The 60,948-nt window shown below is 43.8% G+C and overlaps 1 protein-coding gene across 1 annotated transcript; it reads left to right on the forward strand.

Moving 5' to 3' along the window:
• Positions 1–14,784: 14,784 nt before the first annotated feature.
• LOC144104998 (gastric triacylglycerol lipase-like) lies at positions 14,785–60,510 on the forward strand. The gene is made up of 9 exons (XM_077638221.1): positions 14,785–15,147; positions 31,108–31,309; positions 32,749–32,863; positions 33,713–33,863; positions 51,203–51,298; positions 53,109–53,261; positions 55,500–55,571; positions 56,318–56,386; positions 56,991–60,510. Exons 1-9 carry the CDS (start codon positions 15,013–15,015, stop codon positions 57,240–57,242), a joined length of 1,245 nt encoding a protein of 414 aa, XP_077494347.1. The 5' UTR covers positions 14,785–15,012; the 3' UTR covers positions 57,243–60,510.
• Positions 60,511–60,948: the final 438 nt, after the last annotated feature.

Genomic DNA, 60,948 nt, shown 5'->3' on the forward strand with positions numbered 1-60,948 from the left:
AAGTGAGACAAGACTTTGTATTCAAGCACACATGCTATACTAATCTCCCCCTTGTTCAGGACAGTCAAATTAAAAAAAAGATATTTATGCGCCAAACAACGAATCAAGAGTGTGGTCGGCTGTCACAAATTATCTTAGGGAGTGAAAATTTTTAGGTATTTTAGTAGCGACCTTTTCCTCCTGTTGATGAGCGTGTGTGCTAACGTTACAGACATCATAATTTTTCCTTAGGTATCCAAGAATGAACTTGGGAGTCAACACTTTCAAACAGTTGTTGTCCTGACGAAGGTGGTTCAGTAAAAAAAAATGTCCGTTAGAATATTATGCGTCCCAAACAGGTGGAAAACGGCATAGTCACTTCGATGGGAAACTGTCGCTGTTCATATTGTCTTGCACGCCACTTATTAGTTTCCGTCGATTTTGTTAAATGTAGCAGTAACAGTTCTATAGATGCAAAGGATGAACTCACCTCTCATTGCTACCTTTTCGTTCCAAGAATAGTGAATACATTCAGTGCCACGACGCGCTCCACGTTTGGCGGTGTGCAGGTGGGAAAAAGCCCCTCTCATGGACCACACTGGCAGACTTCAGTGCAGTGCATTGATAAAACCGGCGGTGTCCTTGCATCACAAAGTTCAAGTGCAGCCAATAGTTAACGTGGAGCTTGCAATGGTTTGGAAGCAGTACTTGTTCCAAATATCCAAAAATTTCTGAACTTCGTGTTTTTGCACAATATATGTACTGGGGAAGTCTCACTGACACGTGCTCCTTCTAGCTTTGTAAAAATTACCGAAGCCAAAAATAGCCCAATATAAACATTGTCTTCCAAGCCTTCATGTGCTATTTTTCTAGATCAAAATACCAAGACTTCCAGGTTATACTTCTGTGCAATACAACTCTGTTCCGCAGAACCGCAAGATATTTTAATCGTTTGAGCCTGCTTCAGGTAATTTTCCGTGCGTAGCTTCATGTGCACTGCGCAGTACTAGCGAAGCGGTGCGACGCGATGAAATGGGGGACCGATTGACCTATGCCTAACACTAAATAACATCTGCTGTCGTGACACGTCGGCGAAGACCTCGCCCTTGGCAAATATTTTCCGTCTGCATTTATGCCTGGCACGTAGACCGGAATAAAGTCAGGCTTTGAGGCCTGCAGAAAACGTAGTGATGTCGGGTATACAAAATTTTAAATGTCACTACCAGCACTTGATTTACTCATTTTCTGTTTATGTAAACAAGACGTAAATATCCTCGTGACCGTGAAATAGACCATCTTTTGCAGCCATTTCGCTTCATTCAGATCTTCAGACACGCCCCACAGAAATACGTGTTTGGTTGTCTGGTTTGGTTTTATGAGTTTTAAGGCGCCAGACCGACTCTGACTATGACAGACGCCATAGTGGAAAGCTCCAGATAAATTCGAGCACCTGTGGTTCTTTAACTTTCGCTGACATCGCTAAGTGCATGGTCTTCCACCAGTTCGCCTCCATCGGAATGCGGCCGCCGTGGCCGGGGTTGAACCCGCGTCTTTCGGGTCAGCAGCCGAGCACCATAACCACTGAGGTACTGCGACATCCAGCAATACATGAATCAAAGCGCATAATGACAGCAGCGCTGCTTCAACAATACTAACTGCGAGATACTCGCTGAAGTAATTCACTCCCTCGACTGTGAAATGGAAAGGGGTGGCATACTGTAACCGGTGTTGAGATGAAATGTGCGACTATGACTACTGGTTAGTGAAGTAAATTAATGTACGGACTATTTCTGCGGCTTCTCTTCCTACCGCAAGCATCGCTTCTTCTACGGCAAGCTCAATCTTCGCTGCGCAGGAGAACAAAGCTCTTCAAGGTTGCCTGAAAAAAAAATGGACGCCAAGTGTCTGAAAGAGCGCTTCTACCTATATGGGAATGACAGGAAGTATGAATTCACATATGAATTGGCTAGTGCTTGTCTGAAAACTCGCATTCAGCAGCGGAATAATACATCCACAGCGTAATTCCGATTTATACATGTCTTAAACATGTACGAAAGGAAAGCCCAATGTCTACCAAGATCGTGATATTACCGTATCCAGATTACGAGTGTGCTGCACACGGGCGCCTTAGCGTTTCGCCTCCATCTAAACGCAGCCGCCGCTGTCGAACTCCACCACGGCGGGAGTCGCTGAAGAGGATACTTCCTCCATAGAGCGCATTCTGCCAGGCTTGAAAATAACCTATATTATCCTTACCGTCAATAACCTTTCATATCGGAAATGAACGTTTCATTTTTCAGTAAATTACATTCAGTAAATTAAAGAAGAATGCCCCGCCGCGGTGGCTCAGTGGTTAGGGCGCTCGACTACTGATCCGGAGTACCCGGGTTCGAACTCGACCGCGGCGGCTGCGTTTTTATGGAGGAAAAACGCCAAGGCGCCCGTGTGCTGTGCGATGTCAGTGCACGTTAAAGATCCCCAGGTGGTCGAAATTATTCCGGAGCCCTCCACTACGGCACCTCTTCCTTTCTTCTTTCACTCCCTCCTTTACCCTTCCCTTACGGCGCGGTTCAGGTGTCCAACGATATATGAGACAGATACTGCGTCATTTCCTTTCCCCTAAAACCAATTATTATTATTATTAAATTAAAGAAAAACCGGTCATGGTTTGGAGGGTGAGTGAGGAGCAGCGTTCGGAAGTAGCGTTTTGTTAACACGCCCAGGCGGCTCAATTTAGGACGGCGTTTCAGAAGGCCAGACACGGTGTTTGTGAGGCCAAGTTGGTGAGATGCTTCGCAAGCAACTATCAAAGTGTTAACTGCTCTGTTGGAATCCAATTGCAACGGTAGATAGTTGCATTCAGTTTTGAATACCGTCATAACTGGGTAGACATCTTCTTAAGACACACATTACGTACTGCTACGAAGGGAGCGGAAAATTTTTGTGTGCACATTTAGAACCACGAATTTCTCAAAAAACCACCATAAATGGTTCAAACATACTTTAAGAATTGGCGCACGCCGCACACTTAACGCTCGCGCAATTGCGGCCATATTCTAAAAAGAAAAGGGGGTTTATTACAAATATAATGGTTCCTATTTAAAATGCTGATTCAAGGGGTAAAGATCATTTACAGTGTTCTTTAGTAAAATGTTCCACAGCTTGAGAGAAGAAACCACAGCCCGAGAAAGCATTTCCTGGGGGCACAGCAGAACTTCCCGACGCCCTTCTTTATTTGTTGGTTTTGAAAATTCCTTTAGTACGTAGGACACTACGCTATCATACCCTCAAAACGTAGCGGTAAACAAACGAGGACACAGATGAATGGTAGAGACACGACACCAGCGCTCTTGTCGTGTCTCTGCCATTCATCTGTGTCTTCGTTCTTTCGGCCTAGGTTTCGAAAAATGCATTTCCAATGTAGCCGGCACCGCTGAATTCGCTAAAACAGCTCTAGGCACTTCCAAATAACTTTTTGAAAGTAGCGTCTACTATTGGGGGGAGGGGGGAGGCCGCCTTCGAGAAATAAACATACACTCACCAAAATTTCTGAAAAAAAAAGAAACACGACGTTTCGGGGCCCGCACGAGTCCCTTGTTCACAAAGAACGCCGCTGTGAAGGACGGCGGCTTAAGTACAGCTAAAATTGCGTAGTGTCTGATTCCAGAGCTCTGGAAGAATTCTACGTCTCCTTTTAAAAGGATGCTTCGTGTTATGTACATGAAAAGATTCTAAAAGAAGGCGCAATGATAAGCTTTTCTCTGTGGCAATGACTGACGCTTCGTCCTAATCGAGGTGTGCCCCGTTGATACGCTGTGTTCCGCCAAAACATTAGAAATGGAGCGGCTGTTCGTGACGCCCTTCGTTCTGAGCATCGTTCTGATGCTCTTTGAGCATGCTTCTGAAGTTTCCGGCTGCGCCTATGTAAACAGCGTGACAGCCGTGACACGGTAAGTTTTCACCACGCCCGGATACCTCTAAAGGTCTAGGCGGTCTTTTACGCGGAACAGCTCTGTCCAGAATTGTCCGAAACGTTGTTTCCTTTTTTTTCTGAAATTTTGACGAGTGTATGTTTATTTCAGCTAAGTTCGCTCCTAACCAGACGGAATTCTGTGAAACTCTGCACTAAATTGTGGACGCCCTGTCGCAAAGCTCTCTTACACCATCCGTAGGAAAGGTATCAGATGTGACTTTCAGATAATCGCTTGATTGTTTGTATTAAATAGCCTGTTACAGTAAGAACGGTTTTGATTTCACAGTACCACCAGTAGGAAGTAATGATCTCGCTTTGTTTTCACTCTACTGCGTGAAATAATGAGCTGGAATAATTTGCGTTTATCGTGAATCAACGCCATGCTAAACGAGCACTTGACAGCCCTGTGTGTCGGAATTATAGGTATTTGTCTTGACCGAATAAGAATTTGATGAGTTGAAGTGAACATAGACTTTTTGTCATCGAAATGTTGTGGAACGCCTTGGAGCAATCTATAGCGCTACATCTCTCAAAGGCGAAGTTAACGCTGCCTTGGCAGTTTATGCTAGTGACATGTGGTGGTGGTGGTGGTAGTGGTTTTTTATTAAAATAATAGTGAAAAGGAACGAAAAGATTTTGCTAGCCCCGACATCTGCCATCGATACTGAAGCACCTGAGCTGGGGCAGCAGAAATAAAGTATAGCAGGCAGAATGGAGAAATGAAATGAAAGAGGTGAGGGGACAGGAAGAGAGGATATGGGGAGAGGTATCATGCAGAAACTATTTACACAATAAGAAATGTGTCCAGGTTGTGCGCATGATTAGTTCATTTTAGAGGAATTAAATCACACACGCGCACAGCACTGTGTTGGCTACAACTGGAGTGGGGCGTCCAGTTGTTAATCGTTCAAGGTAGAACTCGCGGAGCGTTCGGTCACTGCGCGTAACTACCTGACGGAGAACAGATGGGACGTTAAGCCCATTTTCTACCTTTGCTGAGTGGGCCCCGGTTGCAGACGGGCGATCGCAGGTGTGTCCGGATTGATGCCCGTGATTAGGATTACAGTTTTCTGCCCGAACTTTGCAGTTGTTCACGAGGAATAAAATACTGACAGATGCACTCAGTTACACCCTTGGCTTAACTTTTTGCGCGACCGAATTAGATTGCGACGACACGTTCCTGCTTTGAGCGTTCTGATGTCTTTTGCTAGCATTTACTCAGTGATGCGTTGGGGTTTGTTCAGGTTCTGTGTCTTAAGAAATGCTTTTTTTTATTCTTACGGCTGTACAGAACGGTTTCCTTTATTCTACGTGCAGCGTGCAATATACAGATGGACAAATGTTGTGAGTGTTTCGCGAAATTCCTTTCAAGGAAACGCCGTGGCGTGCACTGCAGCAGACCTTCCAGTGAAAACCAGCTAGCCAGAAATCAAGGCAGGCAGACATGGAGACAAGGGCAGACTACATGACAGAGAGGACGTCCTCAAGTAGGCCGAAAAAGTGGTGGATGCCTCGACAGATGGCGCCGCCGCGAAGGGCTACGAGCTGTCGCCGATATTTGGGAGCGTGACGTCATACTTGCACCTTCGTCCCGACCGGTCCCGACCGGGCAGAGAAGTGGGCTGAAGAGCGCGCCCTTAAACGCCGCATCCGAGCAGTAACCGTGCGCACACTATCCGAATCCACTAGCTCACAGAGCTCTGCTCCAATGTCGACATGAAGGCGTTATTCTGCCTCTGCTTTTCATCGCTCTGTTTCTATCGACTAACATCAACTTCCCGCGGACGAAGCTCATTTTGTCTTTGTCATTAGCTTCGCACTCACCGTTTCCTTCTCTGTCGGCAATGTCCTTCACTTCGAATCTCTATGCAGGCGACGCCGCACGCCGGACAGGTGTCTTCTAGGCCCCGTCTGCTGAGAAGAAACTGTGATTTAAAAAGTTTTTGCGCTCAGTGACGTTTGTAGGCAGTTTGTGGTCGTGAGACTTCCCTTTTATGCTGCCATTTTGTCGTATACCAACGAAGCCAGTGTTATATGCGGTGTGTCAGGGTGTGTTCTTTTCAAAATTCTTATGCCCGGATGCGACTGCTTCGTGCAATAAGCCCGAACTAGTATTTAATTAGGCCAGACGTTACGTGAAACGCTTCCTGGATAATCTCTTGGGTGCCAGTGCTTGTTTGAACGGTCCCTGGCACTACACTCTCAGTATTATTTTCCCCTTTCTGTATCTTCTCTCGCTTCCTAATTGTGTGGGCATTTGTGTGTGTGTTTTATTTGGTCTGCGGAACTTTTGGTAGTACTATTGAAAATGTATGCACTCCATGCGTTCTAAAGACAAGATTAATGCCACTAAGAAGGTGCAGCAATATTTTTCATTTGCCCACAGCTGGCAACTAGCTTATCACACTGTTCATACGTATAATTCAGAACGTGTATTGTGGGATAGTTGAGCAGCCTGTTGTTGCGTGACTACGCTGAGTGCGTGTTGTTTATGGATCTTTTCGAATAAAAATAACGACTTTTATTAAAACGTTGCCGTATAGCGTCTCATAATGTCTAAAAAATACTATAAACACGATGCTGTCACAGTACATCGATCTGGGATTCTCGAAAACGGGTCCCAAATACAGTCATCCTTGGCATTAAGAGAAATATCTGTGCCTGGTTAAAGCCATCACTTTGAAATTCAGCTCGACACATAATGCGGGTTGGCAGGAAAAAGACAGAACTAGTGCTGGCCCTAAAGCAATCTCATTGGTGGTCAGCATACGTTTTTTTTATTTCTTCGTATTTCTCTTGTGTGTCTCTCTGAACGTCGAGATGCTCGACAACTTTGTTTCCCCAGCCAGACGAGATGCATACTGTGTCGTCACTTTTTCATTTCTTTAATTATAATGCAATTTTTAGTTGCCCATTTACTTCGAAAAAAGCTCTTACTCTACATGACAGGCTGTCATGTTTCAAACGTATGGGGATAGTACCCACGCTTCCACACTACATATATCTTTATTACTTAGCGTTTCTGTATTTTTCCCTGTCGCTCTATATTTCCAACTTATTACCGCCCCACTCATTATTTTCCGCGCAGTCGCTGTCATCGTTGGTCAGCACACGGGAAATATCCTACGTTTGAACCCTCTTGGCTGCGAATATTGCTATACTCGTTGAGTGGCTTGCTATAGCGGGGTTATGCACTTGAAGTTACGGGCGTGAATTTTGCGTACAAAGCGCAGCTGCAGAGGGCGAGGCCATAGGAGGTGGTGATAACCCGAATAGACTTTCGCGTAGTCTTTCGCTGTGCTCCACCAACGCCCAAATGTTTGCCACTTTGGGTGAAGTGCATACCCGTCATAAAAATTTGAAACTAAAAAAAGCATTAATTATATGAAATAATTCTACACCTTTTTCGTAACGATCGCACGACAGCCGTAAGTCAGCTCAGGGTCGTACGAGGAAACAGTTGTAAACGTTAGGATTTTTTGTGTCTTGGCTGAATCCCAGCTGAACTAAGTGATGTTCAAGCTTAAATAGAATGCAACCTAGGTCAATGTGCAATGTTCCCACAAGGTCCGCAAGAATATATTTCTCTTTATAGGCGCTTCTGCTGACGATAAATTTAACGCTTATTGATTTTTAGTACACTCTAATTTATTTTATATTAAAAAGGTGCAGTTTTTGTGTATCTTTGGGACCGCTATATTGTACAAATAACATGAATGGCTCCAAAACTTTAGTAATTGATGCACGCCGCAGACTTGGACGTTCACGCTACTTCAGCCATATTCGTAAAAAAAAAATTCAGTTTTATGTCTACATAAGTATTTATTAATCGTCCAAAGCTGTTTCAGTAACCAAACCTCAGCTACTCTTCAGGATAGGCCACGGGCCGGCACCCAAAGACTGAACTCTTGTCCGGTTAGAAGGGGGCATTAATGAGCGCACCCTAAACAAAGATGGAGTCCAGCACGTCCCGGCATCTTGTAGTTGGCGTCCTCAGGAAGATAATAGCGCATACCCAATGCGGTGAATTGGCCAAGAAACAGGCCGCGACTGACAAGTGCTTAAAACGTTAAAAGATTAAACATTATAAAATAGCATTTAAAAAAGAACGTAGACTTGTTGACTGAAATTCTTAAAAAAAAAATACTGCGATATTCAAGACTGAAAAAGAGAACGGGGCTAACCATGCCGTCTGTCCCCCGGCGCACACTCTCAGCATTCTTCCTCTTCCTCGCTGGCTGTGCAGCGGAGACGACAAAAAAGATTCAACAGGTACACAGTCCTTTACTAAAGCAATTCATCGTAAAATGCCATTCTGTGAGGGGAACAACAACAATTCATCGTAAAATTTTGCTATAGCCATTGTAACATGATTTTTTTTTTTTACATCGATCTTTTTTTTTTTTCAAGGCACGAAATGGCACTACCGTAACATCAAGCATGTATTTAGATTATATACGTCGTCACTGTCTTCGCGAAAACTCCTGTAGACGGTTCAGAAAATGTTGCAAAGTCACGTGCAGAATCGTAAACGGCGTGCCGCAAAGGCTGTTCAGTATGAAAAGAGCAGCGTATTTTAAAGGTTGATCGTGACCTGACTACCGGCTTTTCTGTAGCTGGGTTACAGAAAGAAGAGTAGGATCTGTAGTTGAATGAATCCAACGCCTAGCCGACATGTGCACGACGTTCCTTTGTCACGCACCCATTTGCCGGCAAACATGAGCCACCATAAGAGATACGTAACAAATTGGACAAAAATAAAGGCAATGGCGAAAGCGGCAACCGACCTCGGCCTCATGGCGAGGGAAACACGTTGGCTGCACGCGCGCGTGTGTCCGACTCCGCGCGGTGGCCAAGGTCGCTTCGCGGCACTTAAGCAAACGCAAGAAGGAAACCGGGTCGACGGCGGTACTTGCTTTTTCATTAAATTTAAGCGGCGGCAAGCCAACCGGAACGTAATACAAACGATGCCCGTACAAGCAAAGCAAGAAAAAAGAAAAAGACAAATATTGAAGTGTCGCTTATTGTAGCGGAAGAAATCTGCATTTCATGGAACTGACTTAAAGTAGTATAGACACTTAACCCTTGGGTGCTGGTTTTCTTTGTAATGATGCGTAACGCATTATTATACATGGATTACCGACTGGTATTCTTCTATGACCGCTAAATAACTTATAATCAAGTTTCTTTCTCATGCTGTTTCGGTTCCGGTTTCAGCAGCCGAACAATGGCTGTGACGTCCAAGGGTGTTTTTGTATCACGTGAGGTATGGAAATACTGCGATATAATCGCTGCTTCATGGCTTTAGTTCACTACAGTGCTGAAGCGAGCCTTCCTCAAAAGCCGGAATGTAAACTAATGTTGAAGAAGCGATCATATTGCAGTTTCATCAGGCCTCACGTGACCTATAACCGCTCTTCGACCTCACAGTTATCAGTCTGTTGAAACCGACACCCAAATTGCACGGCAGAAAAATTCGATTAGTAATTATTCAGTTGCCGTAGGCGAATACCAGATAGTGCCTCATGCATAGTAGTGTCTCCCGCATCACTGTAGATAAGAAAACATGCCACCAAAATTAGGGTGTATGTACCACTCTGTGTCCATGCGCGGCCTGTCACGCAAATATTGGACAGTTCTAGTTCCTGAAGGATATAATAAATTGAATTGAAGAATTGAAATTCTCATTCATCTCTATATACTAGCACAAGTGTACAACACAAGGCTAGCAGAAGGCTCAGTTTTAAGAAAAGTTGCGTACAGTAGACGGCAGATAATCAACTGAGCGAACGAGAGAAAGTAAAAATAAAACGTACAGAAGCTGCAAGCTTGTCTTATACAGCTGCCAGTTCGTATCTACAAATAATCTGGAAAAACAACATATTGTCCGTTAGCGAAATGGTTAGTTGAAATAAATATTAAGTTTTAGGCATTAATCAAAAGGGCATGCCGTACATGCGCTAGCGCTAACAAAGATAACAATCAACTATCCCACGCATGGTGAACTGTCCAGTAAGGTTGCCAGAGCTGCAAAGGACTTGACCTAGCGCGCTGGTGGTTATGCGTGTCCTGTTAACAAAAGCCCTGTTACATGCCCATATTCTTCCCCGGCAGTTTTTAAACAGCTTAGACTCATTTCGTTGCCTTTTATAACAAAAGTGAATAAGGTCTTTCTTGGGTTCTTACCGGAACTGTGTACACCGTAGAGGTGATTGTGGTGGTAGTGGTTTTTATGAAAATAATAGTAAAAAGGAAGGAAAAGATTATTGCTAGCCCCGACATCTCCCATCGATACTGAAGCACCTGAGCTGGGGCTGCGGAAATAAAGGAAAGCAGGCAGAGTGAAAAAATTAAAGAGGAAGAAATGATAGGGGGAGAAGTAATGTATGCAAACTATTTACACAATATGAAATGTGTCCAGGTTGTGCGCGTGATTAGTTCATTTTAGAGGAATTAAAACACACGCGCACAGCACTCTGTTGGCTACAACTGGAGTGGGGCATCCAGTTATTAATCGTTCAAGGTAGAACTCGCGGAGCGTTCGGTCACTGCGTGTAGCTACCTGACGAAAAACAGAGTACGTCAAGCCCGTGTGTTCGAGGAATGTACAGAGGCTCACCAAAGTTCGCTCACGAGTGCGCGCACTGCCCTGCGGCCACAATAGCGTCTTGATGGAGTCTGGTAGTATGCCTTGCGCCCTATAGGCCGCAAGCATATTGCGACGAGCATCGGCGAACGCGGCACAGTCAAGGAGCAAGTGTTCTAGCGTTTCCACTGCACCGCATCCGTCACACACATCACTCCAGTAAAACTTCTATTTGGGCTAGTTGGTGCATTTTTTTAACCAAGGAATTCTAGGCAAGAGTGCCGACAAGACTGCGCGTGTTAGCCTGGAAGTTTAATATATCAAGAAATATGCAGATGCTTGCAACAGCACTCCCTCGTTATCGCTTTTTGTAGCTGAAATAGACTTTTTGGAAGCAGCTAACGTTTGAGTGCTTGCTGATATCCTTATTGATTGTCCGCTCTCCTCCTTTTTCACCTCTGTTGCTCGCCTTATTTGAGGCATGCCTCCGCTCAATAAAATTCAGTTGTCAGTCAGCGCTCGTATCGTGTCTTGTCCTTCTTGTGTGATTGCTTGTTTTTGCGCTGCTCCGTTCCCTTGGTTAAAAAACACATCACTCGTCGCGATTCCGTGACGCTCCCATCGTTCCCCGGGCCACACGCAGCCAATGCGCGAGCGGAGGATCATTACACGTTGTGACCGTGTAAGTGCGCGACAGCTGGTGATACTCTCGATGCGCTCACCTGTGTAGGCTCGGCATGCTTTTTGCACCATTTAGGCTCCGTACGTCAACTGAATGCACCGTCTCGCCTCTACCGCAGCGATGCAAGCTGCTGTTTCGCCTCTGGATGGGAGTGGCGTTTACAAATGCCTATTCCTATCCCATCTCAATGGAAAACTCCAGCATATGAGAAATGAAGGTGCGAGGAGGAGCTCCTGTTTTGTGACTGCCCTCGCTTTGAAATTGAGTGTGCCCTTCCGACTACAATGCTTTGCTGCATGAATGCTCAGAGAGGCCAAAATTATGGTGCCTTGAACTAAACCTTTCCCTAGAGGATAATTGTGAAGGCAATATTGAAATTATAGATGGATTCTAGGTTGAGTTCAAGCCTGTAAACTTTCAGTACGTGCGCTGTATATTCTCATAGTAATGCCCTACAGACACGTGGAAAACTGATTTTTCATTCTTCTCCTGCCTTTCTTCATCTGCCATTGTTCACCTTCCTGCATGTACGTTAGCACACTGAAAGTTGCCTAGCTAACCGCCCTACGTTTCCGTTCTTCAGTTTTTTTTTCTTCTCTTTTAAGCCGCGTCGACTTGTGGGAGACGTTTCGCATCGCACACAAAAAGTGCTACCAACAGCCTTGAAAATTTTTAGTGCCGAGTGACATGGTGAATTGTGGACGATGCCAAGGCTACACAACTTGCTTCTCAGCTGCCGGCGTTTCTTAAGTGACGAGTTAGATCCTTGCTGCATTTTTTTTACTGTTTAAATCTGATCCCCCAATGGTTGAGCAGCCTACATGGCGAGAAAACTGCGGCGTGAGGTTCCATTTTGCACAGGCAGCATCTTGTCTGTTCGGATGTTGAGCCGAAGATTTCCCTTGAACTAATTTTTCTTGTTGGTCGGGAAGCTTTCAAGAGTTAGGACAATAAACGGTGAGTGGCAAGTAATATAAGACAAAAACAACTGTACGTTAACATTTTTTTTAATTAGGGCTGATCCGGTGCCTGTATCTAGAAAGGCTTGCCTTAGCTCTTTGCGTAAGTCGTGCATATGGTGGGAACCACGTACTTTTTTTACTATTGTGCAACACAACAGAATTTGAGCAGCAGCATAAGAATAATGGTACGCCTCTGCGTAACCGTCCAAAGATAGCGTAATGTAGTGTAGTAGCCTTCAGGACAAAGACTTGATCCTACTGAGATGGTGGGTTCTCCGCAAGTCCTATAACCTGCCTACAAGGTGAAGTAAATTTCATTGAAGTGCACAGTGGAACGGCTAGGAACTACTTCCTCTGACATGACGAAATGGAACAATGTGTATACAGGACAAAACAGAAGGCACACGTAATGCGCTCATCATTTCAGCCAATTTTAAAAAATTTTTGTCCTGTAGGAGGTCTTACGTAAGTGTTATGAAGTTGAGCATGTGAGTAGGTATACACATACAGCACTAAAGATGTAATAAAACTGAGCAAAAAACGATGAAGAGGCAGGAACGATTGAAGCGAACCGCAGCTGAGAAAACAGACGCCTTTCTCGGAGCCCTGCGTGAGTTAAAACAACAGAATCAATGTAGCAGAAGCCATGGAAAGAAATCTCAGATGGAAATATTCTGTTTCTTCCGCTGTTCTTTTTGTCACGTGTTAAAAGCCCCGTATTGATAACCCCGACCCCTTCTCCTCGCATTATCCGGCTGCGAGAGCTCTTCTTTGTGAAGCTGCACTCAGAGAAATGATGCAAGAATGCGGGCAAGAGCGAGAGAGCTGCGGAGAGGAAAAAGGGTCGAACGGTGGAAGTCGGTCTCCTGTTTGTCGAAAGGCACGTGCGAAGCCAGCCATTTGTTCTGTACACCTGGTTCTGCTTGCTCGGCTCAGCTGTGTTGATACTCTTGGTGGCTGTCGTCGTTGTTTTCGTGACCGCCATCGACGCCGTGGTCTCCTGAACCGCCGCCTCGACGTCGCCGGGACTTCGTGCTTGATAGAGAGAACTTGCTTACATGTGCGCTTGTCCATGCCATGGGCCGCGGGGTGTTTCGCCAGACCTGTCGACGCTGGCGGTAAAGATGCAACACTGGATTTTCAAGCTTCAAGATTTGTGGACCTTGATGAGATGGCATCAGAAGCGTGTTCGGAGCATGTAAAGCGACGAGGATTCAAGGCTTCACCTGCATGTTCTGTGGATTGAAGTTTCAGGCGAGTAGATGTCCGTCAAACTGCCGAATGCTTATGACCAGCCCGGGAGTGTAGTCGACGGCTAAGACCGCATGTTACGGAGGACACAAGTGTGTCGTCACGTAGGGCTCTTCAATACCATGAATTCGCGAGAAGCACTTCTAGTTACCTTCGCTGCCACTAAGCGGCTCATGGCTTTTAGTATTCAAAAATAGTGCACTGACAACATCCGTCATGTAAGAAAGAAAGATAACGACTGAGTGGCTGAACAACAGGACGTGAGAGGCTGCTAGGTTTAGCAGCACTTGCTTGGAAATATCACGAATTCCCGGTAATGGAAAAGCTAATATATTTCTTTGGTTTTCTTGCGAGCAAAGTGAGATTGATTGAAAAAAAGAAACCAGCCTCATATAATGTAACTTTTGTCCTGCTCTGAACTTTTCACGTGCATTGCAAAAGAAATCGGTACCAATATTATCCGTAGTTAGCAGAGAATTAGTTCTTCAATGTTTGTCACGAGGGTGCGCCAGAGAGAACGATTAGAAAGATTAACAGAGGTTACTTGGACAGAGATGACGCGTTACATGTTCGTGTTGACAAAGAAAGATATCAGATAGTTTCAGGGTACTGTGAGCTGTTTAGCCAGGTATGATAATTAGAACCGCTATTGAAAATATTAAGGGAGGAAAGTGATCACCAAAATTTATGTATTGACGCTGTATCGAATTCATATTCCATATACTCCTTTACACAGCGAACAACGCAAAAATGCAGCCTCGAACATTTCCGTACGCAAGGTAGTGTTAACGCAATTTCAAAACTTGGAGGGGAGCGTTTTTCGTGTTTTTAAACTAAATTGCTTGTGTTGTGTGCAGCACCCACGCTTTCCTGCTAAATCAACCGTACGTTCGCAGGTTTCTGTGAAAATTACATCTGAAAACTAGTTGTAAGTATCGTCAGAACAGCATCTTCAGAGGAGATCAGCCTCACCACACCCACTGCAGGGCAAAGGCCTCTCCCATGTCTCTCCAATTGGCCGTAACCTAACCTTCTGCCGCCCCCTGCTCCGGTTGCCTTCTCTTGGAATGCACACTGTTACGCTTAAGAACCAGCGGTAACCTAGCCTTCGCATTACAAGCCCTGCCCAAGTCCATTATTATTATGCCGCAGTTATTGCGTCTCGAATACGTCTCCATGTATTGCACGCCTTGGTGAATCTTAAACAGCACGTCACGGCTCAGCGCCCTTCTCCCTTTCGTGGCTAACGCAGCCTTCTCTCTTGAAGTCTAATTGACCTTCACTTTTTTCTGTTCTTCGCTCTATCGAAGCCACTTTCCCGGTGACTCGCGTCACGGAGAGGCGATTTTACACTCACCCGTGGCATCACGAGGTATAGCGTGCCAATGAGGAAGCAGTGGCGTATTTTTTTTCTCTCTTTTGCATTCTTCGCACCGCCTCGGATGGAATACACTTCCCCTTTCAGTCTTAGAGAGGGGACGCTCTGAGAAGTCAACAATCAGATCGAGTGGCAGTCATCTGTGTTACTTCAGAAGGAATTTATTATTTTGTTATTTTGTGACGCCGTCTTCGCGTAGACATGGTGTCGCCGTCTGAAGCCATATCTCGGCTTATCCCCAGCCTCCTGCTGGGATCTGTGAGAACGGCGTTGGACTTGCCATCCGAGTTCTCCAATTTTTATACGGGAGGCGATCCAGACCGATGCACAGGAATCGTGAGTGATTTGCTTTGCTTTCATTTGAGAGCCGCATCTGTTATGGTTCATGAGAGGTCAGTTGGAACGACTTCGAGCGAAACTGCTGCATCTTGTTCGAGCAAGTGCCGCAGCTTGGTGCCTTGTCCCTATTGGTGCAGAGGTGTAACGTCACAGTAGAGAGCAACATATTCTTTGATTTCAAGGACACTACCAATCTACGGGAGATCGAGAGGCCGTGACTAAGGCTTGCGCTCCTCACGCCTCCACGCTCGCCTGCTTGCCGGAGTCGGTTGGTGCATGCGTGCGGCACGAGACGCGACGAGGCGCAAGCGCAGCGCTCAGATCATTACATTCGAGAAATCTGCGATCGCACTGCATTCCTGAGCAGGCACATCAACGGCACACTGCACTAAAACAGGCGGAGGACCGGTCTGTTTCTGTGTGTGCCCGGATGAGTCTGAGCTGATTGTTTCTTTGCGACTTGAAATTTTATTGTTAGGATACAACTGAAAAAAACCACAACAGAAGTTGGCAACGATGAGCTGAAATAAAGACTGATAGTTTTCTAATAATTCGTTTGAAAATTTTATTCGACATCAAGTGAGAGCAAAATATTCTCTTTTTATTCGCATGTCATGCATATTCTTTCTTTTTGAGTAGCGTGATTAAACAGATTATACCCAACTGTTAAAGAGCTGTAAGTAATATCAATGATCTGGTTCAGCATATCTGAGCGCACCATCCTTAGGACGTCAGAAAAATAAACAAAATTTTAGAAAAACTAACAAATGATTGAGGAAAAGACGCACAATCTGTGTAGCTAGCATCAGTCCTTATCACTGCATAGGTTCCGACATGAAGCCATCATCGTCATCAGCCTGACTACGCACAGCGGAGCCCAAAAGCCTCGTGATCCGGAGGAGCTGTCACTATACCTGCCCTAAGTAGATGTATTTCTTTACCAGGTCCAGCAGTTCGCTGCTTACTGTGAATTCCTGTTTCCTAGATAGAGTGTTAAACATTACTTTGGGTTTGTCCATGTAAATTTTTAGACCCACCGTTCTGCTCTGCCTGTCAAACTTATCGATCATGATTTGCGATTAATCTCTAGAGCGACTCAGAAAGGCAATGTCATCAGCGAATCGCGGATTACATAGGTATTCTCTATTAACGGTTGTCTCGAACTGTTTCCAAGTCAGGCCTCGGAATATATCTTGTAAACGGGCATGAAATGAGTATCAGCAATAACTGCCTATTTCTGGCGGCACAGCTGTTGGAAAGTTTTATTGGCTGCGAGTGTGCAAAGCTTGTTGTAATTCCTTCCGTGGTTGCGGCACAATAGTTGTATTTTTATGCATTCTGGCTACCATTTACTAACTTCCTGTCTCCTTTCCCCGTACCCACAATTTATTATGGAACGAGGTACCAAGCATCACACTGCCAGGTTCAAAACTGCATTTCTGCTCATGAAAACGACCGTCTGGTGCTTCACTGAGTGAATGTAATGAAGTAGTTGAAAGGTCTTATGACGTTCAGCCCTAATCGAACGCGCCGAAAAACCTATGAGAACGGGAGCTTTTATATGCGCTCTTATCCGTTCACACCAAATTTCTGTGATTTCCCGCCAAGTGCTGCTGCTTAATCGGAAGCTGCTGAATTGCACTGTTAAGAAAACGCAAGTATACACCTCCTTAACATTACAAAAACTGCGATTCAGGTTAAAACCGTCATGTTTTATTGTGGTTCACACGAGAGTAGCAACCTTGGCTGTGCAGTGGTAGATGCTGAACACTCAGTCAACAAACCTGTGGATTCTATATCAGCGTCATATCCACAGAATCCACACACTGATATGCAGCTTCCTGTAATATATAATTCCATACTTGTCTTTTGCAAGCTTTGAAAACAGAGAAATCTTCTATCTTAAAGGGAGTTCCTTGTTCAGTTCCCACAGAAAATTGAAATTCTGGTGTTGAGGTGAGGTGGTTTCTGTTTTCGAACATACGTAGGACGTATTATGCTCCTTTGTGCATGTCGCAGGGGTTTTAAGGAATCTTGCCTTTAGCTTTGCTTTTTTCTTTTCAGCGCATACCTGAAATAGATTATCCGGAATGGTATTCCTTCGAACGTTTTCACTTGGTGTTTTCGCCAAAAAATCCTGCCATGATATCTTAAAATACTCTGGATTGAATTGTTTGCTCATTCCAAACAAGGTTGCTGTCTGGTGCTCGGCTTATTTAGGGTGAAATGCTTGGGAAATGGGTCTTTGACCCCACCTTGAGAAAAAGAAAAATACCCTGTGACATGGCGCTCTTTGGCCATAGCTGCCCTTGCGCCATAAAAAACCATAATTATCATCATCATCATCATCAAACAAGGTTGCTGGGAACTGTACAAAGGTTGCCGACTTCGCGTCATTTTCAGTTTACAAAGGCGTGGACTCATCCAAATGAAAAAAAAAAAATAACGCACTGTGGGACCTATAAAAGATTACATTGTGGAGGTGAAAAGTAGAGTTGTCTACAAGCTTGCATTAGGTAATGCAGTCTCCACGTTCAGTTGCTAAGCACACAATTGCAAAGTTGCAAAACACAGAACAAAGTGATTAAGTAATTTTTTTTTCATATCTGCTCTTTCGTCCGGCAGGAGAACATCTGAAAAAATGCGGGCAAAGCATGCGCCTTTATCGCAAGCGAAGAAAAATTCGTTTTTCAATTACTGTGACAAGAAACTATAAGGCTAGATATATAGCGCCGTAACTTGTTTGGCGGCAAAGTCGCATCAAAGCCCCTTCAAAATCGAACCGCGTAGCATCCGTGTAGCATTTGAACTGTTAAGAAACCGCATCGATGCTAAGCACGTTCTTCCGTAATTGCTTGACCTCGTAGCCCTCCCGCATGTGGCGCAAGTCTGCCGATAATACAAACAAGACAAACCTGTTTTCAATGCGTTGTAGGCAATCGCTAACGGCAATTGTCGGTTAGCAGCGTGTATATCTGCAAGGTGTTGGCTTCCTAAGAATCCGCAGCTCCGGGAGACGCGACGATGGCTTTCCCGAAATATTCTGTGGTCCTTTTCAGTGAATGAATTACTACGATAGGTAACGCAAGCCTTTAACGACAACACATTTCAGATTACTTGAACCGAATGCGAGGAACTTGCGCAAGAGAGGAGTGCCAGCATATTAATACATGCGCTCATTCTTGCTGATAGAGCCCACTTATACCAGCTCGACACATTTGTCTCTCGCTATCATCGGCAACGCCATCAGCATGAATAAATTCATCATCTTCAACTGAATGCAGCGCACTGAGAAAGAAAGGTCTCCTCTAAATCAACAAGTAATCTACTGAGTAATATACCGGCACACCTCCTCCACATCATGTAACCACAATGGCAACAGTTAAGTTGAGGCCTGTCAATATAGTTTCTTTATTCTGCCACGAAAAATACAGGGAATTGAACTGAGGTTAGCACAGCTCTCTACGAAAAAAAATAAGATAGCTGTAAACCTTGAGACAGGAAAAAAGCGGAACGTGTGAGGAAACAAGCCCGAGCTAATGACAATGTGGTATAAATTAAGAAGGCCATTTAGACATAGGCAAGGCGTGTAATGCAAAGGGAAGACAACAGATGGTGCTTCAGGTTAACGCCGTAGATTTCAAGATAACCCATACGCACCAGGAGGCGATAGAAAGTTAGGCGGGCGGATATTATTAGGAAGTTTCCGGAAATAACGTGCCGGCAGCTGGCACAGGACAGTGTTAATTGGACAGCGATGGGAGAAGCCTTTGTCATTCAGTTGTTTTGGTTTAGCTGGAAAATCTAAGGATGATGCTGATGACTCTGGGGTCGAAGCACAGGGCCTACTAACAAAATACAGGGCTTACCACTAGTTCAGATAAGTGATTCTATACTGGTACCAACATGGCAGTTACACACAGCATTTATGCATCGTTTTTATTATCGGTGACTTCAAAAATAAAAAAATTGTTCTTCCAAACATTTTTCAGCTTTTGCTTTTTTAGTGAGCCGATAAGCTCATCTTTTCAAGTGAAATCATTCTTGTCAGCGGCAGGGATTAAAGCAATCGCTTCTGCACGCTTTACAGTCATGTTTCCATTAAACCCTGTTAACATCCGCTTTGTGTCTGCCGCCGCCAAATTATTCTAGATTTACCGACGTCCTCACTCCACCTGAGTCTTTGTTACCTGGAATCTTTTTCCTTTTTTCCCTGAAAGTGTAGTATGTCAGGCGTTTTTTGCTTTGCGCACGACATGTCATTATACTTAGTGCTGTATCTGGCAGATGCAGCTAAAGTTTTTTTTTTGAAAGCCGAATAAGTGTAATTAACTCAGAGGAACACTTTTCTTGCAACAATGATTATCTTCACTGCTAATCAAGCTCTAAATAGAAATATAGCCGTCACAAGGTGGCCAGATTTGTGAGGTGGGATGACTGCGACACCGCCTATGAGTGAGATTGCCAGTCGCTTGTTGAGGGAGCCTTGCAACTGCCTTCTTCTTTACCATGGCCATGTTATGAGAAGGGCTAAGCAATTGAGCTTAATGTTTCAAGTTGCTGACAGTAAGCGAACCTTAAAGTTTCAGACCTATGAAAGTGCCCGGTTTTGATGCTTGGGTACCGTGGGAACATGTACAACTGGTATGTTGAAAAAGCTACCATCTACTTATTTTTGTGGATGATCATGAATACGGCAGTTTTGGTGCCAAAAGCGACGGTTTTATTCGGGCATCTTCTTTTGCAGACGTCGCCTCCGTATATTGATTTTTCTGGATTTCACTGACTGATAATGTCCTAAAGGTATCGAATACGGGTTAAAATCAACATGTCTCGCATCGGGAACCGAAGCCCGAGTATGGTCCTTGGCCTAGCCAAAGTGTCAGTTAACCCAAACCTAAATTTGCGAAGCTTGAGGTGCTACTTCGGTCCAATAGTCGAAGTTTCGATAAAAGGGCTTGTCTTCTTCAGAGCTTCATATGTACTGCGGGCAAGTGGGAGCTCAATTTCATCGTAAGAAAAAAAGAAAAGGCAATCACCAGTTTTCACCCTCTTCTATCCCTCTAATGGGGAAGGTTGCGATGTGCTTAACTTTTTTGTACACAGGCGTATAATATGCGTCTAGTTAGAATAATAAAGCACAATTCCACCCCTGCCTCCCTTCCCTCTCTTTATAGTCGTATCTTACATGTAGATGCTGGATGGTGGAAAAAAAAAGACATTTACTTTGACCGATGCTGTGGCCTCTGTCTAGAAGTAGTATGCATCATTCTATGATAAGCAAGTGTCTATATTAAAAATCTACGAGAATAATACGTGCTTAACCTGTATTCCCGAAAGAAATTGTAGTAAGCAATTCTTATATGCACTAATGACAGAAGCAGATCCATTTTTGTGGGGTATTGTTTAGCGCATCTAAATACATTGGCAATCCTCTGGTAAAAAAGAATGTATTTCAATCATTCAATCGATTAATAAAACCATGTTATCCACGTAATCACCGAACTTCACGGGCGAGATGGTCTTCTTGAGACCCCCGCGAATAATAGAATGGACATCGGCCGGTTTAACTAAGTTCGTCGCTGGGACATATTCGCAGTTGCAGCTTTGCGCTGAATAGGCGTAGATGCAGTCAAGGACGCGGAAGCACTGAGCAAAAATATAGGTCGGGAACCGACAACCGAAGAACTTCGCGGGAGCCAGTCGCCACCAAAATATGCCACTGAATTCGAACGTATATCCGGCCAGGAATAAACCTCTAGACTGGTGCTGGTAGAAGCAGTAACTGTCTTTAGCGGTTGAATAATATTGTTGCTAAGGCAACGAAGCTAGCAGAGGCGTGGTACGGAGCGCTCGCGATAGGCGAGCGGCCATTAAATCACATCTCTGCCATCGTTCATCACGCCTCATTCTTCGGATGGCCGCCACATAATATTTCTTGCGAGGTGCGGGGTATCATCCATACCCTGGTCTTGGCGATTCCGCGCATGCGTCAGCCGTGGTCGTCTGCCGTGAGTTCTTGGGCCTGTGTCACCCTGCCGTGCCCCAGCCTTTCAGACCTGAACTAAACTCGCCACTCCCTCCGCCCCATTTCTGCCCTGACCACCTGACATTAAGAACTTAGCGGACGCAATGACCACGACCTTTCGACCCCACAGACCCTAGACGCCGCCCACCTGAGAGGACACAGCCCCCCTGCCCATGCCGTTCGGCGCGTCCGAGGACTTCGGCTCCTGAGTTAGCAAGGCAATGCCGTCAGCAATTGTGAGAACATATAAGACACATAAGTATTGTTCATTAGCCTTTATCCCCTATTCTTCCCAGTTCAGTTCTCTCAGTACTTGAAAACAATGTGTAATAGAATTTATGAGATCGTTTGTAACTCCCCGGCACCCTTGCTCACTGAAACCAAGCGACAGTCAGAGAAAGGAGCTACGTATTATCGCTTTAATATGCACACGACAGGATGCATTGAGGATTTCAGATGATTTTCTTTCTTTGCCTAATTAGTTCTCGAGATCTTGATCAGGAGGGGGATTATATGGAACTGTGTATGAGGCTTTCGTGAAATAAAAAGGGCCGTTACCTTCTATTGAATGCCTTCATAAGTTACTTTTTGGTAACCGCTGTTTGTTATTGCTTCGATTTCAAGTTTGCCTTTTTTACTAGATACAAGGATGAACCCCGTTATAACAATACTGCCATTAAGGCGACAGCGTTAAGCTCCCCATTAAGGAGAGAAACCCCCGTTATCGCTGCGTCGAGAAAAGGGGGATTAGTCAACAGTATCTTGACGCGAGAACCACATTACTTTGTGCGGATAATTCAAACACCCTACTATGATGGCACAACACAGCTAGCGATAATGACGCCACTTCACAATTCATGATTGGTCTGCAGGGCCCTATAAAATTCCACCTCCATTGCCTATTACGCAGGGCCTGTGAAGAGGAAAAAGCAAAGCGCTGAAAAGAAACAGGGCGGAGCTTGGACTCCAATTGCTGGCCCTTAGGGCGTGAGCCGGGCGTGCTAACCCTCGACCACTGGCGAAAGTATGTTTATCATGGTTAAATACAGGCACCGTCTTTCGTGCGGTAAATAACATACTAAAGCAGTGCCCGTGCCTGAGAAATTATATGCACAGAGTATCCCACGCTGCTGGAGGAGCCTTTTAAAGCATCGTATCATACTCTTAAGGCGGGGCTTAATTCCCCCGAATATTCCTGTTTATTTGGGTACAAAGTCTGGAGCTGCCCAACACCTTTCTGCCTGAAGTAATTAAGATCACGGAAAACTCGCAAAACTAAAGCCTATCTGAAAGATTGTCACTGGAGGACTCAGTATAGGTCGATACTCTTACACCAAGTCAGTCTTCTGCAGCCTTTATAACACTGCGATCTAAAAAAAGAGAAATGAAAAGCTCTGCACTACTTCTACCTCGGCCGTGCCCTAAGAAATCGAATTATTTTGTGCACGCACTAATCAGTGCACTGACGGGATGTCAGTGACTTGCATGTGGGATTATTGCTATGTTCTCTTTTATTTCCTTAGTCATTGCCACGGTGACTGGGCGTTGAGCTTGTTTTTTTTTGTAGTGATTGTCAGCATCGCTCATTCCTGTCCCACTTCCTCCTCCCGTAAAGAGCTGAGCGTTTGCCTGAAAATGTGCTCAAAATACTTCTCGCAATTTGTCATGACAGCCATGTAATGTTTAAAATAAATCTACTTAATATCGGTAGAATGGTAATGTGAGCACCTGAAAGATAGACATCGGCGTGCTTTTCACAGAAACTGAGGAGCGTATCAGGTCCCGAAAAAGTCACGAGGGGCACTTCACTTTCCTGTGAGAGGCAACAAAGGTTCTCATGAAAACGTTGATATTTTTCTTTTGCTTCAAAAACAAAAGAAATATCAGGCAAGTGAGTCACCAGGTGGTCTACACTTTCATATAAAGAACTTCTTCCTGGTGCGTGAGGCGGTAATTGCTGTGCCCTTTCGAGGAAGAAATCTTGCCACACGTATATTGACGTACACGCTTCTCTAGATGAAATCTGCTTGTGCCCGTAAAAGAGGACGGAAAAGGGAGAGCTCTTACGAGGAAACTGCGGCGTTTCTTTTTCCTAAGTGGGCAAGGGTAAACGTTTCGCTTTGATTATGCTTCACCGAAGCGGATCGCAAAGCAGGAAATAGGGGCCGTCACGGGAAACCTTTAAACTTGGCTGTTGTACAGGCTTTTGTAGGACGCGTCATATGGATGCAATTTAGTTTCGAACAATGAGAGGGATTGTTAAGACACGACGAAAGAACGAGTTTTTATGCAATTCGACGCGCCGAAATGAAGCTGCGTGAAGAGCAAGAACTTTTATGCTGTGGCGCACTCCGTCGTGATATTTAGTTACCATGTTATCAAAGAGGAAGGTTTTTACCAAGTAGATGACTTAATTGGTGAATGTTAATATGACACTAATCGCTTTATTGTTTTCATGTTTTGTCCTTGGAAAAGCTTAAGCAGGTTTAATTCATTACGTGCTCCGAGCACATCAACTTTAGTATGTGGTCTATGGTGCATAAAACCTGCATATCGAACTCTCAATAGCACCCGTATATTATACGAGAACAGTGTCCGAAATTCGGAGTTGCGTTATTATGATGATGATGGCATAAGCAGACCAGCGTTCCCGCTTGCAAATATACCAACTTGTAATTTTCTACGCCGCCTCTAAAATAACATACATAAATTCAGGGGGGGCACTTTTTGACCTAAAGTGCGGTGAGGCGAAAGCCTTTAGCGCGGTGTTGCTGCTTGTGTCACTTATGTGTGGTGAAGATGTTAATGAAGTACACAATTGTTTGTGAATCTTAAATGCTGGAGACACTGGAAGCCGTTTCAGATGCATCCGTCTGATCCGACGCTTTTCTGCAAATACCCTCCAGCGTTCCAGACAAGGAGAACTACATGTGCGTTGGCAGAAAGTAGCGCTTTCGTTAGCACGCTAGGCTGCGGAAATGAAAGGATGGTGGTTTGAATCTGATCGTGCAAAAATATTTCTTTTCTTCTCGAGTTGAAGAACGTAACGGACAGACAGACGCGCGCATGAAACATTAAAGGCATTCACCTGAATATTTTGGCAGCTGCGCTCGTCGATTAGTCACTCCAGGTGCTGGATCTAGCGCCGGACGGACGGACGGGAGTATGAGCCATTAAAGGCTTTCGCCTTAAAATATCAGTACGTAGTTGCGCCAGGTCCAGTTCTTGTCTCGCTTTGGGCTTGTCCCACTCAGCGCATTGAACTAACGTAGCAATGCAATACCAACTAGCCTCTTTTTTGAGTTGCGTATAAAAAAGCCTGCCGTTCCAGGCATGAAAAAGGAAAAGCCGGTAAACAGCGCGCTTGGGGGCTGCTGCGCATTTGGCACGCATTGAAAAACTGAGAATTGCTGCAAGCGGTGGAAGAAAATGCAAATTTGATTGAGAATCTGTCGCGTAGCGAAAAAATTCCAGCTGAAAAATGATCTGCACCCGCCGCGTGCGCAGAAGCAGCGGCATTTTGTGGGGTAGCGAGAGGTGTAAATATTGAATCCCTGCCCGTAGAGCGGCTAGTATTCGGCCGGTGACAATTCAGACAAATTGTATCCTACTAAAGAGCGCTGAACTGCAGAATCAGGAAGATAGCCAAATTTTCAGCACAGAGGAATGATTCACAAGTTGCGGTTCTTGTTAGTGACGATTTAATAATAAATTAACAATGACAGGGAAAGATGTTGCTAGCCGCGGAATCTGCCATCGAAACCTGAAGCACCTGAGCTGCGGCTAGCGGGAGTAAAAAGACAGGGAGAGGGAAAGGAAGTGGTTTTGATAGTAAGAAAGGATAATATAGCGGGTAATACAGAATATCTACCAATACAGAATAAGAAATAAGTGTGGGGCGCTGCGCCGCACATGATAGGAGCATTCAGAAGACCGCTTATATTAAACTGTTCGATATAAAATAGAAATACTTACATTAAACAGGAGATTCTGCGTCGTACTAGACCATAGGCTGTCCTCGTGTTGATTTCTATATATCAACGACCCCGAAACGATATTACGCCATTTGACTCGCAACCCAATTTTTCGAAATCGTAGAATTCGCAGCGGCTCACCGAATGTAATCATTGCTAGCTACCTTCAGTTAAGCCTTTATTCTTTTCGTTCACGCTACGCTAACGCTGCAGTAGTACTGAAACTTTCACTAGAGGCATTGTCTATTGTTATTTCGACCTTTCAAACGCCTTTCAAAGTTTGAGCGCCGTCTTTTAAAACGAGAGAACAGATCTCTTGACGTTGCCCTGTGTTTTCGGCTAAATATATCACCGGTACAGAAACCAGGGGTCCCCCAACTTACGTCCAGCCTCGATGAACTGAGTTCTTGACCTCATAAAAATCGTGGGACATCCTTTTAGTGACATATCTTTTGCTTCTAGCCAGAGCAGGCTCCATGCTATTTATTTGGCACATAAAAAGAAATACTGCCGGCGATACAACATTTAGCAAGAGTTGAATGATCGTCTACTGGCCTGAACCAATATTCTGGTTGCTAATAGACCTCGTTATCTTCTTTTAATATTTACAGGCTTTTATTTTAAAACCTTTGCGACACACGTCCGTGCAATCTGTGCAGAAGGGTGGTACAGCAAGGCGGGCAATATTTACATAACAAAGCACATTATTAAGGCGAATGAAGGACTGAAACTACGTTATCAACTATTTATTTTTATTTTATTGTGGGAAGATTCTGTTGCGAAATCGAAGAGTGGAAACATCGAAAGTTAGTTCAGTTGAAAAATTTTCGTAATCGACAATGCGGTTAGACATAATCAAATTTTAAATAACGCCCCTCATTGCTCTTTAGTTAGGTTTGCCGCATCGCACTGTTATAAAATATTGTCGCTGCGCGTAGTATTGTCGCTGAAATCACGTTTACTTATTTTACGTCCAGAAAGACACATATTGAGCGTCGCGATTTAGTTGATGTGAAACGCGAGAAAGCCAACTAAACAAACTTCGAAATGTTTGTTTTTGACTTTCGATATTTCGAACAACGTTCACGTTAAAGATCATAACCTTGGCATAAACATGAAATTTTTTTGAAAAATTGAAGAATTATTTTAGTTCTCTAACCATCCAATCGTTGATCTATGCCAAGTATGTTATATGTGCGTTACTGTGGAATCCTCGTATCTCATTGTTTTTAATATAAGGACCTTTAAACGTTAAAAAATCTGCAATAATAAGGCAGCGATAATCGCAGCAATCAAAGTTCACAAGTGAAACTGATACAGTCTCAGCAATGAGGATCCGAATTAACCTTAACCGCGTGACTAAAAAGACAAGAAAATAGAACGATAAAAAAGGACCTATCAGGAAAGAGCGGAGAGACTCGTGCAGTGAGAAGTGCCAGTTGCTCGGGGCAGCCAAGGCCGCCAGCTTGTAAACATGGAGGACTATATTTCCCAGGCCCTCGTGTCGACAGCGAAAGGAACGCGAGGGAGAAAATAATAAAAAAAGAAGCTCGGCTTGCGGCTCATTCGATCTTGCGTGTTGAGCAGGAAATAGATATAAAAATCAACAAAAATGCGTCAGCCTAACTCTAAACTCATGCGGAGGCAAAGACAAAAAATACGCGTAAGGGCTACAAGACAGCTCGAGCGCTCTCGCATCATTGCGCGCATGCAGCGACAGGACGGCAAAGTATGGGCCAACATATTTCTCACGCCATAAAGCGCTGGCTCTATTCCTCCCAAAAAAGAAACACAATCGTCACACACCAATGCGTGGCTGCTGCACCCAAAGCAAAAGTAGCATTTCCAGGAGGAAATAGTGGTTCTGGTATACGTCTGCCCCATAGAATTATCACGGTTCTAGTAGCCATTTAAAAATTTCGTTCTTAACCATATTTATCACCGCGTACCAGTCACGGTGGCTCAGTGCTTTATCAATATGACCTGAGGAACCTCGCTCATGAATATAAAACTAGCTTTTCAGCTTCCGATTTCAAAAGATTGCGAGATTTCAAGCTCTGAGATACAGACATGGGCGTGGTAAAAACGTTTTCCACACCCTGTTTATTTTGTGAAATTTCAGGGTGACGTTATGAGGAGAAGGTTGGCGGCCGTTTTCTCTCCTGCCACCTACTGTATGGTAGAGGAAAGTTTGCCATGTGGACCAACGCGGCATTTTACTACATAGCGCCCCTAACTAATAAATTAGTCATGATATTTCCTTATAATTTATGCACTATGGTCCATCATATGTCTACTGCAAATGAGCTCAAGGTTGACCACATTTGTACCTTCAAAGTGCAGAAACAAATCTCGAAGTGAGCTTTAAAACAAGAAAGCGGTCAAAAAGGTGCAAACTTCTGTATGCCGGATCTTTCGAAACTGTGGAGCAAACCCAACCTGGTGTGTAGCGTTACTACAAGTATTTAGTTACTGAATTTTGTACCCGTAAATCCTAACGAAAGATTTAAGAACTTTGCTGCTTTGGCTATAATTAAGATAGAACTAATTTAGACGCAGGGCACATGAGAGGGAAACGCGACGTTGTGACTTTCTGGTGGGTGTAATTTAAGTTGCAGATTGTATTGCACGCTCTAGTCTACTCGTATTTTGCCGTGCTCTCTAGGGGAATCTGTGCATAAAAATTTAAAACAACCTATGCGGACTACTAGCACTCAGCAAACATTAAGAAATTTCTAGAGAGACTTTAGCAGCGCCAACGCTATCAAACATTTTTGTGTTCCTAAAAGCACCCACCCCGAAACAGAGAAAAAAATTAGAAAATAAGAAAAACAGAACTGTATAAAAAATCTCTCGAACTTCGGCGCCACACTTGGTCCAGAGGGAATGAACAGCTATTTGTGCAACACATTCTTAAAATGGAGCTCACTTTTGTGTAGTCTACGATCGCAATAACAACCTATTGTTCAAGTTCTAGAATTCGAGCCAAATTCCACGTCCATTCAACAAGGCTGAGCGCAAGAGCAGCAACTGTGACTCTGCAACAGAAAAAGTGGCGCTGAGGGTAGGAAATTTCATAACATCACGTAGCAACGCTACACAAAGAGTCAGGTGTGAGAACTCATTATACTCTAGTGGGCTGTGGAACAACAAAACAGAGCCGGTGTCAGTCTTAGTAGCGTGCTTGTTATTTTAATAGGCTCTCAAAGATTGTTTAGAAGACCGTGAAGCCAACGGCGTGTGCATTCATTGCAATGATGGATAATATGGTGATTCAGCAAAGACGTCTTTTTTCCCACCCTATATATCTGATTCGTCTCCACGCTGTGGGGCAAAATGCGACATTGTGAGGTTTTTAATTTTATTACGTTTTACTGTGTCCTAGTTGTGCTGACTTTATATGTTTACTGAGCTTGATGCGGGCGTGCTTGTAAATGATTTGGGAGCGTTAGTTTTTCATATCATTAAATAAGTTACCATACCGACGATTTGCACAACTATCAAATAAATTTCAAATCAAGTTTATTTCTGCATTCAAAAGGTACTGACAGCAGAGGCGCAGAAAAAGCTGTAAGATACAACTTGACAAAGCCGCAGCCCCCTTTCGCTTGGCATGCGACTTGACAGCAAGGCTTATACAACAAAGGCAATTGGTCAACGTATTAACAGCTATACAATAATGAAACTACAAAATAAAGTGAAACAGCATTATACACTATTGAATCGACATTCACCCTGGATAAACACAGACCGATAAAGAATAAACATATTCTTCATGTCAACGCACATAGCACGCAAAGATTTTTTTGACGAAATAAAGATGTCGAAAATATTATATGCGTATGTATTTACCAGGAAAGGAAGAGTGAATTGCAGGCGTTCTATACCTGAATTTATTCGAGTTTTCGGCACTACTCAAGTCTCCGCAAACCTTGTCGTGTAGCTGGCTTCTCGGGCATGTAATTCAGCAAGGTTACGTGTGTAGTTTGCATTCCTACGTGCCTCAAGTTTAAACCGGATGCTAAGACCATATTTATATAAGTTATGAATTTTAGTACACCACTCTGTAGAAAGAGATCTGTGCTTGGCGAGTCCCAGGGGACAGTGTAAATAAGACGAAGGAACTTTTTCTGTAGAATATAGATATGCTGAAGACAGCTGCTATCCGTGGCTGTACACCACACAAAGTGGCAGTACTTTAAATAGTAGAAGAAAAAGGGATTAGAGAGGAGTAGCTTTATTTGTCTTGGAATAACATATCTCAGCCGACTTATGACTGTTTGTGTCGCCTTTTTCCTCATTATCCTATATTTATCGGTGTATATTACTAATTTCCAACAGGAATAGTTCGCAAAATTTCGGCCTCTAAATATTCACAAAAACCATGATACTCAACATGTTATCAAATTGCAGAATGGAGGCGCGTATTTTAGTATAAACTTCGATGGGTACGGTTCTGGACATGCTATTTACACGTGTGCACGTGCTCGTTAACGTCTGCTTTTTGAGATGTGTTAGAGTGGAAGGCTAACATAAAAATCAGACGCACAGGGATGGTTAGGTGCACTAACATAGCCCAGAATTTACATAGACCATATGACTTACGAGCACCCGCAGTTTGCAATTTTCGGTGCAAAGTGTGTAAAAACTCACTAAGGCGGCATTAATACGTTTACATCCAGCACCGTGTGACGTTTCCGCTCCTTATTTCGGTGCCTGCTCTATTTTTAATCCTACCTTGCATGCCAGCTTGAAAGCGAATGGAAAACATGGATGACCGTGTAGAGTAGCGAGAAATGGGTCGCAGATATCGTGCATTCATGTTGCATGGGAAATATGAGGAATAGCGTGGTTTTATAGTCTAGTTACTCGACGCCAAGGGGCAGATTTCTTTTTAATGTTAAGCCACTGATACTATTTTTATTGTCACTAAGACTGCTAGAGGGTTTTTGACTTTATTATTAACTACGTTTTATGCGAAACGTCCCTCGCGGCAGGAAAATTCTAGGGAGTGAACTATTGCTTTCTTTACTGAACTCGCTGTACCTGAACCTAGAGCTGCTGAGAATGCCAGCTATTCCCTCTGCGCGTTGCTGCTATATATTCGGTCGACACGTCCAGTCGTTGCCTTCTTGCTGCTTTCCCAACGATACAAAATTCACTTCACTTCGTGGTGCCTTGATAATAAACTGGGAGGTTAGGGAGGTAGGGCCATCTCGAGAGCTACGCACAGAAGCGTCGCTTTGCGTACTGGAAAATAGGCAGGCCAATTCTTAATGCTCGTAGGCTTCTGTAGAAGCACTGCCGGCCTCCAGTGATACTGCGCTTCACTCCATGATTCATAGCCAATTCACAGAAGGAAGTTGAATATCCTGACAACTTAATATATTGCAAAACGTACGCCACGTTTTATTCGAACAAGTAAATTCACAAAATTTCGTCCAGTCTTTCATCATCTCCTATGTGGCACTGTTTTAGTCGACAATTCCTTCCATTTTATATCAGGCTCATATGTACCTCATTTTTTTATATATCATCCAAGTCTGGCGCATAAGCTCGCACGTGATTTCCTATTTAATCCAACAAAGGAATCCCGAGTACACTGCACCTACTCTTGGCGCTCGTTTGTATTATGCTGTGAGCAAAAATTACAAGTGTAAATATAGGCTGATTCTATTTCCTATTCCTTCGACACGCTTAGCTACCACGGCCATGATGCATTCAAAGCTCACCTCTCTCATGCAGAAATAGTATTTATAACCTCGTGTAAAGGTTCGTGTGCGGCAGGCTTAATGATGCGCATATCACTACAGTTTGGTGTCTTTGAGGTCATCCTTGTATTTCAAACGAAACTAAAGTGCTTTGCGACATGTGTACAAACAAGTATTTAGAGAAAGAAGAAATTGCCAGCACCATGAATCACGTTACCAAGTCACTTTTTTATCTTCCATGCAGGAGGAGCTGATTCGAAGCAAAGGGTACCCGTTCGAGAGACACAGTGTAATGACGAGCGATGGGTACTTCATCGAGATGCACAGGATACCGCATGGGAGAGAGAAGTGCAAAGGCCCGTGCCATAAGCAGCCCATTCTGCTAATGAGCGGACTTTTGGGTGACTCCTCAAACTACGTGCTGGACTTTCCCAAACAGTCGCTCGGTGAGTTGCCGACTTTTTAGCCACTAGATTTATTACGTTCTGTTCGCCCTCCTTCTGGTAAATAAAAGAATACGAAGTGAGTTGGCGACACTAGTGCATTGTGTGAGGCAAACAACAACAACAACGAGTGCCACTGCTGACATGGCAGAGTTTCTTCCGTTAACAGACCAGCGCAAAATCAAGGACTTTGAAGTATAAATTTAGTTCTCGATAATTATTAAAGGATGCTGTGTTTGATGCTGTCATTTTCATTGCACTTTCCAAATTATACAGGCGCCAATGCAGTGTTCAGTGGATTGTTGGGGCCTGCGTTCGAGTTATACTTATTTTTGCTAATCTAGCGAACCGATTTGCTCAGTTCGATTCCTGTAAGCCTCCTTCATGCTAGTTCTCGTGCAACTTTGTATATGGGAAGTGCCGTCTCTCACTTTTTCGAGGCCCCGCAAGAAGGTTATGTGTGGTCTGAAAAACTAACTTGCATCTGATGCAGATCTATGAGTGCCTTGTAAACAAAAACATTGCTCTGCCCCACTAAGGTGCATACACGCGGCTACGAAGAACTACGTACTCGCTGCTCCTTTTGGCGTACGTTTAACTAATTTTGAACTGCAGCAAAGTTGTACGAACACCAAAACAACCTGACGCATTTAGAAAACTATATGCTAATCCAAAATGCCTTTTGTAGTGATAGCTACACTACGCCAGCCACTTCGCGAGCTCAGCGCGGCTGCGCGCTGAGCAAGGCCACCACCGCTCCGCCAGCTGTGCGCATGCGTGGAGTGACGTCATAGCCCGCAGCTGGTGTGCGCGCCGCGCGCCTCTCCACTGAGCCGATGCTGGAGCAGACATTCCCCGCCTCGACAGTTGTGCATATGCGCGGAGTGACATCAGAGCACGCAGCTGGTTTGTGCGCCAGTGTCAGCATCACGCTAGCATTTCGAGCCTCCAGCGTGGCGGCGCCGTGGCTGTTCACGTGGTCGGTCACGTGGTGCGGAGCAGCTGCCGGCGGCGCGGTGCGCCAGCAAAACCGAGTGAGCGAGCAGTGGAGAGAGGTAGAGGGTGAATCCACGTCCAGGGACGAAGGTGAAGAAGTAACGCTGAGAGAAACACAGCGGCGAAAGACTGACTTTGCAATTCGACTGATCGAATTTCACTCGGCCAACTGGAGCTATCGCGGCACTCCTGATTTAACCAGAGCTAAACCACAGCCATTTTTATTTCAATCTCTGTTGCCCTCACCAGTTCGAAAGGAACTAGCATTGGCTCCCGTATAAGGACTGGATTGAGGCTTTGGTTCAGAAAAGGTTTTTGATTTCAGTGTCTTCTCTAAAATTACGCATCTTTCACCTTGCTTCTCTTCCACTGCGATATAGATATTAGCTCGGAAATAAAGGTTTTCAAACTATTTTATTGCACGTGTCTCCCGTATGATGGCGCAGGTTACATCCTAGCTGACAGAGGGTACGACGTGTGGCTAGGAAATGTGCGGGGAAGCACGTACGGAAAGCGCCACAAGAGGTACAACACACGATCCCGGAGATTCTGGAACTTCTCGTAAGCATCGTCCTTTTCATTTCTTGTACACCCGCTATACACTACATATAAGGAACAATAAGTTGCCTTTTGGTCTCTGTAGCAAGGTGCAACAATTAAACGTTGCTGTTGCCTTATTGACAGTTCATATTAAGAGAACTGAAAAACTGTTTTAATTTCGAACGGTTTTAAATACTCTACATTTTTAGACCATACGTATAAGATGGCAATATATTATGACTACATGCGGCAATCTATCTGCCCAGGTACCTGCCTCAGAATGATGACGTCTGTCTGAGAGAATTATTGGGTGACCAGTTTACATAGATCTTAAATGAAGCGGTTTCAATAATTCTTTATTTTCAGTCCTCAAACGACGACGCCATAGCGGTCGGAAGCACTGGATAACTGATGAAGAGAAATTAATCGGGAGGTCGCTATAGCACATTATACTAGCTAGGCCGCATGCTTTTCCTTTCAAGTGCTATTGCTGTGATGCATGTAATGCCCACCTGCTAAGGTCTCTACTAGACTGGCAGTAGTTCAAATAAATTATAAATAAACAAGTCCGAAGTTAACTGATGCTTAAACGCCTTTATGCGTTACACTGTACTGTCACTATAGATCAAGCGAACTTAATAAAAAATACGGTTAAACCTAATTTCTTTACGTAAATGCACCTTGAAGGAACCGTACTTTGTCAGTGGACAGCACTGAAGGCGCTATCGTTCAATATTTTGTGGAAAGGGAGCACCTTGTGCTGCAGGTGCTCTGGACTGTATGCAGGGAAAATGCTTCATGCTGCTGCTGATCTTCTGCTTATGACGCTCTATATGCTACTCTCGCTTAATAATTTGTCCACTACTGCAGGTTTCATGAACATAGCAAATATGACTTGCCGGCTCAGATCGACTACGTCCTCAAGAAGACAGGCAGGAAAAATCTCATATACACAGGCATGTCCCAAGGGACACTCTTATTCTTCACCATGATGTCGGAGAAACCGGAGTATAACGACAAGGTAAGCGAGAAGCCAGTATAACTGTTTTATTTCATGAAACTTTAAATTGTTTTATGGACTTTTGCTTGCATCTGATGTTTGATTGTACCTTCCAGCACGGAGTGCTGAAGACACTCACAGTTCAAAGTGTATGTGTACAAAGATGGCACGGAAGAATACTTGGCCTGTGTTGGAATGCATTTAAAAATGAAAGAAAAGGAGAACTCTAAACCACCGTTAAATTTCACATTGCATTTTCAGCATTAGAAAAGGCAAAACTCGTGTAAATGTGCATTAAAAATCTCATAACTTCCCATTTCTTGAACGCACAACTTTGCCAGCTAGTTGCAAAATATTTCCACGGCAGGCTGCGCAAACATCACCTGTTTTAAAGCATGCCAGTTACGCAACATCTTTCCGGTAAAAAAAAAGCTGAAAGTACGATTGACAAAATATGCATCGAGCATATGGTTATGGATATGACGGGCTGCTCTAGAAAGCTTTAAGCTATAATAGGGGGTAGACTCGGCCTATAACGAGCTCTTTATTATGAGAAGATACAAAAGCGCAAAGTAGTGAAGCGTCGCACAACTGGCTAGAGTCTCAGCGTCCATTTGGGACAATATCCCATTGGCGAGTCGGTGCGGTTAAAAAGATTAATGCAAAACGTTCGAGCGCAATAGGCAGTACTGAAGCTTTTATTAAAGAACGAATTAATTTAGTGCAATTCATTTCATCATACTAACTGTAACTTACTGCTACTGAGAACGAGGCCAGCGGCGCACTGTTAGGAGGATGTTGTGCTTCCGAGTTCAGAGCTCGGCTGCTGTTGCTTATTGAATATCTGAAACTCCGAGAACAAAACTTGCGTTTTCTTAACCATATTTCTCACGAAGGAAATGCGATGGCGTAACTGTTGTGGCCTACCTACCCCGGTAAGTCACTTGTCGCTGAGCTTACACCTTTTTGATGTAAGATTAGGATGTTTCTTGGAGACTAAGCTTGTATGCTTTTGCAAATAGGGTAATGTTACCCTTTTATTAGCCTAAACTTCCACTGCAATAAGAAGAGTAACTTTAAGCCAGCTAGGTATAACATTACGCCTTTCTAAGAGGGGCAAGTGTAAGCATGAAAACAGCAAAAACATATCCCAGCATGAAAGGCGCAAGTGCGCGCCTTTATCAGGCAAATTTATGCTGCGTCTAGAAGTGCAAAGTTACTTTGTCAAAGACTAAACTTACACTGAGAAACAGGGCAAACTTAGCACCCCTGTTGTGCATGCGCGAACACCCTCACGTCCTATTGCCCAAAGGGTATCTATGCCCTATCTGCTGGTGTATATATATATATATATATATTACGAACGTAGGTTGCGTTGGCTCCGCAGGATAAAGATTTAAGAGAAGTGGGCACTTCTACAAAGACACTTTTATTTATCAACGTTTCGACCGCGGTGCGGTCTTCTTCAGGACTGTAGTGGTCTCGCGTCAGATGGACGTTTTAAGTTTGTGAGCTCAAGAGGAGGGAGAAAGGAGTGTCACACGCAAATAGCAACAACGGTTCAAAAAACTGAAAAAAAGAAAATAAAGATGGGGGTGCGGGGAGCAGACCGGGACAATATTAGGGGAGGAAGCAAAAAAATAGAAATAAAAGAAAAAAAAGGGGGGAGGGAAACTAGTACAGTAAGGAAGGGTGGGGTACAAAAGGAGATGGCGAAACGAGAGAAAGGGAGAGGAAGACGGTGCGGGGGACATGGGCAGCACGGAAACAAAACACACAAACAAAATGCACAAACACAAAGGGCGCCGCTGCAGATGCGTGTCCAAAGGGGAGCCGCTGCGCAAATGACACTGGCAGTGACGAACAGGCCAAACCAGGCGCCTTTTGGGGGTCTCACTAATTTCCGGTGAGCCGAGGGCTAGAACGTTAAGGAAGGAGTGGGCTACGTTAACGAGCACATGTCTAAGAACTTACTCACGGGGTCTGGGTTTCACTGAACGGTGCACCCCTCTCCGTGGGTAGGTCGTTGAACCGACCTCGCCGGGAATACTTGTTTGTAGGGGAGGAGGGCTGGGCTAGCTGTGTGCAAAGATTTCAGATTGTCGGAAAATGTAAGGAAAGAACGTCAAAAACTTATCAATACTGCACGAGGCAGGATAGTGTAAGTAAGGAGGGGTATGATTGCCTGGGATATACACTAGGAGTTATAAAAGGTATATCTGAGTTAGCCAATTAACGAGAAGTGTAGTATTATTTTGTTTGGAGGTCGTGAATAAAAGAAAGGGTACCAGGCTTTTCGTTAAGACCTTCTTGAATAGTATTAAACTTGTGGATAAAATAGGATTCACGCTGTTCACGTTCTCGCCTGTTTTTGAAGCCCCCTTGAATAATTGTTACTTTTAGTTGGTCAAATGGGTGTCCTGCGTTTACATGCTTGGATAGGGGAAGGTTTGGGAGAGACTTGGCGTGTGCGCGGTGATTGTTAAATCGAATGCGGAATGCAGTGTTTGTCTGTCCTATGTATTGCTGGTTACACAAAGTGCATTCAAGAAGGTAAATAATGTTTGATGAGTCGCAGTCAAAGTTACCGTTGATTGAATGCTGGAAAACTGACCTCGTACTAGTTGCGGAACACGTAGTCTGCATGTGCTTGCAAACTTTGCAGCGACCCTTACCACAGGGCTGGCATCCATATTTTGGGGTTTTGTGTTCCTTGGAGTGGACTAGGTGGTTCTGAATGTTTTTGGCACGCCTGTAAATCACGCGGGGTGCGCATGTAAATATTTTCGATAATCGTTGACTTTGCTGGAGAATGTTAAAGTGCTTATTAAGAATTCTGTTTATGTTCGGTGCGTTACTGTTAAATGTGAGGATATGGTTTGTAGTGTAATCATTTCGGTTATCTATTTGGTGCCCCTGGAGTATTTGACTACGGTTAAGATTTGAAGCTCTGTTTATGGCGTCATCAATAAGGGAACGTGGATAGCGCTGTGTTAAGAGCACGTTGCGCATGTGTTCGGAGTTTTCATGAAAGTCTAGGTCGTTAGAGCAGATTCTTCGAAAACGATGGGCCTGCGAATAAGGGATGCTGGTTTTGCAGTGACGGGGATGGGCGCTTTGAAAATGTAGATATTTTTGTGAGTCGGTTGGTTTTCTATAAACGGTTGTACGAACTGACCCCTTGTCCACCAGAATGTCAACATCAAGAAAATTGATTTGACTGGCTGAGTAGGTGTGCGTAAACTTTATGTTTGGGTGCACGGAGTTGAAACTGTCAATGAAATGGATAAGTTGTTGTTCTGTGTTTGTCCATATTATAAAAATATCATCCAAATAGCGCTTGTAAAAGTACGGCTGAATTGTACAAGAAGAAAGAAATTTTGACTCTATATGATGCATGAAGATATTGGCATAATTTGGGGCCATTCTTGTTCCCATAGCGGTGCCACTTACTTGCAGATAATATTGAAGATCAAATTCGAAGCTATTATATTCTGAATTTGAAGCTATTATATTCTAACACAATTTTGGCTAGTGTTCCTAACACGTTTGGGCTTGGAGATTCATGAGGTTTCTGCTGTTCATAAGATTCTAAAAGGGCTGCAATGCCGTCGGCATGGGGAATGTTTGTGTATAAAGATGTTACATCCATGGTCACAAGAAAGGCTCCTTCTGGTAATGTTATATTGTCTATCTGGCGGAGAAAGTGGTTTGTATCTTTGATGTAGGATGGATGTGTGGCTGGAATGTGGCTAATTAGAGTGTCAATGTACTTTGATATTGGTTCTGTGAGAGTGCCGATTCCTGACATTATTGGCCGTCCAGGAATACCGGCTTTATGTAATTTAGGGAGCATGTAGAAACGCCCAGGAGAAGGATGGGTAGCCGTGAGTGCCTTGCATAGTTTCGGGGAGATTTCATTGTGTTTTATGAGGTCGAGGAGAATGTCAGATATAGCTTTTGAGTGCTCGTCGGTGGGGTCGCCATGCAGTTGTTTATAAAAATGGTTGTCAGAAAGCTGTCGGATGCCTTCTGCTATATAGTCATCCCTGTTCAAGATAACAATGCCTCCGCCCTTATCAGCTGGCTTTATGACGATGTCGGTACGGTTGCTGAGCGCCTCGAGAGCAGTACGTTCTCTTTTAGAAAGATTGTCTGGTCCTAACCTGCGGTTCTTAAAATTTTCAACAATGTCATTTTGAACTGCCTTAATATAGATATCCAAGTGTTTTTCCCGCCCGATGTTGGGAGTCCAATTTTGGTTTGCTGGGTGGAAGTCCGTGTTTTGGTGGGGGTTTCCGGGCTTATCAAAAAAGTATTCTCTCAGGCGAAGTTTTCTGGCGAAGTCGCAAAGATCTTTCAGGAGTTGAAATTCATTAAATTTGCCTGTGCGGGGGCGTTTCAAAACAAAAAAACTTCAGAAATTGGCATAATCAAAATTAGAAAATTTACACGGGACAAAGTTCCCCATGACGAATGGATGAAAGAAGTACTAAGTGCGGTTGGATCGAATTCTCCCAACCCCGATATCACTCAGTCAAAGGTCAGCCAAGGGCAAACACTCTCAAAACAGGGCCATCACAGTGTAGACAACATCACCAATCTATCTCTAACACCGCTCACAGAGTATGAGCGAGCCGTCCTATCTAGAGGGCTGACTTTTTGCCCCCGCACAGGCAAATTTAATGAATTTCAACTCCTGAAAGATCTTGACGACTTCGCCAGAAAACTTCGCCTGAGAGAATACTTTTTTGATAAGCCCGGAAACCCCCACCAAAACACGGGCTTCCACCCAGCAAACCAAAATTGGACTCCCAACATCGGGCGGGAAAAACACTTGGATATCTATATTAAGGCAGTTCAAAATGACATTGTTGAAAATTTTAAGAACCGCAGGTTAGGACCAGACAATCTTTCTAAAAGAGAACGTACTGCTCTCGAGGCGCTCAGCAACCGTGCCGACATCGTCATAAAGCCAGCTGATAAGGGCGGAGGCATTGTTATCTTGAACAGGGATGACTATATAGCAGAAGGCATCCGACAGCTTTCTGACAACCATTTTTATAAACAACTGCATGGCGACCCCACCGACGAGCACTCAAAAGCTATATCTGACATTCTCCTCGACCTCATAAAACACAATGAAATCTCCCCGAAACTATGCAAGGCACTCACGGCTACCCATCCTTCTCCTGGGCGTTTCTACATGCTCCCTAAATTACATAAAGCCGGTATTCCTGGACGGCCAATAATTTCAGGAATCGGCACTCTCACAGAACCAATATCAAAGTACATTGACACTCTAATTAGCCACATTCCAGCCACACATCCATCCTACATCAAAGATACAAACCACTTTCTCCGCCAGATAGACAATATAACATTACCAGAAGGAGCCTTTCTTGTGACCATGGATGTAACATCTTTATACACAAACATTCCCCATGCCGACGGCATTGCAGCCCTTTTAGAATCTTATGAACAGCAGAAACCTCATGAATCTCCAAGCCCAAACGTGTTAGGAACACTAGCCAAAATTGTGTTAGAATATTATAGCTTCGAATTTGATCTTCAATATTATCTGCAAGTAAGTGGCACCGCTATGGGAACAAGAATGGCCCCAAATTATGCCAATATCTTCATGCATCATATAGAGTCAAAATTTCTTTCTTCTTGTACAATTCAGCCGTACTTTTACAAGCGCTATTTGGATGATATTTTTATAATATGGACAAACACAGAACAACAACTTATCCATTTCATTGACAGTTTCAACTCCGTGCACCCAAACATAAAGTTTACGCACACCTACTCAGCCAGTCAAATCAATTTTCTTGATGTTGACATTCTGGTGGACAAGGGGTCAGTTCGTACAACCGTTTATAGAAAACCAACCGACTCACAAAAATATCTACATTTTCAAAGCGCCCATCCCCGTCACTGCAAAACCAGCATCCCTTATTCGCAGGCCCATCGTTTTCGAAGAATCTGCTCTAACGACCTAGACTTTCATGAAAACTCCGAACACATGCGCAACGTGCTCTTAACACAGCGCTATCCACGTTCCCTTATTGATGACGCCATAAGCAGAGCTTCAAATCTTAACCGTAGTCAAATACTCCAGGGGCACCAAAAAGATAACCGAAATGATTACACTACAAACCTTATCCTCACATTTAACAGTAACGCACCGAACATAAACAGAATTCTTAATAAGCACTTTAACATTCTCCAGCAAAGTCAACGATTATCGAAAATATATACATGCGCACCCCGCGTGATTTACAGGCGTGCCAAAAACATTCAGAACCACCTAGTCTACTCCAAGGAACACAAAACCCCAAAATATGGATGCCAGCCCTGTGGTAAGGGTCGCTGCAAAGTTTGCAAGCACATGCAGACTACGTGTTCCGCAACTAGTACGAGGTCAGTTTTCCAGCATTCAATCAACGGTAACTTTGACTGCGACTCATCAAACATTATTTACCTTCTTGAATGCACTTTGTGTAACCAGCAATACATAGGACAGACAAACACTGCATTCCGCATTCGATTTAACAATCACCGCGCACACGCCAAGTCTCTCCCAAACCTTCCCCTATCCAAGCATGTAAACGCAGGACACCCATTTGACCAACTAAAAGTAACAATTATTCAAGGGGGCTTCAAAAACAGGCGAGAACGTGAACAGCGTGAATCCTATTTTATCCACAAGTTTAATACTATTCAAGAAGGTCTTAACGAAAAGCCTGGTACCCTTTCTTTTATTCACGACCTCCAAACAAAATAATACTACACTTCTCGTTAATTGGCTAACTCAGATATACCTTTTATAACTCCTAGTGTATATCCCAGGCAATCATACCCCTCCTTACTTACACTATCCTGCCTCGTGCAGTATTGATAAGTTTTTGACGTTCTTTCCTTACATTTTCCGACAATCTGAAATCTTTGCACACAGCTAGCCCAGCCCTCCTCCCCTACAAACAAGTATTCCCGGCGAGGTCGGTTCAACGACCTACCCACGGAGAGGGGTGCACCGTTCAGTGAAACCCAGACCCCGTGAGTAAGTTCTTAGACATGTGCTCGTTAACGTAGCCCACTCCTTCCTTAACGTTCTAGCCCTCGGCTCACCGGAAATTAGTGAGACCCCCAAAAGGCGCCTGGTTTGGCCTGTTCGTCACTGCCAGTGTCATTTGCGCAGCGGCTCCCCTTTGGACACGCATCTGCAGCGGCGCCCTTTGTGTTTGTGCATTTTGTTTGTGTGTTTTGTTTCCGTGCTGCCCATGTCCCCCGCACCGTCTTCCTCTCCCTTTCTCTCGTTTCGCCATCTCCTTTTGTACCCCACCCTTCCTTACTGTACTAGTTTCCCTCCCCCTTTTTTTTCTTTTATTTCTATTTTTTTGCTTCCTCCCCTAATATTGTCCCGGTCTGCTCCCCGCACCCCCATCTTTATTTTCTTTTTTTCAGTTTTTTGAACCGTTGTTGCTATTTGCGTGTTACACTCCTTTCTCCCTCCTCTTGAGCTCACAAACTTAAAACGTCCATCTGACGCGAGACCACTACAGTCCTGAAGAAGACCGCACCGCGGTCGAAACGTTGATAAATAAAAGTGTCTTTGTAGAAGTGCCCACTTCTCTTAAATCTATATATATATATATATATATATATATATATATATATATACAAAAACATATCCCAGCATGAAAGGCGCAAGTGCGCACCTTTATCAGGCAAATTTATGCTACGTCTAGAAGTGCAAAGTTACTTTGTCAAAGACTAAACTTACACTGACAAACAGGGCAAACTTAGCACCCCTGTTGTGCATGCGCGAACACCCTCACGTCCTATTGCCCAAAGGGTATCTATGCACTATCTGCTGGTGTGTGTATATATATATATATATATATATATATATATATATATATATATATATATATATATATATATATATATATATATATATATATATATACTGTCGACACAAAAGTACTATTAGCGCTCTTTAGCGTAAAACCGGTCCACTGAATGCAGGACTAAAGTTGACCCATATGGTGTAAGCCGTAGTGGAGGCAGTGTGTAATTGTTGAGACAAATCTTTCATTTGAGATGGGCTGCGTCATCTCGTTTTCAGATGCAGGTATTACTGCCGAATGCACACAAAGGGTCATCAAACAATTGGAGAAAGAAATCTGCCGACGTATTTATTTCCTACATGATACACCATATTAAAGCAATGGCCCTGGCAGTATTCCCCATGCATGTGGGGGCAGTATGTACCATGTATTTGACCTGCACAGAGAAGAAAACCTGTAATAATTTTTTTTTCACTACAGAGCTTAGTAGGACTTGGCCTTGGGCTGAGTTAGTTTATGTATAAAAATATAAACTGCACAAAAGGCAGGAATAAAGTTAGCCACAAGTACAGGCATCGAACTGCTTATTAAGGAGAACCAAAATGAGAAAATATATGCAGAAAAAACAAAACATGTCTTAAATGACAGCTACTTAATCGCTCGCATATACTAACATGATCGCAAACACACTGGCTTCTTAGAAAAAAATTCGCGCCTGGCCAACAAAAGAAAAAACTGCTAAGAAATCAGAAAAAATCCAGAATATTTTTCCCAGGGGCAAGGCCAAGCTGTAGGCATCCCGGATGCCAGACTACTTGGAGGGTAGTGTCAAGAAAAACAAAAAAAAATGTGTATGAAACGGAAATTAGTAAAACACGAGAAAATAAAATGCAATTTAACAAATCCTTCCCTCCGTTTTCTTGTGTTTATTTTTCCATATCATTATTTGTTTTAATTGTTAAATCAAGTTTTATTTTTTCACCAGCACTTCTACTCCTGTCCGCTGCTTTTCCATTCCATCATCTACGAATTTTTTTTTCTGCTTTGAGAATTTCCTCTACCTAGTGGTCTGATTTCTTGAGTGGCTAAGGTATGATGCAGCCCCAGGTAACAATATGACTCGGGTCTCTGATGCCACTGTATGTTTTGTAGCCCATGATATGAATGAAAGGGAAGTGTAGGTGATTATCAAAGTGTTATTGAGTGATATCGCCAGCTGTAATTTTACTCTGTTCTTCTTTCCCTGCATATATTACCTGTGAATTCATTTTCTATTGTGAACGGCAGGAAGCTTGTGCCTGTGATGGCTTTTCTGGGTGCATCCCATTGTCGCTACCTTTTTATATAGTTTAAATTCCAGCAGAAATGCATAGACATTACAAAAATATTATGCACTATCAATAATGATAAAGAAGGGGTCGAACTCCTTTTTCAAGCCAATATATGACTTTTTGAGTGCACCTCCTAACATCACCTCATGTCGAAATACAGGCATTTGTATTTTACGGTACCGCTCCTCGAAACCAAGAAAAAGCTTCGGGTTAAAAGTGAAATAATAGCAAGGCCAACTTACACAACTAAAGAGTCGTCTAAACTCATTTGGTAATGAAGTGACTTCATACACACAAAATTATACGAACCAATATGTTAAAGGTAGCTTTAGTTAAGGTTCACAACCTGTTTTATACTACACCTCTACATTATGCCTGTGCAAAAAGCTTCGCTTATCCGACCAGAATTCACTGAAAGACTACTTTGACTACACAAGCATGATAAAATAATCTCCTCCTAAAGCACTATTTTTGCTTGAGGAAATTACAAACCTCGACTCTTTACATACATAGTGCGGTTTCATCTAATGCTTGCAGCATATGCAGCAGCAGTAATTTTCATGAATTACAATTTGCCGGAACAGTAGGATGCAACCTCTATATAACAATTTTTCAGATGCTTAGAATAATGAAATATTGATTACTGACTGTCAGAATGAAAGAGAAAGAAAGAGAAGTGGTAGAGGAAAGGCAGGGAGGTTAACCAGCAGAATGTTCCGGTTGGCTACCCTGCACTGAGGGAGAGGGATGAGGCGGGCGTAAAAGAATATGAAGTGCAATGCGCTCTGTATCTGGCACGAAAAACAATGGCAAACGCACTGAAATTCGCAGGTTGCCGCTGCTGTAGCCTGTACATTTTGAGGGCTGCCGAACGCTCCGACCTGAGTAGAACACAACTTTAGTCCTCCATCACTAATACGAGGCAGATAGGCGGCGCAGACGTTCCAGTGTGTAGAAGGGCTGTGACCGTTGCGGCTGATAATGTTGATGACAACGTAAGCATCGGATTTCTTCTCGGAAGGATGAGGCTGGAGGATGCGCTGTGCCAGCTATTGGAGAGCTACAAGCAGTGGATTCAACAAATTCAGCATCTTCAGTGCATTCTGTGCAGCTGGCATGTGCGAGAAGGAAAGCAGCACACGCATGGTATTCACGATTGGCTTCAGCATTGCAATTACATGCTCGTCTGCGACTTGGGCCGGTTTCTGACCAACTACCCGACCAGCAATAGGCTCAAAACACTGGGTGCGCGTTGACTTTTCTATCATTTATGTTGTGCAGTGCTTCAGAAGCGATGGCCAAGTAACTTGCTGGTCACGGTCATGGACCGAAGTTGGGACTTGTGCTTGATTAGAAATAGGCTCAGGACTCGGGTACGCAATACCTTTTTGTTCAATGCGAGTGTGTGTAGCTCAGGCAGGGATGGCCAAGGCCCATCTGCGACAACCGTCCCTACCTCAACAGTCATATGGCTCCCTTTCATTAAAGTATTATGCGCAAGGGAACGACATGTTGCGGAAATTCTTAGACGATTCATTCCAATATCAGCACACATTTAGAAGGCCTGTGACGAGGGCGACGACGTCGTCGCACCTTAGCAGCAGTTTCTCTGTGTGTGGAATTGTCTCTTGTCATTTGAGTATCGCCCGTTCCCTTTTCAGGTGAGGACAATGTTTTGAGGCAGCGTCATGAGGGCTGAGGCAATTGGCACACGTAAGGACTGTTGCCCGGCAAGCATAGCCGCTTTGTGGCTGCGTGCACCGTGGGCACACCATGGGGAAATCGCACACACTACTCACGTGTCCTATCTTCATGTATTTCCGGCACTGGAGAGGATTCAGAATGAAAGGCCCAACTACATGCCGAAAGTGCACAACATTCACGTACGTTGGCATGCAGTCTCCTTGGAAAGTGTTGCACTTTTACCTCCCAAAACGCTGAGCTTGCAGTACGGCTACACCGTCGGTGGCTGGTTGAATCAAAATGGGCAGACCAGAGTCGCGGATGGCTATGTAGACATCGTAAGTGACGCCTGCCGTAGTGCCACTGCCTAGAAAGACATGGGAACAAACGCTGATGCCGCCGAGCGTTTTGATGTTGCTCAAGCTTTAAAGCGCGTTCCAGTCCATGAAATCAACAGCGACGACATTCCTAAAATGATTCACCATCAACTTAACCTGCTCCCGGGACGCGAGCCTCCAGGAAAATAGACGTGGTTTGCCTGTTAATGTGGTTGAGATTGTCAGTAAGAGTTTCGGGCACAAAGAGCACTGTGTGTGTCGATGATCCTCGCTCCGTAATGACCGTGGACGTACTCGACGACGACGAGTCCTAGCCTTTGTGCAGTCTCCGTTTGGACTTCTTGCTTAGGACCCTGACGAAGTTTTCGTCAGCCGATGAGTCATCATTGGTGGCCGAGTACACCATGGTGACCTGGCTGCTTGCATCATTCGGGAGGCCAAAACGTTTCCTCTGGGCGGAAGCGGCTGACCCACCGAACTGAAGTCCAAAAGCAAAGATACAAGGGCAAGGGAACCATCGAAGGCATTTCATATAAGAGACGTGTATTTTCTGTTTGCGATAAGTATGACCCTCTTCAAATGAGAAATGGCATATCTTGAACGTTTCTGTTGATAGCGTTGTGGGCGAACTCTCTGCGCATGCCCTGATTTTTCTTATATTTGCTGCGCTGTTAGTGAATAAATTTATATGAAGTTTAGCGCTAGTCCTGTGTGGCCCTTTCTTGTGTTCGTCATGGTTGCGCTATTATTTTTTTGTTACAGTGTAAAGAAGATTAACACAGAGCTGCACATTATATCTAGCTTTCAAATATTAAACGGTGCTAGCCATATTACCTTGATTGCATGGCAGCCTGCCTAGGATTACTACAGCTGTGCGTCATTTGTTTCTGATTTTTCCCACACATAGATTGGAGGCAGTGCCCCTCAAACTAATTTAATATCAAACCTTTGCCTAAGAAGTCGAGCTTAGTTTTGAAAAAAATACTGCATTGGCACTTCACGCAATAAAATGAGATCAGAACTATTCAAACAATTATTCAAAACTTCTTTCACTACTAAGTCCTCCAAAACATTGAATGGCTCCAAAATCTGTAATAGAATAGCTGTAGCAGCATGACATAGTATACTATGTTCACTGATGGACATCAAACAATGATGAACTTGCTACAATGTTATAATTACATACTAAAATACATACCGCGCAAATCGAGTCTCGACTACTTGTGCGGTTTTGAAGAAGCCAGGTTGAACTTCAGTGCCAGTAGCGACAGTGCTGGTGCACATTTTGCATGCCTCCTACTGCCAGGTGTACTGCAATATAGGGATAGCATTAGTGTAACGGTTGGTTTTAATACGTATGAACATTAAACCACATATTGTCAGCGTGCATGCTCAAGAAACAACAGGAGTATTTTGACAATGAAAACCTACAACATTTGAATCCAAATTGTATTCATTACACAAATGCCGCAAATTCATAAGAGGCGTAATTTAATCAGGATAGCTGCTGGCACAGTAAGCATAGACAAACTTCTTCACCACAATCGCTGAGTATCAGCGAATTGTCTCTAAGTGCCTAACATAATTCACATATTGTCTAACAACATCAACTGCAGAATAAAGAAAGAACTATATTGTTACTGTTTAGGCGACTCAAAACATTTATAACAGAGAAAGCTTGGAAATTGTACCACAAAGACTATACTCTCCCACAAGCATTATATGCTGGGCTGAACTTAAGAGAACACAAGAGCACAAAAAGAGGTGACATAGACTGTATGGTTTTGTGACCAAATGTTTGGCCACCAACTAGCCCATAACTTTCCACTTGCCAAAAGAGCAAGTCCACTTTTCACCATTCGTTCTTAACCAGAGTGAAAAGCAAGTTACATATCAACTTAACGCCATTTACTCACCCTCCTTCCAATAGATTACAGCAAAACTGCTGGCATGATAAGTCGCTCTCTGGGTTAGCAAAGAATATTGCATGATGTGTGCGAAAATAGCCGCTGGCTACGGAACGCACAGCAAAAATTAGGTGCTCATTTCTTGCCTATCAACGTTCCACGTTTACTGTTTTATCGTTTGCTTTATACTCCATTGCAAAAAGAACTGACGCCGTCCATCCACCCACGAGAGAAGAAAAAAAATGCGACCTTGCAGGTGGAGTCGTCTTCAAGCGGTAAAGTTATAACAAGTTTACTGCCCAATGAGAATCAGATATAGTGTTGCGGTAGTTGTGATCACTGCATGCAGTACGCGCTACAGAAGCGTACACACTAGTGTACTCGCCCTTTTCTGAACGGGGACTGTGTCTTCGACATACCTGACTGAATGGTCATGAGCTGGGACAAACACGTTGCGTTTAAGAGACGACAGGCAATATTCTTGCGCGGAGGAGACGAAGGATCGGAGTCTGCAGCGAAACAAAGCATGAGAAAGATGCTTGCACATTGCGAAGCTGCGGTCGTGCTTTGTACACGCATCGGCTCCCTCCGGCCGCTATGCAGCCGGTTCAAAACAAAAATTACCAACTAGTAGCGGCTCGAGCGCGCTATCTATGATAAAGCATTGTTATTCAATGCACCATAATTTTATGGCAGGTGAAAAACACGTACGACCAAACGGAAAGGTCACTTACATGTACGGTTGAAATTTGGCCCGAAGAATCCGTACGGTGAGCTCGCCACGACGATCTGGTGTACGCTGTTTCTTTCAGACGTTGACTGTTTTGCGAAGAGGTCGCTAACTGCAGCGTCGCACATCGATGAAGCGGTCACGATGAAGTAATCGCTGAGCACCACCGAATTCAAAACGCATGCGGGCCCGTACAACGCAAAAAGAGGAACGCGCGCCGTGACACGAACGCACAGCATCCTGCGACAACAAGCGTGGTAAACAGCGGCTTCATCTTCAACTCTAGGGAAGCAAATATCACAACTTATCACAACAATCTAAATCGACAGGCACGTAACCTAACAAGCAGATGGAAAATTACGAAATGTAAAAAAAAAACCCTGCTTCGCGCACTTCACGTCTTACTTTTGTTCGGCACATTTTTACACCGTGGTTCGGCTGGGAGCCGCGCGTGCCCTCTTTCCCTTTTCTCCTCTGACTGAGGGAACTTCATTCAACATATTTCCATAAGTGTTGCAAGGTCACGCCGCCCGCGTGCGGGGCGACAGTCTTCGGTGTCTGCAATGTACGGGCTGCTTGCATTTTTTTTGTGTGTGTCTGTGCCCCTGTGGCCATGTGCCGCGTATTTTTTCGCGCTTTCGGCGCGTCTCAGCTCTTTCGCTCTCAGAGACAAAGAGCGCGGCGAGACTTTTCTTGTCTTGACAGTTCCTCCTCTTCCTTGCAGCATACGTTTGCGAAGCTTTTCTGGCAGCCAGCTATTACGCCGCGTGGGTAAATACGCAGATTGTTCCGTAAATCTGCTGTCTCATTTACTGCCGCATACGGAAAGCGCTGCGAAATAACTATCAATAAATTTCCCGACGTACATCGAAGTCATTCATAGAATTGGATAAAAAAGCGATGTAAATACTACAGCATTATTGATTGCGCGTCAGACACAGTAGCAGTTTGTAATACTGATTTGAAATCTGAACTTATTTTTTTTGCTTATGGGCTGCACGTTTAAGAAGATTCCAAAGAAAGTAAAAAACCGGCTCCGTTCCGAAGTAGTTTAGCTCTAGCGAAATACATATGGCTATAGGAATATGAATTTAGTAAACCCGTACCCAGTGTTCTAGAGGTTTCAGGCAAAGTCATTTGATCTTTTGAGGAATATGGCGCAGAAGAGGGTTTAAAACAACAGTCCAACACTGCTCATGCAGCAGTTCTCACCTCTCGTCGCTCGAGTGTTCCCGGAGTTCTCGAAATATTTTTAAGGATGGGTCTACTCAGCAGAAATTAAGCACTGCCAGCGTTCTGCCACCCAAGCACATGTTAAGACGCTTCAAACCACAGGAGGTTCGGGTGACTCCGTCTATTATACGCGCTTATACTGAATCCTTTTTTTTTATTCGTCTGGCATTGTTGATATTCCAGTTAAGACTCGAGCGACTGTAACGGGCAACGCACTATATCGAGGACATTCATGGCGGGTTGAAGATACGATTTAGCTCGCGCCTCTTAAGTCTCCAGAGAGAGCTTAATGCCGATTTCGTGTAACACTACGTCGCTTTATTTCCTTATGAAACACGCGCCATAACGAGAGTTTTCGATCACCAGCGCACGTGATTCGGAACTGCACGGGGGTAAAGAAACGTCCTGGTGTTTATCTCACGCGATTAGAAAATAAATAACCACTCTAACGAATAGAGCTGTGAAGCAAAACTGTCCCTTTCAAAACTTTTAGTACTTTAATAAAAGGTTAATCATAAACCGAAATTATAAATGAAATAATTTTCACGCCTCTTGTATGTTCGTTAGAGTGGAGCGTTAAGAGGTTGATTTCTTTCTGGGAGCTGCAATTGGTCAACGGAGGGACACAGAACCCATGATGCCGCCGGTCTATGCCGACTTGATGCTTTTTTGAAAGGTGCCCAATCATGAGTATGAAAGCACATGCGTCGAATATTAGTTATTTTGACCGTTAGCAGCCAGAACAAGTCTGCATGCGTGATGATGGTTGTCATTGTGGATCGCGGCCTATGCACCGTTTTCCAGTATCGTTCTGCTCATGCTCCAAGCCACCTCGTCCGCCGTTTTTGAAGACCATGCTATGCGAAAATGGGGAGATCACTGTAAATGTTCTTCCACTGAAGACGTTTCCGGGCTTCAGTGCTAGCACCTTCTGGGCCCTTGCAGAAGCGAGGAGGCGCGGTCAGTTTCGCCACCGTCCATTAGCCACTTATCAAAAGGATCAATGCAGGAGGGCGCGTGTGTCCACAGATGACTCACGTCTACCTGATCTGGCTAGGTGAAGCCAGCATAGCTCTTAACTATTGCCCTCAAAATAACCAAGCCGCCCCGCTTTCGGGAGAGGGCCAGTTTCGAAAGGGGAGGCGGTGCGGGCTGCATGCTTTGTTGTACAGCGTCTTCGCGCAGGGGAACAGAGCTGGTTTTAGGAGCGTAAAAAGGAGTGTAAGTTTTCCGAAACATACTACCGGCCTGCACGTAGGTTTTAGGAGAGTCCAAAGTTAGTCCATGCGTATTCAGGTAGCATAAATTGTGAAGATGCATCCTCTTTGCACATTTTTTTAGTCTACGTGGTGCACCATGTAGAGACTGAGGAATATCGGGAAGTCGAGTCTTCTTACTTGGCTTAACTACAGTCTGGAATGACACGTGGATTGAACTATATACGTACTACTTTTCTCGAGACAAACGTTGGAGAAATGCCGTGAAAATATCTGTTTCAATCTAGCACCGAACTTTTTCGCTTGCGTTAAATGTATTGAAGAAGCTAAAAACGCAGTTTTGAAATATTGTAATCTGCACATAGAGGAGAGTTTGGCGGCGAAAATGATAATTTCGAGGTACAAACCATGTTTTCGGCCGGACACTAGCTGACCCAAAAAAGAAACCTCGACTTCCGGGTATACCCGCGGTAAATGAAGTGCTCATTACGCGACCGGCATAGATGGTTGCGCCATATTTTCCTCAAGGCAATATTTAATATTTCTCCGCGTGCCCACTCGTGCAAAACTGAAACCGGAAAAGGTTTGGGCACCCAATTGCAGTGGTTTCACATCTCAACGAGGATAAACGAAAAGGTGAGTAGCAGGCATCATAAAACTTTCAAAAGGAGACTTGGCGGCTGTTCTGTGTCGTCGTTGCGCAAACATCTATGTAACAACACTTCTGAGACACATTTTTACGGGAAAATACCGACAGCAATGTGGGATTGTGCCGGCGAGCCAAATACGCAATGGAGCAAGCAACGCGACTCCGCGCACGACGATCCATCTTAGACTAGTTTGCCGCGCCACCTCAGCATAGCGTCAAATTTTTAAAAATCGCAAAAACAATAACCAAATCATTGATTTACTCTAGTCAACCGAACGCAGATGACAGTGCCACAGGCATATTTTTCAAATCAGGGCACAACCTTATGGCAACTGCGTTGCCATCAGTGCCCTCCTTACTTCCGGTTTTTGTAAGAAAAAATTTATTCGATTTCTTCTCGCCTCGGTTTTGCACAGGTGAAGGTGTTCGTCGGTCTGGCCCCGTTCAACAAGCTGTCCCACATGGACCTCGACGTTGTGAACGTGGTTGTACCTTTCGCACATCATTACGTGGTAAGTGTGTATTACCGGCACTGTTGTCTAGCCTTTTAAAACTTCTAAACACTTATACGGACATTACCTACGGTGTGCGACATGCCTCTAATTCAATACTGGGACTAACTGTTTAAGTGAGCAGTTAAGTACTGAATAGTGGTCAACCACTAAAGTAGATAGAACATCTTATGTGTATGGCGATTCGCTTCAACGCTAAATATTAGTTAACTGCTTTAAGTGAACAGTTAAGTACTGAATAGTGGTTAACCACTATAGCAGCTAGAACGTCATAGGTGTATGGCGATGCGATACAACACTAAATATTAGTTAACTACTATAGTAGCACGTCTCAGCTGCATGCCAATGCGCCACACCACTAACAGTGCTATGCCGACAAAAACGCCCTTGTAATTACAAAAGACCTTTTGAAAGCATTGCAGCACATCTTAAGTGAAACATTCGGTATATCTGGCACAATGTACGTTTCTGTTCGTCTGGCTTGGGAAATAATATCATCAGCGCGCTCGAACGTGGCATGTGCGGCGACATGTGCGGCAACGATATCTCCATTATCGCTGTTTTTTTGTGCTATCAAAATGCTAGCACAAGGGTAGCCGCGTAAAGTTCAAATTAAAAGTATGAGGAGTAGACCTTCAGTTTTTTTGCGCTTTAATACTGGCAAGTTCAAGTGTTTGGCGGTATATTGATGCACGTTAACACGAAACACTCGTCGAACACATCACACCAACATGATATAGCATGCTTCAGGAAGAAAACATTGTTAAGTTCTTAATGAACTGAGTAAAGGGAATGTGCCACAAACGTTCGAGGTCTTCACTCGGGCAAACCCGAATAGCGCGGGCCTTATTGTAGGCAATAACACGAGCCACCCAGTGCCACCGTTTTCCAGTGGCACCGCCACTGTATCGGCGGCAAGAGGTGGCGTCAAGTGCGCGTCAGGATTCACATGTGATGCTACCAAAAAAGACTAAGTGTGCAATCCGAATTGGATCAGGATGTCGTGCCTCACGTCAACATAGGGGGGCGTGAAGCTTGTGATGGCAGCGGAAGGAGCTCAAGGGCGTCAACTCGTAGAACATACGACAGAGCTGAATGCTTGAAGAACTGCGTTTACTTACCTCTCTCGATTTGGCAGCAAACACTGGATCAGCAAAATGCGGGCGTCTTCTGACCGGAGCTTATGCACGCGCTTGGTTAAACTGCGGTAACCTCCAGACCGACATCGCAGTGCGCCGTCAGAAAAAGGGGGAGTTGTGCACGTTCGAACACGTGAATTAAGCAATCAGTCTCTCCGGGAGAAAAAGCCACGGCTCCGGACGGTAATGGCCATCGTGTTTGGTGGGTGTGGAAGCATTTATTTCTGAACCATATTATTTATTGCCCTCGCAAGCAGATTTTGATGGACAATATTTGTTCTGAAATAACGCCTTACTAGAGCCTTCCAGGGGTGCCCAATGGCTATGGCGTTTGACTAATATTCCCAAGGCGACGGGATCAAATCCAGGGCGAGAAGGCTGCGTTTAGGCGGAAACAAAATCTGCGCGGTGCGATGTCAGCGTGCGTACAACAACCCCTTGTTGGTAGAGATAAAACCAGAGCCCAGTATTTCTTGATATTTAGCAGTTACAAAAGGTATTTTGCAAGTTAGCAAAGGTATTTCTTAAGCTTTAGCGGTTACAGTTGCATTGGCCTTTGCGTGTACAAACTGTTGTGATCATTAAAGAGAATTGTCAAGATTATTTAGAGTGTAATAGATAAGTGGATACAAAGAACTCGCAATACAACGAACTCGCTGGAATTTTCGCAGAACATGTTGTACACGGCCGGTCAATACGAGGTCATGCCGAGGGGATTCCCATTGATGCCTTTGGCGCGAACGTTCTGCGCCCTCCCCACTCGAGCCATCTGCGCCTTTCTCGGCGACGCGTTCAGCAACCTGGGAAGCCACTACATCAACGTGGTGAGTGCAGTGCTTAAAAAAAGTGCGCATGCCAATTCAGTTGCTTCAAAACAATCATTCAGGTGTGTTTTGTGTGTTCTGTCTCAACCTTATATCTTGCTGCCCTAGACGATTTGTAAACCGAGTAAACCTGCCATACACTATATATAAAACCATTTAGGCACTTATATTTTTCATCGTATTATAAAAATCATAAAAGTTTCGAAAAAGGATTTTCGAGGTTCTGAGTACGTCGTGTTAGGAATTCAATACTGCTTGATATCTCTTACCTGTGTGGATACATTTGGGCAGTTTCCATGGCGGATCAGAGCGCATTTTGTCCGTCATATGATGCTGTGGCTATCTTTTTTTCATTGAGAACAGATTTGTTTCAGTTCTGTATAAGGCGAGCAATGCGTGTGGTCAGATGAACGCCCATTATACAGAGGTCTTCCCTGAACGGCGCCAGAAGTCGCGTAGTTTTCGTTTTTTTGTAGCTGGGATCTATCTTTGCGAACAGTTTTTGCATGACAAATCAAGACACAGCCAAGCTCTTCTGAGTAGCTAGTTTGTATTCTCTTTATGCCACTTCCTTCGAGCCCTCTGTAAATATTCGTTAAATTTAAAAATATTTGCATGACTAGGTCAGCTATGTCATTTATTAACGAGTCATTCGTGTTATTCACACTGCACGGCTTTCGTTTTTTTCATCCATGCAGCTGTTTGATTCCTAATGGGGTTGCCGCCTTGCCTGGCACGCCTGATGTACAGTCCGAGTGATTTGAAAATGATCACTTTAGTTTGTACGGACTTGAATTTAAGTGTTCTAGTGCAATTTATTTTTCAAGAAGGCGGACCCATATTTGCAAGCGTTGATTGTAACTTGTTAACTCTATACATCACCCGCAGTTTTTTTTAATAGTGACCGCCACAGCAGAAAATTATTATTGCTTCGTTCGTTCAGCAGGAAGAGAGCGTTAGCCTTCAAATCACTTCGGGCTATATAAAAACCTCTCGCTAGACATTGTTAACTTGAGGTAGCGAGCGCCATGAATTGGGGTTGTTGGAACGGCAAATTTGGTATTTGTGCTATCTGGCGCTTGCAACAGAATGCTTTGTTCGAGCTTTGAAAGCTAATGAAACTGAAGCAGCCGTGAGTATATTTATTCAAATTACGGGACTAGGGTTTACACGATTGCAGTTCTATGTCAATAAAAAATAAAACAATTTATATGGATGCATATGCGGCATTGCTAGTACAAGGAAAAAAAGTTGCAGTAAAATTCAAGCTGCGCTTTAAAGCAATGAATTTACATCGACGATGTCAAGTATTTAACTTCGCTATTACTATTCCGAAGAAAGCACTCATTAACTATCAAGTGTTTTTGTTGTGTGGTCCCTGTTAGTGCTGTTTCATTCTGCGGCTTCCAACAGAGCCTCTAGCGAACCAACAATCCCATTTCATTTCTCAGCTAATGATAGTGATGGGCACGCGGTTCACATGCCTGAGTGTGAATAGGTGTGCGCGTCTTCCTAAACTCTTCATTATTGGTCGTATAGCTTGAGCACTAGGAGAATCACGTAGGAAAAAGTGTCCGCTGACTTGGGCTGCTGAAGAACGATTAAAATTATTCCTAAGTGCTCTCACTTCCTCCTTTATCCTTTCTCTTACGGCGCGGTTCAGGTGTCCATCGAAATGTAAGACAGATACTGCGCCGTTTTCTTTCCCCGAAAACCAATGTTCACTTTTCTAAGAGAATCAAAACGGAAATAAACACGAGGTCAACTAGATTGGTAATTACAACCTTAGGTTCGGCAACCCAGCTCGTTTCCAACTAACCGGCCACAACACACGTCGTGGGAGCAGGAAAGGAATACCTTGGAGGTAACGGGGCCGGTAGCCCTGAGTACGGGTTCGCGCAGCGCCTGGGAGCACAATGGGATGAGCGGAGCAGTGCAGCCGCTACTGCGCGATAGCGAGCTACGCGCCACGCACTTAAGTGATAGAAAACTGCTGAAAACTGTAAAGAAATCGAAAAATACAAGAAAAGTGTGAGCCGACCTATGCAGTAGCAGCGAGCCATGCCTATACCATAATTAACTCCATTAATGTGTCATTACTGGCAGACTGACCAATCGATCCCTTGTGAATTTTTTACAGTATCATTTGATAATTTTCTATCAAAAGACGCCAGAACATACTTTCGACTGCGGGATATACTGTAATCCTTGAAGACTTGATTCTCTCTTTTTTTGCAGACTCGATTTCCCGTGTACTTGTGTCACACACCCGCCGGAACTTCACTGAAAAACCTTGCTCATTTCTTGCAAGTAAGTTCAGGATGGAAAAATTAAGCCGCGAGTATTGCGCCACTTATCCTTTCGCTAACACTTCATCTAATCACTAACGGGAGACGGTTGCTCTCTAAAATTAATTCGTTGCTGTTATGTTAGTCAAAAATTTTGCTCAAATAATTTGAGCACTTTATTTGTGAAATTGTGGATTGAAAAGCAAGCCTCTGTTAGTGGGTATCAGCGGTGCCGTATTTTACATCGATAACACAAAATTCTGACATCGAGCTTGAAGGCACAAAAGCAGCATGTTTGCTCTAAAGAAGGCGATAAGTGGCTCCTGAAGAGAAACTGTAAACGAGCGAAATGAGCCTCTCTGCACTCTACCAGCATTCAGTAGTGTTGGTTAGAAATTCTGTTTTCCAGATGCACCTTGCATCTACTAAGCATAAAGTACCTTTCTGCTTCTTTTCACTGCGTACATGCTGTTTTGTTGCTTTGTTTCATTCGAAGACAATTAGCTCTATTTTATTTACTTACCAACACTTCATGGTTTCTATTTACATTTCTCCAAATATCCTGGGTTTCTAGCCGGGTGTGCTTTCTGGTTCTGTTTTAGAAACTGCTTGCTTCACAATACTCTCGTTCATATTCACTCTCCGACCGTAAAGTGTGCACTACAATGTAGTGATGGTTTAGTGAACAAATATGAAATAGTGTGCAAACCACGCACACTGCTGTTTTACTGGACCAACCATATTTTGTGCTTTTTGCTTTTACAACAGCTAGTGAAATCCAAAAAGGTGACAAAGTTTGACTACGGGCCCGATGACAACTTGATTTATTACGGGCAGGTAAGTACCAGCGAAAGTCTTTATTTTGTTATGTGCAGTAGATTTCTCTGTCTCTTTGAAATCTGCGCCGCCTTGACTGTAAACCTTATTCCTAAATGTAACCAGGATCCCAGACTAGAGAGAGATAAGTATGCTGGTCAATAAGCACTGACGAGGTACGATGAAGTCTTGTTCCTTGTTTTTAACACCTAGCTGCTGAAACGGTGTGACGGCTTTTTAGGGATAAGAGAGTCATCTCGAATACACTTGAGGAGCTTTCAAAAGTATTGCACGAGCATTTTCTTTTATGTATTATGCTGTCATTTAAGTAAGAATCATTGCAGAAGTCTGCAGAGGGAGCAAAGGTCATTGTATTGCCCTAAACTGAACAAGTGTGCCGCTAATGGCTTGACGACTGGCAAAGGTTAGAAACTGGTTGCCACAAGTGGTTGGTTCAGCAGTTGGGGAAAATCATAAGAAAGATATTCATCTTTTGTACTTCATAATACAATGGTAGATGTTTTTGAAGGTAATTTTTTTTATAACTCGCCTTGTAGGCTTTATAAAGTGGCAATGTCTGACACCCTGCGCGCTCACAGTAACGGAGGTTTCGCTGCCTATGCAGGAAGAAGCTCCGGAGTACAAAATAAGCAACGTTAAGACAGACGTGGGCATCTTCTGGAGCCGCGGCGACAAGTTGGTGTCACCGGCCAACGTGCGTGAACTCCTCAAAGACCTCGGACCACGAGTGAAAAAAAACTTCTACATAGACGACCCCTACTACACCCACGTACACTTCGCAATAGCGCTGAACAACCCTCAAGTACTCCACAAAGACCTACTGGAATTCATTGACAAATACGCATCTTCTTCTTAGTGCTATCGTACTACGCAAGAGGTTGTTGAAATGGTGAAGGATTTGTTTTTAGTGGGCGCTACAAATTGCATGAGGTCGCGTGATAAGCGACACCAAATCCATAAGAACAGCGTTGTCATGCATGCGTCCCTAACCAGTCGACGAATTTTGTGTTATTCGTGCATGAAGATTTCTGTCCTAACGAAAGTCTCCTGTGCCATACAAATCAATTGCTTCCGCAAAGATAATTCAATACGCGCAATCCAGTGGGGCCAATAACCGCTCCAGCTCATTTTAAGTTGGTGTCTGAGTAGTGTGCCGGTACATATTGTCGTTGTCCGCATGACGGATTCACGATTGCAGTCGTTTTGAAGAGCAGCACTTCTCTACCTGTACATTCGCGCTTGCATGTTTGTTTTATTTCTGGCGAGAATTGCGGCCCTCAGAGCTGTTGTATGGCAAAGAGGAATATTACCAGTGCACGTAATACTATAGTGAAAACTCCAAATGAAAAGTCCGTTGGGACATGCTGACAGTTACATTTTTTGAGAGCTATGCACTGGTGTTTGCACTTCAGTTTTCTAACTTTATTCCGCCTTACGAAAGGTGGGTGTTCACGTCCCGAAAAAGCAATAAAGACCAATCAAAGACCTACGTTGTTTAAAAATGTGTTTATAAGCAGAGGCAAAATTGTAAAGGGTATTTTATTTAGATGGCTGCATTTGACTTATATGAACTTGCGTTTCTTCTGTAAAGCGATAAATTTTGCCAATTCGAGCATAAATAGCTTTTTGACGGAATATTTTATAACTTTATCTTTAGAGCGCTCCATACTACTTGCTATAGCGGAGTTTTAGTGCTTTACTTCGCTCAGCTGCTTTCTAGTTTTAATCATGTCTTGCCGTAGCAAATCCTTGCTGTCACCTTTTTTGATATATCGCTGTTTTCCAGCCACTATTTTCGAACGCAGGCATGTTTAGGTAGCCTGGTGATGAGCAAGGCTTTCTGCTAGAATACGCCGTTTAAGGGAAACGTGGTGTAAAAAAGTTATTGGCGTTTCGCGAGGTCACTCAAGCGTGCATAAATTGTGACACGCCGCTCTGTTCGTTATCTGTTCTGGCAGAATGTCTGGAGGGACCATTCGAGGTAAGCAGGTTTTGCAGGTGGGATTTTACTTGTATCACATTCACAGATGAACTCGAAATCGACGGGTGAGATTACAACATTTAAGGTTAAGCAATTGAACATATTTTACTGATCGACACTTGGATTCGATATTTTTACAGCTTTCTTTGCAAACCAATGTGAATCTTTCTAATATCAAAATTTTTTCGTCTCGATAGGTGTCCAGTTCGGGGGGTTCGGCTTGGTGAAACACTCGCACAAACCTCACCATTATATGTATACCGGCCTGTGATTCTACTCAATGCAGGAAGTGATGTGGGAGCAAGCTGTTGTGCAGTGTTCATTAATTGAGTGACATATGGCCGCTTCATAACGATGGAGTCATCAGCAAATATGCACCAACGAGCAAAATCTTTTCCTTATAAAAATGATTGTTAGTAACCTTTAGATTTTGCGTTAACATTCTATTGACTATGCCAACATTTCACTCCAACATCTAATACATCCAAAAGGCCTGACCTCTTGAATACTTGATTAAAATATCTAAAAACTGCAAACAATTGTCCGGCAGTTCATAAGTAAAAGCAAGGCCTTTTCCTAGATGCGTAAACAGGCATAACATCTCTTTCACTAAACTGGCATGCGTCAATTTATGATTAGTTCTAAAAACCGCAATAAAATCGCAAACATATCTAAAAATTCGCACGACGCAGCCGTTGTCAACAGAAGGTAATAAGGCACCACTGTTATGCAATATAAATTTACTCATATCTGCCATAGACCGCGCCTTAGCATCTTCTTTGTTGACAACGGCTCCATGCTGCAAATTTTTAGATAGGTTGACGGTTTTTTGGTGATTTTAAAAACTAACTGTAGCTTGACGTATGCCAATACTGCAGAATGGATCTTATGCCTGTTTAGACAACTAGCGAAAGGCCTCGCTTTCACTTATGAACTACCGGACAACAACTGTTTGCAGTTTTTTTTTATATTAAGGTGAAGTATTCAGGAGGCCAGGGCAGTTGGATGTATTTTCCCAAAGAAAAGAACTCTTGTCTTACGGTTCGACAGATTCTAAGACAGTAAAAAGGGCCATCGCTTCTCTTTGATTGAAATCTACGCTAATCAAGTCCTGTGCTCACATGGTTGATTACAGTTTAAACAACCAGATCAACAGGCTTAAAAGGCGGGCTACCAATGCTCTTTTGTGTTTGCAGTAAAAGAGATCGTATTACTAGTAATAAAAAGGAAGAAAAATGCCAGAGCCAAGCCACGACCAAGGACTCCATCAGTGGTCCCTTCTACGCATAGTGTGGCCCACAGCCTGAAAAAGGTGGTTGTCAGGTGTGACGTTCCTGTTGCGTACTCATCTGGGAGAAAGCTGCGCGCCTTGTGCGCACGTATAGGGCGAACTTAGAACTCCCAATGCAAAAAGAGGCATGACAACTCCTTGTGGAATGTGCAGTTGGGTTTGTATATGAAATACCCCTGACTTGCGGCGGGGTCTATATAGGCCAAATGGGTGTGTGTATTAACATTAGAACATGGGAGTACTTTAAATCGCTTGAAAAGAGAAATGGATGCATTTTACCACTTCATTGCAATTAGTGCAAATGGCAGCCGGCGCTTGGCGGTATCAAGATTATTGGCAGAAATCACGATAAGTAAGCGCGGGAAGTTCTAGACGCCTTTCTGATGACTAAAGAAGGAGACGCATGCTGTAGTAATTTCTCTGTTGCCCTTCAGAGTAAGTAAATCGCCTTCAAAGATTGTGTTTCATAATCACCAGGACTTGACAAAGAATATGTGTGTTATCAGATTGAAAAAATCTGTTGTGCATGTTTTTTACTGTTTTTTGATGTTTATTGCGCAGACAGTGTTTCATATTTTTCTCTTATTTTTTTATCTTGTTGTTTTATTGTGTATGAATTTGTTTTTTGCAATGATTATTATGACGTTGCTTTTGCAAAGTTGTTTTTGTACTAGAATTAGGCAACAGTAACTGGGAAATCAACTGCAAGATAGACAGCGTTGCGGTCGCTGTAAATATTGTTTCCACGGTGGAAGGTTGATGTGAGAGCGATAGTGAGAGGGTCATGTGACTGGGTGCCCTGCATATATTCGAGCCCCGGGCTTTCGAATAAAGAGTTCGTTGTCCTACCTCTTTCCTATCTTCTCAGTTTTCCTCTGTGCGTCGTTTGGCTGGTTTATTTTTTCTTAATACAATGCACTAAGTAGCCAAACAATGTGTGTTACACTGTCTTAGCCGAGCATCTGCCTTTAGCATTTTTGGATAGCAAGTGAATATTTTTTTTCTTACTGCTTTGCAAGTATTTCTGTAGAAATAGGACAGAAACCGAGAAACCATTTTTGTCCACGCCAATAAACGCCTGAAACAATCAAGTACTGTAGCCAAACAATCCAACGCAATTAAAGCAGCCTTTAACAAGACACAAAGATTAGCAACCGCATTATCTACGCCGATCATCTTGTATTAGCATTTCGTTATATGCAGTTAAGAAATTGTTTTCGCTGCTTTCTATGTACCGCTCTCAGTATAATTTTTCTAGAAACCGAGAAAGCATTTTTGGTCACGGAAATA

This window comes from Amblyomma americanum, chromosome 9, assembly GCF_052857255.1.
Source record: "Amblyomma americanum isolate KBUSLIRL-KWMA chromosome 9, ASM5285725v1, whole genome shotgun sequence".
Classification (NCBI taxonomy): domain Eukaryota; kingdom Metazoa; phylum Arthropoda; class Arachnida; order Ixodida; family Ixodidae; genus Amblyomma; species Amblyomma americanum.

Bases quoted from the DNA above. Each gene is read 5' to 3' on its own strand.
- LOC144104998 (XM_077638221.1), top strand. From the start codon at position 15,013: ATGGTGTCGCCGTCTGAAGCCATATCTCGGCTTATCCCCAGCCTCCTG. The intron at 32,864-33,712 runs GTAAGCATCGTC...CCACTACTGCAG, and splicing joins CGGAGATTCTGGAACTTCTC to GTTTCATGAACATAGCAAAT. The intron at 55,572-56,317 runs GTAAGTTCAGGA...CTTTTACAACAG, and splicing joins ACCTTGCTCATTTCTTGCAA to CTAGTGAAATCCAAAAAGGT.